Source organism: Aotus nancymaae, unplaced genomic scaffold (assembly GCF_030222135.1).
Source record: "Aotus nancymaae isolate 86718 unplaced genomic scaffold, 86718_ANA_hifiasm-v0.15.2.pri h1tg000010l, whole genome shotgun sequence".
In the NCBI taxonomy this organism is placed as follows: Eukaryota; Metazoa; Chordata; class Mammalia; order Primates; family Aotidae; genus Aotus; species Aotus nancymaae.
In genome coordinates this window covers 79,564,173-79,633,474 of record NW_026988421.1, presented here as the reverse complement: position 1 = coordinate 79,633,474, position 69,302 = coordinate 79,564,173, and the positions used below count along the sequence as shown (strand labels likewise).

Below are 69,302 nucleotides of genomic sequence, written 5' to 3'. Positions count from 1 at the left end.
TACACCTCTGCCTTGCCCAGAAGACAGTCCTCATGTAGAGCCCACATCCCAGTGAGTGGACTCAGCCTCACTCCCTGGACTTTAAGCCAAGCCTGGGCCCTGAGCCCTCTGGGTCAGCTCTGCTCCCTGCTCTCAGCTTCCCAGGTGAACCCTGCTTCCCAAACCCTGCAATGCCCTGCTCTCAGATTCCCAAGGCTGTGCTCCACTAACGACTCCCAACCCCCTGTGTCATCCCATATGATGGTCTGGATTCCTGAAGGGGGCCCGGGGTGCTCTGCCTGCTGGGTTCAGGATTCACCCCTGAATTCACTCCAGTCATCTGTCAGTGAAGGTTATAGTTCCTCTGTCTCCTCTAGACTAATGCCCCGCAGTGACTGGAGATGCAGCCTTGCCACGGCCACCGGGTCCTCGTCCCTGCTGGAGCCTCTCTCCCCACCCCACCTCCTGCCACAAATCTGTGCCTGTGATTATGACACAAACGGGAACCAAAGCTCAGGGACGTGTGTGTGGAATCTTCTCTCCCTTCAGCTGGTTCTTGGCTCCTCGGCTCTGTGCTCTTGAGCAAGTTCTGTGCTCTCCCTGAGCCTCAGCTTCCTCATCCCCAAAGTAGGAGGAGCAGTGGCTTGCGAGAAATGCCTTTGGGTGAGGAGTGATGAGGCATCATCCATAAGCAAACGCTGCACATGCCCTGCAGATGCAGGCGGCCGGAACGCGACTCCGACCCTCGGTCGCCAGCCTTGAGGTCTCACCTTCCTGTTAATGTCATGCACGCATTCGCTCCAGATGCAAATCTCTCATTTCTTTGTGCGAATCCAGCCTTCCAAACCGCCTACGGCCCTGCCCTCCTGAGCATATTCTCTAGGGTCTCTCTAGCCGAAATTTACTCTAATTGTCTGAAAAGTTGAATTCCTGTCCTCACTGCACAGAAAAGGTGTGGCACAGGGAGGAGCAGGACAGCCATGTGCTTCTGAGGGGCTTTGCTCCTGCAGAGAACGTGTGTGGGTGATAGGACCCTGGCTGATGGCACCTGGGTCACTATTCTGAGCCCCTTAGACACCTCAGAACTCAGCCGGGTTCAAAGGCCCTGGGCTCCGTTGCCTGGCGCACAGCACCCCCTGGAGGCAGTAGTGGGTAATGCGCCCCCATGACTCCTGCTCCTGCCTTTACATCAGGCAAGTGATGTCATCTTTGAGGCGGTGAATACTTTCTAATATAAGTGATTAACAGCTGTAATAATCTATATTCTGAGACTTCAGTTATCGTTTTCCTTGGATGACACAAAACTGTGAAATGCTCAGTAGAAAAGTAGAAATAACATAAGCATAACCAGCCCTCCTTTCATGCTAATGCAATACTTCTCAGCCCCTCAACTATTTGAAATAATATCAATTCCATACAAACTTTTCCCAGCCAATAGAAAGAGGATGGAATAGGAGGAGGAAAAAAATACCTTCCAACTTATTTATGAGGTGGACATTGCCTTGATATCAAAACCAAAAGAAAAGAAAACTTCAGAGCGATATTCCTCATAAGCATGCAAAAGCCCTCAACAGAATACCAGTAAATTAAATCCAGGAACATATTCAAAGGCTAATACATCATTAACATGTGAGATTTAGCCCATAAATGAGAGGCTGGCTCCAGATAAGAAAACCAGTCAATATGATTGACTATGTTAACAAACTAAAGAAGAAAAACCATCATGTCAATAGATGCATCTGAATATGTTCAAAACCCATTCATGATTTTTTAAAACATTCTCACAATACTAGGAATAGAAATGATTTTTTAATGGATAAAGAGCATCTACCAAAAAAAAATCTACAGCTAACTTCATACTTAATGGTAAACTGGATGTTTTCCCCCTAAGATCATGAACAAGGCATCTAGCAAGGGCAGTGAGGCAAGAATAAAAAATAGCATCCATTGGCTGTCAATCAAAAAATGCAACATGAACACCCCCTTAGAAAATTCCAAGGAAACGGGAGACTGAGGCAGGAGAATTGCTTGAACCCGGGAGGTGGAGGTTGCAGTGAGCCGAGATTGCGCCACTGCACTCCAGCCTGACACCTGGTGACAGAGCGAGACTCTGTCTCAAAAAAAAAAAAAAAAAGAAGAAGAAGAAAAGAAAATTCCAAGGAATCTTCCAAATGCATACTAGAACAAATAAAGGAGTTTAGCTAGTTACAGGATACATGATCAAAACACAATGAATATCTGGATGTTAAAATTGAAAGAAAAAAGTACCATTTACGACAGCACCAAAAAACCCCAAGAAATACATGGATATAAACCTAGCAAAATACTTACGTGATCTATATAGCGATACCACACAACGCTGATAAATAAAGCAAATAAGGCATAAGTAAGTAAAGAGGTTTAACATCCTCACGGGTTGGGAGACTCAGTGTTGTTAAGATGTAAATTGTCTGCCAAACTGATCTATACTTTCAACTCAATCCCAATCAGTTAGCTGATTATAAAGTCAATGGTCTGAATTGAACATTTATATGTATAATCAAAGGAACTAGAATAGCCAAAATAATCTTGATAAAGAATAACAAAGTTGGTAGACTCAGACTACATAATTTCAAGACATGTTATAAAGCGTAGTAAACAAGAGAGTGTGATGTGAATAGAAAACAGACAAATGAATGAACGCAGCAGAACAGCCTGTGTAGAACTAGGCCCACACAGGTGGGATCAATCGCTTTTTTATCAAGATGCCAATGCAATTCCCTAGAACAAGGAAAGTCTTTGCAACAGCTAGCCTGCGGTCAACTAAACATCTGATTAACTTAAAACAGATCATAGACTCATGTGAAACCTAATAGTATGTAAATTCTAGAACAAAATCCTAAAGCAAAGAATTTGCGGCATTGAGATTAGCAATGATTTCTTAGCTGTGTCACTAAAAGCATGAACTGTAAAGGAAAAAAATGATAAATTTGGATTCACCAAAGAAAAACTTTTAATCTTCAAAAGACACTGCTGACAGCATGAAAAGACAAGTTACAGACTGGAAGAAATTATTTGCAACACACATATCAGGCAAAAGACTCACATCCAGTATATAAAAATAACTTTCACTTTATTGATAATAAGACAAACAACTGCCTCCCTTCCCCAACAAATGGGCAAAAGATTTGAACAGCAGTATCACCACAGAAGATATACAAATGGCCAATGGGTACATAATAAGATGGTCAACACCATTAATTGTCAAGCAAATGCAAAGTAAAATCACAATGAGATGCCACAACATAGCTATTTGAATGGCTAAAATTTAAATGTCTGCCCTTACCAATGTTGGCATTGATAGGGAAGAGTTGGCAGTCTCATGCTGCTGGTAGGAATTTAAATTTTGGAAAACAGTTGAGTTGTTTCTTAAAATGTTAAACATACATTCCTATCCTAGGTATTATATTACGCCAGCCAAAAGAAAGCCATATATCCACACAAAGATTGGCATTCAAATATTCATATCAGCTTTTTATTTTTATTTTTTGAAATAGCCTCGCTCTATTGCCCAGGTTGAATTGCAGTGTCGTAATCTCGGCTCCCTGCAACCTCCGCCTTTCGGGTTCAAGCAATTCTCCTGCCTTAGCCTCCCAAGTAGCTGGGATTACAGACATCCACCACCACACCCAGCTAATTTTTGTATTTTTAGTAGAGACTGGGTTTCACCATGTTGGCCAGGCTGGTCTCAAACTCCTGACTTCATGTTAACTGCCCACCTCAGCCTCCCAAAGTGCTGGGATTACAGGTGTGATCCGTTTGGCTTTTATCAGCTTTCTTTGTAATATTCATACACTGGAAGCAACCTGAAAGGCTATCAACAGGGGCATGGATAACAAATTGTAGTCCATCTGTGCAATGGAAGCCTACTCAGCAAAAAAATAAATAAATGAACTGTTGGTACATTCAACAATGTGGGTGAATCCCACAATCATTATGCTGGGCAAAAGAAAACAGATAAAAAAAATATACACATGGTATTATTCCATTTATAGGAAATTCTAGAAGCTGAAAGCTAATCTATACCGTTGGCAGCAAGTAAATCCGTGTTTGTCTGGATAGGGGAATGCAGAGGGACTGGGGAGCAAAGGAGGACGAAGAACACTTGAGGGCAACAGCAATATATGTGGCCCAGGTGATGGCGAGAGTTTTTGGGGGGTATGCATGTGTCAAAACTGACTAAATGATACACTTCAAATAGGAGCAGTTAATCATACATCAATTAAATTGTGGAAAAAAAGGACACATTTATTAGATAATTTAAAAGGTACTGAAAAATACAATAAAGAAAACAAGTACCTATGCCCTTTGACTCAGCATGCCTACTTTTGGGAATTTATACATAAACCAAAAAGCACCTTAGGCCCTTAATAACATGTGTTCAAAAACATGTATCACAATATCGCTGAAGCAATATTGAAGCAAAAACAGAGACAACTTAATATGCCTCACAAAGGGAACAGATCAGTAAATCATCAAGAACTACTACAGGATGAGGATCTCCTATCTGAAAGTTTTAGAGAAAGAAGTGTTTTAGATTTTGGATTCTTTTTGCATTTTGGAATACTTGCATGTACACAATGAGATATCTTGGGAGCGGGACCCTAGCCTAAACACAGTATTTATGTGTCATTTATGCCTTGTACACATACCCTAAAGGTAATTATATCAATATTTTAAATAGTTTTGTACATGAAACAAAGTTGGTGTTAAGTACTTATGTGTGAAATTTTCCACTTGCGGTGTGGTGTCAGTGCTCAAAAAGTTTCAGACTTTAGAGCATTTCAGATTTCGGATTTTTGGATTAGGAATGCCTAGACTATATGTATCCATTAAAAGGATGAATTTAATGAGTGTACTTCAACTGGGAAGGATGTTTATGTTGTACATTTCAGTGAGAAAAACAAAATGCAAATTACCGCCTATGCTATAATGGGCTGATAATAAGATGGACAAACGGATGGTGAGCCCATAGATGTGTGGATGGATCTCTCCTACATGTGCACCTCCCTGTGTGAACACAGAGACAGATGGAGATGGCTAGACATTCAATGCTGATCATTTGTTACTAAAGGAGGCTGGATTTTAAAAGCTTTGGGAAAAGGTTGTTTGCACATTTCCACAAAAATGAGTCTGTTTTACTCCTCTGATTTAAGAAAAAAGTAAAACGAAAATATATTAAAATGAATAAAAAGTCAAGGTTCAGTTTACTTTGAAATGCATTAAAGATTGTGTTGGCTTGCAGGGTAGAGGAGGCTGGAGAGGCAGAGATGAGATGAGAAAGGGGTAATAAATTATCTGTAGTAGAATCTAGGGAGGCAGGTGTTAAACTAAGATGGCTCTACCACACTGAGTTCCTACAAGAGCAACTTGAAACCTAACTCAGACTCATTTTCTGTAAGCAGCTAATTTAAAAGAAACAGAAGCTTAAGTCCAGTCAATCACAGATGTCCAACTGGACATCAGTTATATGGTCTGGAACTTTCCACCAGAATGTTCCAAATCGTGCAAGGGCCTGAATGCTAACCAGCCCAAGCATCTGTAATATTTACCCCACTTCCACCTTCACCCTGCAGAAGCCTCCCCTTGTGCTCCCTTGCAGAGCCCCAAACCACCTCTTGTGGGAGCTATCAAATTCATGAATCACTGTCTGCTCAGAGAAGCTCTTTCAAATGTTAACAAGTCAAAGCATTTCTTTAAATGGTAGTATATGGATATTTGCTGTACTTCTTGAACACTTCCCTTGTAAAACACTGACGGGAAAACTAACATAAAACAATAGGCAGACAGACGAGGGCTTTGGGCACTGAAAAGACGACATCTGTGATGCAATTGGCAGGGCGGTCCTTCCTGGACGGCCCAGCTCCGCACGCTCCCTGACCATCCCTGCAGCAGCCCTGTTGTGTCATTGTCTCCCTCTTAACCTGTGCTGTGGGTGCTGCAGGGCTGGGATCTGAAGCCTAGATCTGGGCATTTCTCCCTAGATATGTAGAGGCCCACGAAATGTTTGGAGCCTAAGAAGCCCTAGGACTCCAGGTCCCCAGGGCAGCCCCAGCCTCTTGGAATGACTTTCCCCAGTACCACAGGGGCATCCAAATCCCAGGCAGAGCCAAGCTGCCCCTTACCAACTCCTATGTCCTCAACTTTCTTTCATAACCTGTAGGACGGTAACACCTAATCCTCCAGCAATACTGAGGCTTTTCCCCTTATTCTGTTTGCCCTTTTAAAGAAAGCGAGGCTCCGAGGAGTCAAGTCACCTAATCACAGTCTCATGTCACCTGATCAAGATCTCGTGTCATCTCCTCAAGGTCTCACCCACTCACCTATTCAGTTCTCACCAGTTCAGCTCAGGGTGGCTTCTAAGCTACCCTCCACAGTTCTGCCCACAGGATGATTCCTATAAGTGAGGATGTGCAGGATCTTCCAGTCCCCTTCCAACTCCAAAACTCAGCCCCCAAGATCAAGTGTACTCTCTGAACCCACCCTGGGCCTATAGTTGTCAGGGCCTGGATGGGAAGGTGTAGAGCTCCTGGCTTTCACTCTAGGGACTTACCCAGAACATACTCTCTGCATAAGCTAAGGAGGTAGGCTGCCATCTGCTTACATCCCCCCACTGCCTGGGGGCAAGGACACCCTGGCCCCTAGAGATTGGAGAACTCGAAGGACACAACTTGTCCTTCCATCTGCATGGAAAGCACTGCCTCTCTACCCATGCCCCATCCAACTCAGTCACCCCAGGGACTTGCAACAGACTGATTTTTCTCATGTCACTCCTAAGGCTCCAGGCTAGCCACACAAATCAAGTCCCAGTGACGGGTCCAGACATCCTATCCTGAAACTACATCTTAGTAAGACTCCAGGGGATACTTTCCCCAAAGACAGTCTTATTCCTGCTCTACCCCCAACCCTTTCTGGGTCAGAAGCTCTGCCTGGACTCAAGCAATGGCAGGCAAGTGCCCACTGAGGACACGGAAGTGCATGCTCAGAACTGTGATTTCCCAAGTGGAAGCAGAGGAGAAGGCCCAGCCTTCCCAGCAGACCTAAGGATATACAAGGAGTGCATTCATCAGGAGGTGATGGCGGCACCCCAGCCCTGCCCCATTCTCATAGTAAATCAGGCTCACTTCCATTGGCTGCATATGGTGGAGTGATATGACCATATGTCACTTGAGCATTACACAAATCCTAATGAGCTAAAAATATGTTTGTTTTAGCTAATTGACCTGTTTGGCCTTCATAAAGCAGTTGGTAAACATCCTCAGATAATGATTTCTAAAGAGCGGATTGTGAGTCTCAGCTGTGCAGAGAAAGCCCACGTCCCTGAGCCCACCTTCTCCAGCTGCCTGCTGAGGCACACAGGGGTATCTGCCTGCTGCCCACTCAGCCAAGGCGGTGTTGCTGGAGCCAGCTTGGGACAGCTCTCCCAATGCTCTGCCCTGGCCTTGCGACCACCGTCTGGGCCTTGGTTGTCTGTCTGTTAAGTGAGGGAAATGCCCATCTACAGAGACATTCAGAGGCAAAGCGGGGCTTCCAAGTTCCCACCCCACAGCAGGAATTCTTGCATTTCTACAGCCAGTCAGGTGCAAGCAGCACCCACATTATTTCTATGAGAAATGGCAGGAGCTGGGATCTGAAGGGTCCAGCAGTCCACTGTGCTCCATGCAGATGAGAGGAATGATCGAGATTCCATTTAAAGCCTGGGACCACAGAGACCCAAGACTTCCTGCTTGGTTCTCCCTGCAAACTGCAGGCTGTGGGCTGAGACCTCAAGAAGGAGGAGTCCCCTTTAGCCATTAACTCTCAGAGCTAACCTCATCTGAGCGGGAACACTAGTCCCGTGATGTCTGGAAGGTGGGCACCTCTACACTCCACACATACCTGGTGGTCCAAACATATCATTCCTGGCATTAGAAAGCTGTGGGGGGACCCATCCTTTCCCTGGAGACATTAATAGGACATAGAAATAAATCTCAAGCCCTGAGGCTGATGCCAGCCTCAAACTCAGCCTCTGCACTGTATGGGCCAACTAAGGACTTCTTCCTGCTGCCCCTGCATCTGCCCCTTCTAAAACAATGGGCTTCTATTAGTTACTGAACTCTCGGGCCCGTTTTATGAGCTATGGAACAGAGCTAATATCTAATGCAGAGAACTTACCAGTAATGAGTGCTTCCTACTTGCTGGGTACTGGGACGTGCTTTACACATATTTCCTCATTTAATCTACACATTAAGTAATTAAGATACTTCCCTGAGGCCATGGGAGAGAAAGTGGTAGAACCAGGCCTCCAAGGAGGGCTTGCGGGTTAATAACTGGACTTTGCAAGGCACTGATGGAAACTATCAGCTTGTAAAGGATGGAGCACAGTGCCTGGCATGAGGCAGAAATTCAAAACAATGGCAGTTATTAATATGTGACATGCAGACACAGCACAGCAAGATAAGATGCAATATACGTTCTGGGTCAAACCACCCTGGCCACGCCTCCCCGGTACCCAGGGTTGATGTGCTTGAATTAGACAGGATTAAAGGCTTACTAGAGCTGGAAGCCTTGCCCCCAACTCAAGAGTTTAGCCCCAGACCTTCTGTCCACCAGCTGAGAAGGACAAGGGCGGAAGGCAGCTGCACAGAGCAGGCCCACAGCCTTGCACACAGTCCAGGGAGCTTTTGTGCAGGAGCCAGACCTCCCCCTGGGTCCCCACGATGAGAGAATGGATTCTGCTTTTGTCCATGCTGCTCTGTGGCCTGGCTGGCCCCACACACCTGTTCCAGCCAAGCCTGGTGCTGGACATGGCCAAGGTCCTCTTGGATAACTACTGCTTCCCGGAGAACCTGGTGGGCATGCAGGAAGCCATCCAGCAGGCCATCAAGAGTGACGAGATTCTCAGCATCTCAGATCCACAGACGCTGGCCAGTGTGCTGACAGCCGGGGTGCAGAACTCCCTAAACGACCCTCGCCTGGTCATCTCCTATGAGCCCAGCACCCCCGAACATCCCCTGCAAGTCCCAGCACTCTCCAGCCTCTCAGAAGAGGAACTGCTAGCCTGGCTGCAAAGGGGCCTCCACCATGAGGTTCTGGAAGGTAATGTGGGCTACCTGCGGGTGGACAGCATCCCTGGCCAGGAGGTACTGAGAATTATGGGGGAGTTCCTGGTGGCCCACGTCTGGGGGAAGCTGATGAGCACAGATGCCCTAGTGCTGGATCTCCGGCACTGCGTGGGCGGTCAGGTCTCCGGCATCCCCTACATCATCTCCTACCTGCACTCAGGGGACACTGTCCTGCACGTGGACACTATCTACAACCGCCCCTCCAACACCACCACAGAGATCTGGACCTTGCCCCAGGTCCTGGGAGAAAGGTATGGTGCAGACAAGGATGTAGTGGTCCTCACCAGCAGTCACACCAGGGGTGTGGCCGAGGACATCGCGCACATCCTCAAGCAGATGCGCAGGGCAATCGTGGTGGGCGAGCGGACTGCTGGGGGGGCCCTGGACCTCCAGAAGCTGAGGATAGGTGAGTCCGACTTCTTCTTCACTGTGCCCGTGTCCAGGTCCCTGGGACCCCTGGGCGGAGGCAGCCAGACGTGGGAGGGCAGCGGGGTGCTGCCTTGTGTGGGGACGCCAGCCGAGCAGGCCCTGGAGAAAGCCGTGGCCATCCTCGCTCTGCGCAGTGCCCTTCCAGGGGTGGTCCACTGCCTTCAGCAGTTACTGAAGGACTATTACACGCTGGTGGACCACGTGCCCACCCTGTTGCAGCACCTGGCCAGCATGGACTTCTCCACGGTGGTCTCCGAGGAAGATCTGGTCACCAAGCTCAATGCCGGCCTGCAGGCTGCATCTGAGGATCCCAGGCTCCTGGTGCGAGCCATTAGGCCCGGAGAAACCCCTTCTGGGCCCGACGCTGCAGCCGAAGACCCACCAGGGGCAGCCCCAGAGTTGCCTGAGGACGAGGCTCTCCGGCAAGCACTGGTGAACTCCGTGTTCCAGGTGTCGGTGCTGCCGGGCAATGTGGGCTACCTGCGCTTTGACAGTTTTGCTGACGCCTCCGTGCTGGGAGTGTTGGCCCCATATGTCCTGCGCCAGGTGTGGGAGCCGCTACAGGACACGGAGCACCTCATCATGGACCTGCGCCACAACCCCGGAGGGCCATCCTCGGCTGTGCCTCTGCTCCTCTCCTACTTCCAGGGCCCTGAGGCCGGTCCCGTGCATCTCTTCACCACCTACGATCGCCGCACCAATGTCACACAGGAGCACTTCAGCCACGTGGAACTGCCGGGCCCACGCTACAGCACTCAGCGTGGGGTGTATCTGCTCACCAGCCACCGCACAGCCACGGCCGCAGAGGAGTTCGCCTTCCTCATGCAGTCGCTGGGCTGGGCCACGCTGGTGGGTGAGATCACCGCGGGCAACCTGCTGCACACCCGCACGGTGCCGTTGCTGGACACACCCGAGGGCAGCCTCACGCTCACTGTGCCAGTGCTCACCTTCATCGACAATCACGGTGAGGCGTGGCTGGGCGGTGGAGTGGTGCCTGATGCCATCGTGCTGGCCGAGGAGGCCCTGGATAAAGCCCAGGAAGTGCTGGAGTTCCACCAGAGCCTAGGGGCCTTGGTGGAGGGCACGGGGCACCTGCTGGAGGCCCACTACGGTCAGCCAGAGGTCGTGGGGCAGACGACTGCTCTGCTGCAAGCCAAGCTGGCCCAGGGTGCCTACCGCACAGCTGTCGACTTGGAGTCTCTGGCCTCCCAGCTCACGGCGGACCTGCAGGAGGTGTCTGGGGACCACCGCCTGCTAGTGTTCCACAGCCCTGATGAGCTGGTGGTAGAAGAGGCACCCCCACCACCCCCTGCTGTCCCCTCGCCAGAGGAGCTCACCTATCTTATTGAGGCCCTCTTCAAGACAGAAGTGCTGCCCGGCCAGCTGGGCTACCTGCGTTTTGACGCCATGGCTGAACTGGAGACAGTGAAGGCTGTTGGGCCACAGCTGGTGCGGCTGGTGTGGCAGCAGCTGGTAGACACAGCTGCGCTGGTGGTCGACCTGCGCTACAACCCTGGCAGCTACTCCACAGCCATCCCGCTGCTCTGTTCCTACTTCTTTGAGGCAGAGCCTCGCCGGCACCTGTATTCTGTCTTTGACAGGGCCACCTCGAAGGTCATGGAGGTGTGGACCCTGCCCCAGGTCGCTGGCCAGCGCTACGGCTCACACAAGGACCTCTACATCCTGATGAGCCACACTAGTGGCTCTGCGGCTGAGGCCTTTGCACACACCATGCAGGACCTGCAGCGGGCCACGGTCATTGGGGAGCCCACAGCTGGAGGGGCACTCTCTGTGGGCATCTACCAGGTGGGCAGCAGCCCCTTATATGCATCCATGCCCACCCAGATGGCCCTGAGTGCCACCACGGGCAAAGCCTGGGACCTGGCTGGCGTGGAGCCTGACATCACTGTGCCCATGAGCGAAGCCCTTTCTACAGCCCAGGACATAGTGGCTCTGCGTGCCAAGGTGCCCACGGTGCTGCAGACAGCTGGGAAGCTGGTGGCCGATAACTACGCCTCCCCCGAGCTGGGGGCCAAGGTGGCTGCCGAACTGAGCGGTCTGCAGAGCCGCTACTCCAGGGTGACCTCAGAAGTGGCCCTGGCCGAGATCCTGGGGGCTGACCTGCAGATGCTCTCTGGAGACCCACACCTGAAGGCAGCCCATATCCCTGAGAATGCCAAGGACCGCATTCCTGGAATTGTGCCCATGCAGGTGAGACCCAAGGGAGACCTGGCCGGGCCCAGTCCTGGGAGTGAGTTGACCTGTCGTTTGCACATGCAGGGCTCTGTGCACAATGCGTGACAATGGCTTTTAGATTTGTTCTCATGCTTAAGTTGTGGCCAGTTGAGTCCTTTCCTCTTTCCATCCACTGTTCCATCCACTCTCTGGGACCCTGGTGCTGCTGTAGAACCTCCGTAGAACATTCATGTTAGGTTGGTGTGAAAGTACTTTCAATTGCAAAACCCACAATTACTTTTGCATCAACCTCACGGGAAGCCAGTTTGGAAGCCCCGGGGATAGACAGAGTTTCAGCCTTGGCTGGGTGGAAGGTGAGCGTTGGCGGGGCTTCTCATCGTCAGTGTGGGGAAGAGGCCAACACGTGGCAGAGGTGGCGGTGGGCTTCACCGCGTGCCCCACCGCAGGCCGAGAGCTCCTCCCGGGCAGCACTCACTCCACGCTGTTCTCCTACCTGTGGCTTTGCTGCATTGTCACAGTTGGGCAGGGCAGCATGTGTCATGAATCCCTTGCAAGGAGGGTCTGAGACTGGGGTTGGGTGCAGGCAGTTTGTCTGGGAGGTGGTTGCTGAAGCAGGTGTGAAGGAGGGAGCAGGGAGAGTGAGATAGGAAGGTGACAGGCAGGTCCCTCAAAGCTGTTCTGCTGAAGCCAGGACGCTGACAAGTGTGGGGATGCTCCCAGGCACAGTTCTCTGCAGGCGGGCCCCAGGGCTCCTGTCCCGCTTTGGCCAAGAGTTGCCCTGAGGACATAACTCGGGGTGGGGCAGGCTCCCCTCTCTTGGAGAAGGCCTGAGCTGAGGGTGGAAAGACAGGATGGTGCTGTGGGAGAGCCTGTCAGTGGGGCCAGGTGCAGCTGAAATCAGAGGGGGCTGAGAGTGCCAACGGCATCTGCTACAGAATTCTCATCCCCATTTTGCATAACTGAGGCCCAGAGAGGTGCAGAGGGGAGTGGCCTGGAGCCAGAGAGCTGTGACTGAAGGCAGGGCAGGGCCTGGAGGGCAGTGTCTCTGTCAGCACAGGCTCCTTGCCCCAGTCCAGCTCACCAAGTCCTGCCGCCCTCCCGCAGCCTTAGAGAGGGAGGAAGAGGTGCATCCACATGGAAGTAGCCTGTGCTAGGCTTTCAGAATACCCAGTTTCCAAATTAATTGCTTCTTCCTTTCTGGTATAGCCAAGGTTCACAATTTGGAGTCAGATGTGGATTCAGATTCTGGCTCCACCACTTATTGACTGTGTAACCTGGGACTAGTTACTTAATCTCACTGTGCTTCAGTTTTTCCGTGGAAAAGATGGGGATCATGTTATCTCCTGTACAGGTGGCTGTGAGGATGACGATAAGCTCTGCAAAGTGCTTAGTACAGGGCCAGGCACCTGTTAAAGGTAACTAACATCTTCCAATCCTGCCCCAGTGGAGGGGAAGATAAGCTTAGAGATGTTGGGAAGTATCTGGCGAGGTTGGACGAATCAGAGAGGAGACCATTCCTGGGCCTTCCAGCTCTGAACACCAGAGCAGACAGGAGCATCCTCTGCAAGGAGGCTTCCCATGGATCACACATGTCCCAGTGGCATGTCACATCCCAGACATGCCACTGGGAAAGTCCCGGGTGCCTACTGACTCCTTCAGAAATGTCAGTTCCTGTCCCATGCCCTTAATATTTCCCATGACATAAAGGCGATCCATGGCACCTGCTTTCCTGGGCTCGAAAACCGGCTGCCCTCCTGACACTGAGCAGGACCTCCAACTCTTGCAGATCCCTTCCCCTGAAGTCTTTGAAGAGCTGATCAAGTTTTCCTTCCACACTAACGTGCTTGAGGACAACATCGGCTACTTGAGGTTCGACATGTTTGGGGACAGTGAGCTGCTCACCCAGGTCTCCACGCTGCTGGTGGAGCACATCTGGAAGAAGATCATGCACACGGATGCCATGATCCTCGACATGAGGTCAGTGGCCAGGGCTCGCTGCTTCCCAGCCGCGCCGCAGGACCACCAGGGGGCGATCAAAACTATGGGCCACTGCAGGGAACAATAAGGACCCTGCAACAAGGCAGAGCACTTGAGGGAGCCGGCCTCCTGCCTATCAGGGCTCCAACCAGCTAGCCCAGGGGTTCTGGTTTCATTGCAGGTGGGGCCCAGCACTAGTAGTTTTTGCAAGCTTCTCCAATGATTCCAAGGTGCATTCCAGGTTGAAAACTGCCCCCAAATTTGCCTGGTCATAGGATTCAGTGGGGAGGAGAGGAAGGAGATATTAAAAACACTGATTCCTGGGCCCCACTCCACCCTTACTGAGTCAGAAACTCCAGTGAACAGGCCCAATAATCTGTATTTGACAGGCATCCCAGTTGATTCTGATGGTCAGTGGCATGTGGGACAGCCAGGTCCCCCACCTGGGAGTGCACCTCACATCATACAAATTCAACTCATGACAACCCCGGCCACATGAATCATACATGCAGAATTTGGAAATCACACGGGGAGAATTTGGAAATTAATCACTACTGTGATCAAAAGAATTCTTTGCATCACCAAATGATTGTCGGAAGGATGTCTTCAACTAGCCACGTCCCCTTTGTTTCTGTAAAAATGTGCCTCATATGTCATGAGTTCACATCATAGACCAGGGGTAGGAGGTGGATGAGCACCCTCAGGCAGTGGCCAGGCCCGGCATCCTGTAACTCCAGGGTCCATTGGTGGACGTGCCCTGGCACCCTCTATGGGCAGGCTGCCCTCCTTAGACGGGACAGTCCCACTCTCCCCTGTTGTCTGAAAGAAGTGGCAGAGAGTGGCAGGGCAGAGGCATTCACCCAGTTCTAGTTCTCTGGCCCTCAGAGCTCACTCACATGCTTCTAAGCAGTCACTAGGTGGCTCTCGGTCCTTCACAGGCTGCTTCTCCTCCCTGGGAGATAAAACAGTCGCCCTGGCTCCAGTTTTGTGCGTGTTCACAGTCTGAGCTTGAGGCTCCTGTGGTGTCTGATCATTTTATTCTTTAGAAGTTGTTGAGCACCCAAATGATACTCATGCTAAGTCCCTTTCTTCTGAATATGCCGTTTACACTTTTTAAAGAGGAGATGGTCCCAGCCTACAAGCGCACGTTGCTTAAAGACCCTTCCACCCCTGAGGTTTGTTTGGAGGTTCAGACACTGACATCACAGACCCCGAACCCAGCCAGGCCATCCCAGACCATCAACCGGACGAGGCTCCTTGACATATCACTAGCCCAGTGGGGAGATAGGGGCCTGATGAGGCCACACAGTGGGACAAATCTAAATGGCCTAGGAGAAATCCAGGCTTCCTCACTCCCAATGCAGTTCCACAAGCCTGAAGACTTCAACACACTAAGTGCCCTGTTAAGACACCTGAACTAAGACAGCTGGTAGGTGTCATAAAACTGTCACAGAATGCAACTAGGAAGAACAATGTTTCCCAAAATGTGTTCCACTCATAGGCAGATATGGGTGCAGGGGAGCAGTCCATGGTCAATAAATGAGAAAAATTTATTTTCTGACCACAGGACTTGTCAGGGCCTTTAATATATTAACGCATATTAATTATATAGCAGAAGGGAAGGATATGGTATTCTGTATTTTCTAAACATATTTGAAAACATATTCCAAGAGGCTAGAACTCTTGGAAATACTCTGGAAAATGCTAACCTATGGAATTCTTCTTCCAAGAATTAGAACCCTCCATGGGTCAAAGATCCCGGCCTCCCCAAGGGGCACAGAGGGCCTCACTGTGAGCTCAGCCCCTGAACAGCCTCCACTTCCCATCCCTCAGGTTCAACATCGGTGGCCCCATATCCTCCATCCCCATCTTGTGCTCCTACTTCTTTGATGAAGGCCCTCTGGTTCTGCTAGACAAGATCTACAGCCGGCCTGATGACTCCATCAGTGAACTCTGGACACATGCCCAGGTCGTAGGTATGTGGAGAAGCCTTCCCCTTCCTGCCGTCATTCTAGAAGCTTCTGGGAAACCAGGGAAAGACAGCTTGAGTGTAGGTAAAAGTCATAGTAACTGGAATGTAAGGCTCTGTCCTAGTCCAAGCACTAGATGCTGATGATCCTGAATCCCTGCAAAGCATGTATCACTATCCACGTTTTCTAGAGGGAAAAAAAAAGTGAGGATTGACTAGGTCAAGTATCTTTTCTAGGGTCACGCAGCTAATAAGTGGAAGCCAAAATGTGAATATTAGTTTGTCTAATACCAACATTTCCCCCAGTCTCAGCACCATAATCACCAGCCTGCAGGACAAATGCATAACTTGAAGGATTCTCCTCGCCCCTCACCAAACCCAGCGGGCACTTCCCGTGCTCACCATACTTGAACTCTCAGCCGCAGTGCCACGCACTTACCTGGAAAGGTCCTGATGCTGATGGGGCTTCTGTTCCCTGCCGTGGACCCAGAGCAGTGGCTACAGGGGCAAAGTCGGCCCTGAGCTTTACAGAACCATGACTCTCAAAGCCCCATTCCAGGGTGGATGGCCTCCATCTATCTTCCCTGCCCAGTGTGCTGAACCAAGGAACCTGTGCTCCTATCCAACAAGAAAGGACTGGAGAGACTGATGGGGGTGTGCCTATGACCAGAGGAACACCCCACCATTTTCACGTCCATGCTTTTGTAATGCACAGGCGTTTTGCTGTAGCTTCTAGGACGTACATACAATAATATTATAAAATGTAAATACAAATCAGAACCAGGTGAATTTTAAATTCAAATCTATCTTCAAGACTGGAAGTTAAAGATAGACTCAGTTCTATAGACCGTGAGGTCCCAGAACTACGAGGTCCAATATGAGAGCCACAAGCCACCTGCGGCCACCAAACATTTGAAATGTGACTCTCCAAAGTTGAGATGTGCTGGAGGTGTAAAGAGCATTCCAGATTTTGAAGACATTATGGAAAAAAGAAAAGAAAAGGAAATACTTCATTCGTATTTTATTTGATTACATTTTGAAATAAATGTATTTTGGATACATTGGCTTAAACAAAACATGACTAAAATTAATGCCACAGGTTCCTTTTGCTTGCTTAACATGGCTACTAGGGAACCTAAAATGACATCTATGGCCAGCATTCTGGCTCATGTTACATTCCTGTTGGACAGCGCTGTCCTGGAGGGTTGTTCTTATGACATCACAAATTGGGCTTTTCTGAGTCCAGCGTAACGAGGAGGTCCGGTCAGTTTAGGTGTTCTCATTATTTATGAAGAGAGAACACATGGCTTCCTAGTCCGGACATTATGTGCATGATCCTGAATCCCTGCAAAGCATGTGTCAGTATGCCCATTTTCTAGAGGGAAAAAAAGGGGGACTAGATCAAGCCTTTCCTATTACCTGGCATAAAAGAGCCGTCGTTGGGAGTTGTCAAGCACTGAAATCCTTGTGACTGGGCACGCATTCTTGTTTCCATGTTACAGATGCAGAAATCAAGGCTCAGAGGAGCCAAGTGGCTCGCAAGTAGACACAAGGACACAGACCTAGAGTCCAGGGCCTCCTCCCTCATTGAAGGTCCAGGCAGGATAGAGAAGTCCTGGCCTGATCCCCATCCTGAAGGGCCTTCTGTCTTCCAGGTGAACGCTACGGCTCCAAGAAGAGCATAGTCATTCTGACCAGCAGTGTGACGGCTGGCACAGCGGAGGAGTTCACCTACATCATGAAGAGGCTGGGCCGGGCCCTGGTCATCGGGGAGGTGACCAGCGGGGGCTGCCAGCCACCGCAGACCTACCACGTGGATGACACCAACCTCTACCTCACTATCCCCACTGCCCGTTCTGTGGGGGCCTCGGATGGCAGCTCCTGGGAAGGGGTGGGGGTGACACCCCATGTGGTTGTCCCTGCAGAAGAGGCTCTTGCCAAGGCCAAGGAGATGCTCCAGCAAAACCAGCTGAGGGTGAAGCGGAGCCCAGGCCTGCAGAGCCACCTGTAGAGAGGGGCCACATAGGCAGAGCCCCAGGGCAGACGGAGCCTCTGGGCCACACACCAAGGGCACTCCCAAAGATGGCCTGGCCTGAGGTTCCCAGGGGCAGCAAAGGGGCCTGCTGAGCTCCAGTTATGCTAGAGCTGGAGGTGTATACACACACACACACACACACACACACGTATATACACATATATATGTGTATGTATATATACCTATATATATATATATGCCTTTCCAATAACCCCCTAAATTTTAACAAAGATTCCTTCTAAGTGGTAGAATTCGGGTTGGTATTTTTACCTCTCTTCTTAATACTTTGCTCTTTTTCTTAAATACTCATAATGTGCATATATTATTATTTTCAGATACAGCTGTCATTATTCCAAAATATAAAATAAAGATGATAAAACAAATTACATAACTGAGCCATTACCCATAACTTGGTGATCACTAGTGGTTGTTAAAGCTCCTTTTTCCATGGGTTTTTCTTTCACATCATTTAGGTCTTCCGGATCTACCCTGCTGGCTTCTATGGACCACTGATTTTGTTTGAGATGTGGTGCTAGATGCTGTGGGGTCAGCAGGTAGCAAAGATCCTGTGGGTCTTAAATAGGGAAAGGGCTGGCGTAGCCCTTCTGCTGGTGATATACATACGCTGGCTGTGTCTCTTCTGAGCCTCACTCTGGCTGCATGGCCAGCCACTCTCATCTTCTACCCAGGAGCCAGCTGAGACGCAGGCAAACTCTGCAGCTCACCCAGGATCACACATCCAGCACAGTGGACCTGTGTTCTCCTTCAGGCCACCCAAATTTGCAGCACCTTTGGATGTTCAGAGAATCACTGCCCATAGGAGTCGGTAGGAAACAGTGATGTCAGCCCCGCCTGGGTGGGAAATCAGCCTAGCCACTTCCCAGCTAAGTGGCTCTGAGGAATTTGCTTCACCTCTCTGGGCATCAGTTTCTTCATCTGTTCAATGGGAGAAATAATACTGCACTTGGGGTTGTAAGAATGAAGTGAATTAATCCAGTGCCCAGCCAATGTTAGCTGTCATAATTTCTCCACCACAAAGCTGAACACCCTGGATGCCCACTTTTCCAGCCCTTCTGGCAGTAGGGCACGGGCATGTGGTCATAAGACCATAAGCCTTGGTCATCCAGAGGCTCCTGTGCAAGAGGTTTAATCTGGAGCAAGTGGCCAGGGAGCCTGGGCAGTGGCCGTCTACTAGAAACCTAGTGTACAGGGACAGCACAGCCGTGCCCTGTGCTGAGCAGGGACAGCAGCAGCATGCTCAAGAGGTACTTCTGGGCTTCCTAGTGTGACTGTGGCTGTGGTCCTGACGGAGTGACCCATTGTCCCTACCCACTGCCTGGCCAAGTCCCCCAGCCCACCCATCCAGGACTAGGCACCATCCTGGCTCCTTCATGACATCCCCGCCTGCTTCCATCCACCAAAGACTTCATTTTTCTTTAATGAACAGCACAGTCTGGTGTAGCTGGTTAAAGGGTAGGTGGAATCTGAACCCATCTCTGTCCAGTTCCAAATATCCTTCCGTTTCCACCACATCATGAAGAGGCGCTGGGCCTGGTCTGGAAAGGGGGTTTGAGACAGAGAGGAGCGGAAGTCCTCTGCATAGCAAAGCGCAGGCTCAGCCTTCCTAAATGCAAGCCTTCCTGCACTGTTACCTGCTTGCAGGCACAAGACTGGAGAAAAAGGAAAAGGAAAACAAAATCCTATCAGCCCTCTTTTCTGGTGGGAGACCCAGATGGCCGACAGCTGCCTAGAAGTCTCTGTTTAGACGAGCCCTGGAACCCTTCAACTCTCTATGCCCTGGTCTGGGCTCACGGTCTGCACCCTGCCCAACCCTGCTTGCCTCCAGCTCACACCTTGCACACAGCCACAGCTCCCTCCAGACACTCAGACTCCCTCTTTTCTGCCCCCTACACCTTTCACCCAGTGTCTACCAATGATCGGTACCCAAGGTAAATTAATACCTGAGTTAACATCACTCTGCTCTGCAACTAGCCTGCCATCTTCTTTCCCTCATCTTAGGGTTCCAGTTTTGTGCCTAAATCTCTGACACAGCCTCCTGCCCCATCTCTGTGCCCTGGCCTGCAGCTAGGGGCTCATCTTCACTGGAAAGGCATTGTTAGGTGATGGAGACACTTTTGGAAGGTCATATTTATCTGTCCTTCTTGCAGATGTGGTGGAGAGGTAAGTCACCCAGGACCAAGCAGGGGTTGGCATCCAGGGGTGCTGGAGTGCTCCCAGGAGTCAGCTGAGCCCTGCTGTGACAGCATGTGTAATAAATGGATTATAAAAGCCCTGGCAGGGACTCAAAGCTGGCTCTCTGGGGCAAGACAGGCTTAGGAGCTTCCCTATTGTTCACCATCAAAGCCCAGGCCACACTCTGGGCAGCCAAGTCACAGGGTCATTGGGTGGAGAAAGGAACTCAAGGTATACTGGGCCCATCTCTTCCTGCCTTTCTGTCTTCTCCAGGAGCAGATCTTGAGGATGCCAGTCCAGCCGCAGGGTAAGTGGTGGAAACAGAGCAGTCTCAGACCTGTTCCCCAGCACCAGAGAAGACCTGTGGACCAGATCTTAGAGCAGGGGTAGGGCATGGGCACAGTCCACTCAAGGGCATCTTTGCAGTCTCACCAGAAACTGACAGCACAGAGCTGGGGGGCATGATGGAGGTGGTGACTGGGTGCTGGGGCTCATGTCTAGGTGCTCTTGGTCAGCAACAAGCCATGCCTCTGCCAGGCTCTGTAAGGAGAGGAAGGAAAAGGTGACCTTCACGTCCAAGTCCTTGCTGGAGAAGCAGTCACCCTCTCCAGGGAAGGAAGGACCAGGGAGTACTGCAGTGATATGCTTCATCCAAAGGGAGTGCTAAGGGACCAGGTGGGGACCCCTGCAGGCCTCCTGCTTTCAGGCTGGGCTGAAGCACTGTGGAAGGAGCCCATCTCTTCTTCTCTCTCACCCTCCTCTTCCTGCATCCATGCGTCTGCCCCGCACAGGCCCACATGGTAGATGGCTCTGACTGTGACAGAGGAACCTGGCTACCCACGCAGCTGCGATGCAGTGAGACCATGTGACTCAGAAAAAAAAGCAATGCAGCCAGGTCACACTCTGGGCCAGGAAACCTGCCTCCAAGGTCCCCACCCGGGGGCACCCACCTCCCACCTCCTGCTTCCTATGGGATTTAGCTGCCACCTGGCTTAGGCACCCTCTCTGCTTTGCCGACCAGAGCAGCTGGCACTAAAAATAGCCTCCTAATCCAAGCAGCTTAGAATAGCAATGGGATCAGACGACACAGGCTTCCTCCGACTTGCCCCAGGAAAACACGAGATGGGAAGATGGATGGAAAGAAAATGTTAGAGAACCTATCCGATCCTCCCTGCAGGCACTGCCTCCCCAACCCCCTTTCAAAACCGATTTCCGGGCCGGGCATGGTGGCTCACGCCTGTAATCCCAGCACTTTGGGAGACTGAGGTGGGCAGATCACCTGAGGTCAGGAGTTCAAAACCAGCCTGGCCAACATGGTGAAATCCCATCTCTGCAAAAATACAAAAATTAGCTGGGCGTGATGCCGGGTGCCTGTAATCCCAGCTACTTGGAAGGCTGAGGCAAGAGAATCACTTGAACCTGGGAGGCTGAAGTTGCAGTTAGCTGAGATCATGCCATTGCACTCTAGCCTGGGCAACAGAGCAAGACACTGTCTCAAAAAAAAGAAAAAAAAATCAAAAAACAAAACAAAACAAAACAAAAGGTTTCTGAAACTTCTCTCCTAGGAAGAGTCACAACCCAACACGTGTTAGAGAACGGTTTATTTTTCAAATAAAGGATTTGTTCTGTGAGGTTCTGATCTTGCTATGCAGTCTGTAGACCTACCACAGGACTCCTAAAACCACAAAATTAGGTAAATGACAAGGGTATGTGAATCTCTCTCTGAAGGGAAGTGGCCTGCAGGAAGGCCTGCTGCATCCAGATGGCGCCATCACTTTCCAAGGGAATGAGGATGCAAGCCTGGCCTGGGGGCTACTCTGGCTGACTTTCACCCCTGGAAAGGGCTCTCTCTCCAGGCTCACAGGAACAAGGTTGTATGGCTGAGATTACACACGCCAGGCCCAGCACTGGCCTGTTCCAAAGCTGGGAGCACAGAAGAGTTAAGGGTCACCAGCTGGTGGCGTCCCTGCACCATCGCCACCACTGACATGCTACCATGAATCCCTGCCACTGTGGCCATCCATCAGTGTTTACAAAACCAGAGTCAGCTGACAACGAATTTCATATAAAGACCTGAACTCTGGCCTTTCTTGAGGCCTGCATCCAGCCTGGCTGCACAGTCTTCACCCAGGCACCTGAGCTCCCCACCATCACCACTTCCAGGCAGCCCCAGCCACTCATTCGCCTACTTCAGTGCATCCCTGGCCTAGAGATGCAGGAATTGGTAAGAAGTTGGATTCTAGGAGCCCACCTTTGTTGTGGTTTTATTTCTCTCCCAGGTAAAAACAGAAAGAAAACTTGACCTTTGTTAAAATTGAGAACCGAAATGAATCTGAATTCAGAATGTCTTAGTTTAGCCTCATTAGCATTTTGGTGGAGGACTTTTGTAAATCTGAATTGAATGGCTGCCACTGGGAGATAATTTATGAAGATGGAATTTGCCATGTTTCCAGCTACTGTAGACAGTTTCCCTCCTCTGTTCCATGAGGTCAGCCAAGGCTTCCTGCTTATCGACTCAGTGTCTTCAATTCACATAATTTCCAACAGCTTTGCCAGAAAGCTACCATGGCCCTAGATACTAGGAGAGTAGAGGATAGAGGCAAAGCCAGCCAGAACAGTAAGGGGACACCCTGGGGCACCAAGTGACAGGGTACAATCTTGAGGTGGGGCATTGAGGAGCTTCTGTGAGCTTGGAGACAGGTTAAGAATTCAACAGTGACAGGGTGCATATCTCACCAGGACCACAGGATGGGGTGCTGAGCTGATTCAATTAGACATACAGAATTCAAGGAATGTGGTAATTCTTACCCAGGATTGTAAAATTCATACGTGCTGATGTGATATATTGTGGCAACATCGCATGCTGACTCTTAACTGGCATATAGAAGGTGACTGCCTAGTCCATTTGGGCTGAATAACAAAATACCATAAACTCGGTGACTTACAAACAAGAGAAATTCATTGCTCACAGTTCTAGAGGTGGGGACGTCCCAGATCAAGGCACCAGCAGCTTTGGGGTTTGGTGCCATCTTCCTAGTTGGGAGATGCAAATTTCAACTGCATTTTCACATGGTGGAAGCAGGGAACTAGCTCTCTGTGGTTTATTTTTTATTTATGTTTTAGAAACAGGGTCTCACTCTGATGCTTAGGCTGGAATGCAGTTGGCACAATCATAGCTCACTGCAGTCTTAAACTCCTGAGTTCAAGTAACCATCCCCCATACCCCACCCATCTCAGCCTCCTGAGTAGCTGGGACTACAGGCACACACCACCATATTCAGCTAATTTTTTTTTTTTTTTTTTTTTTTTGGTAGAGAGGGGTGTCTCACTGTGTTGTCCAGACTGGTCTCACTCTCCTATCCTTGAGCGATCTTCCCACCTCAGCCCCCCAAAGTGCTAGGATTATGGGCATAAGCTGCTGTGCCAAACCAGGGGGCTTTCTTTTGTAAGGGCACTAATCCCAACCTCTTAAAAGCCCCACCTTCTAATTCCATTACCTTGGGGATTAGAATTTTAAATAAATTCTGGGAGACACAAACATTCAGACCATAGCAGTGGTGGAGAGAGTTGGGCAAAGCCATGATAGAATGTGTCTGCTCTCCAGTAGACACAGGAGGGCAGAAGTGAAAAAGGGCTAAGAGAGGATTTGACTCCCAAAGAGACTCTGGGAACCCAGCCTGGTGATAATTAGGAACCGCAACATTAACAAGCTGTAAACTGATCACTTCCATAAATCACTTCTGAGTTTGTCCATTTAAATGACTTTAAGCAATTTGGATCTTCATCCATTTTTACCAAAATTAACTCTATCTTTAAAATCAGAGTTGGAGGAAGATAGTTGTTTTTCATAACTTCAAATTTTCCTAAATGCCTATCCTGCTTGGGAATGGTATAACTGGTCAGGGTTAGTAATAATTACATGTGAGGCCATTCTATTCACGTGCAATGGAAACCGTCACTTGGCCTAGCTGAGGCTCCTTGTGGATTGTGGATGGGGCAAGGTCCAGACCTCTCAGTGGTTCTAACCTTGACCTCACTACCACTTGCCCTGCTATGCTGGGCACATCAGCTCATGTCTGTGGACCTCAAAGTCCAATATTATACAGTGAGGAGATGGTCTAGAAATCTAAAATCCCTTCAGTTCTAAGTGTCTATCATGTCTTGTCACATTTCTGCCTTTCAAAGAGATTTCACAGAAATTACGAACCAATCCGTGAAGCCAGAGAAGGACAATTGTGCACACCGTTTGACAGATCCTATGATTCTCCTGAGAAGCTGATTTGAGATGTGGCAAGAGCCAGGCCAAAACCAGGCATCTCACTCATTCATTCATTTATTCATTCATTCATTCAACAAATGTCTGTTGAACACCTACTACGTGCCTACATTTCTCCAGATGCCAGCAACATCGCAGGTAAAAAACCCAGCAATAATCTCTCACAGAGCTTACATTCTAGTGACGGGAGACAGGGTAAATAAGATAAATCAGTGAAAGACTTGGTGTGCAAGATAGTGAAAGTGCTGGAGAGAAGGCGATAGGAAAGTGTGTGTGCACAAGTAGCAGGTGTGAGTTGAAATTTGAGACAGGGAGCCTACACCTGCTGCTGTCCCAGTTCCTAAACCATCTACAGTGCCACATGACCACACTGGGCTGAGCAGACAGGTGACAGGCTGAAAAGGACATGAGCTCAATCTGGGGTCCTAGAGTCTTATTCTGGCACGGCTGCTCCTGAGCCTATGGTCTTACGAACGTCCTTGACCTCTTGGAGCTTAACGTCATCTGCAGTACAGTGGGAATTATTAAAAACAATCTGCCTCCCAGCTGCTGTGTGTCAAATTCATAGTGTGGGGCCTCATGCCGAGGCCGAGTTGCCCTTTCCTGCCTCACCTGGGACAGCACAGTGGGAGGCTCTCGTAGCTTCACCTGCCTTCTGTGCTCAGCCTCTCGGTGTGTAAATTACACCCCAACATAGCACCTAAAGGGGCTGGCAAGGCTGAGCTTTCCTTGTCTTTTCTCAGAGAGCAAAGGACCTCCCAGTGTCGCTGTGAGAATGAAGATGCTTCATTGGCACCTGCAGGGAGCACCCTGCCCTTTTCTAGATGTGGAAGACAATGAACTCAGAAGGTCCAGGCTCCCTCCTCCAGACCACGCTCCCCACTGCAGCTGAAGAGCATCCCCAGTGCCTCTCCAAGCCAAGCACTCAGTACCCTTTATCCAAACCACTCTCCTGTGAGGCCCTCCTACCCCTGCCCCTCCGTTTCCTCTCCTCACACCCTGACACATTTGCAGACTCTGGACTGGTCTTTCTCCCCAGCCACTGCTCTGCTGCCTACATCACAAAATCACCAGCATGTACTTGTCTTTGAGGCTGAGCCAGGGATGCTGAATAAATGAATGGAAATGGACCCACTCACTCAATCCCTTGCCAGACCAGGGAGACAGGGTGAGTGAAGGAAGCTTAGCACATATGGAGCATTCCAGCTGCACGGCAGCCCCCCGGTACCCTCCATAGCCAAAGGAAGAGTACACACATATTCAGACCCAGCTTCTCACACATAAATTATTTCCACAATATTTATTATGCACTGACAATATGCAATGCCCTGTTCTGGGCACTGAGGATGCACAGTAAACAAACCAATCTCTACTCCCAAGGAGCTGACGGTGTGGATGTAGCAAATCAACAAAACGACAAACATAAAGATGTTTGCAGATGGTGGGACGTGCTGTGAAGGAAGCCACAGGGACACGCAGCTGAGACACAGAGGTTGCAGGGCTGCTTTACAGGGAATCTGAGAGGCCTCTCTAAAGAGCTGACCTGAGAGAAGAGGCCCTGTGGAACCGCAGCAGGAGCAGCACCAACAGAAGCTGGACAGCAAATGCTGAACGAAGCCCAGGCTTGAGAAACGGCACGAGAGCTGCGGTCAGAACACGGGAGCAGACAGCAGAACAGCAGTGAGGTGGTATAGTGGAGTCCCCTCTGCCCACTGCCACCTATGGGCCTCCTAAGGGCAAGCTCAGCCCGTGAAAGTAGTAGGTATAGAGGGGAGTATCAGAAACACTGGAAGTGCTACAGCATTATCTGCAATTGACTCATTGTCGAAATGGAAAGGAAGCAGCTCTTGCCTCCCAGGGCTGTTGTAGGACTCGCTAAACATCTGTATTCTTCCAGTGCTTACGCTATTGCCTGGCACACAGGGAGAGTGAAATGAGTGCTTGCAATTAACATCAGGCAGGGACTTGTTCGTAAAGCAGCTAGCAGGTCCTGCCGGGGTTAGGACTGTAAGTGTGAAGGGCAGCCACGGGGTTGGAGTCATCATTTTACTTGCACTTTGAGAAGATGATCTGGTTGTATGCGTGTGGACAATGGATGGGTGCGTGGTGAGAGGCAGGAGTGGAGGGAGCGAGGACACCAGAGCAGCCAGGAGGGAGTGCTGCTGCCTGGAAGGGTGGACAGAGGAGAGCGAGAGAAGAGGAGCAGTCTGGGAGGCTGGCTGGGATCCCCACCCTCTCACCCTGGCTTCTTCCCAGACACAAGCCTGAGTTCTGTGCTGGGGGCCCCATCGGAGGGCTGGAAACCCACATCAAAAGACCAAAACCTGACAGCGAGGTGGAAACCAGTGCAAAAACGACACTGGCTCAGAAACTCCCCACAAAGGGATTTCATCAGACTGACCTGTGCAATGTCAAAGAGTATGGTCTGGGCCCCACACATCCTTAGGAACAAGGGCCGACGTGGGTACCTACAGCAGCTACTGACTGAAACACAATAGATAATACGTGGTACCTGGAATGCTCCCTAGCCTCACGATCTGGAAGCTGAGTTTTTGCACATGCCCTATTCTTAGAAGGTAAAAGGGCATGTGTGTAGATGGTAGGGAGGGGGTTCTATTTCCCCCATTCGTATATTCACAATGTGAAGAACTACAGACCAGGTGGTGGGTGGAATTACTGGACCCAATTCCTCACCCTCCTGTGGAGGGAAGGGATGCTCACTGCCTTGCCACAGCTTCACCAAGGGCAGCCTGAGCTTTTCCACTCCTCAGTATTGGGACTGACCCTGCCACTTGCATGGGCTGAGAGGACGCTGGCGATGTGACCCAAGCAGAGGCTTGAGGTGTGCTTCTTAGACTCACCCTCTTATGTTCCTGGCATAACTGCAAGAGATGCATGCTTGCTCTGAGTAGCCCTTCAGCCAAAGAAGCAAAAGGACATGACGTGATCAAATGTGAGACCTGCTACCAAGCCCAGCCAAGCTCAGCTTAACCTGAGCCAACCCACAGACCCACGACTTTAGCTTGTCTGCCACGGAGGTCTTGTTAATAACAATAGCTGACTAGTACAGACACCATCACAAACCTTGCTGACGCAGCACTCAGGGTCTGCCGGCAGAATGCTGGCCACTTTGCACATACCGTTCATGTGACACAGATGCCAACCTAAGACACAGTGCTATCATCTCCATTTCACAGATGAGAAAATGGGGGCTCAGCAGTTCTTTGTCCAAGGTCACAGCTAGTATGTAAAAGAGCCCAGATTCGAATCCAGGCTTTTGTGCCTCCAAAGCCCATCATGTACACCAGAGTTGCCCCCACTCTCTGCCTGTTAGGGCCTTTACTCTGGATTCGCAAAGCCCATCACTTTATTTCAGGACTTCATTTCCTTCAAAACACATCACTCAGGTGCGGCTTTTTCAAATTATGCCTGAACTGTTCATCTATGGATGCCAAACGCAGCAACTCCGCAGAGGACCGCGACAACCCCCTCAAGGCAAGCCCAGGGAGCCCCCTCTGACAGAGGCTGGCTGACGCATGCAGCAGGTCCCTCCACGGCCACCTGCTAGCTGTGAGAAGTCATGTGCCGGGAGAGGTGGTGGCGCTCCCGGAAATGCTCCTGGCACACAGGGCAGGCGAGGGCCTCTTCTCTCCTCTTCTGAGAATGTGGGTCAGGCTCCGCATGCTCCTTTTTGTGGTGGGACCGCATGTGGAAGACCAGATCGGACGTCAGACGGAAGGACAGGTTGCACTTTGCACACCAGTTCTGGGTGGACAAGCCCAGGGAAGTGAGGGTGGGTGGCAGGAGGGCCCACGAAATGGTGGAGGATGATGAAGGTGGGGGCACCTGGGCCCGGGTGTGCTCAAGCCACAGTGTGGGGGCACCCAGGAAAGCGCTGCAGAGTGGAGCATTCTGTGGCAACATTTGCAAGTTCCAGAAATCACCAGCCAAAAGCTTGGGAGTTGAAAGTCGACCCCAACAAGGGAGGTCTGCGGTGTTGAAGAGTCCAGACAGCTCCCCCAGGGTGTCTGCAGACTCCCCTGCAGGGAAGACTGGGGTTGGTGCCGGCCTCTCTGCTGGTCTCTTGGTTGGTTTGCTAAAGGCGCTCCTCTGCTCACCTCGCGCTCTGCTGGGCCACACAGAGAAGACTGTGCTGCCAGCTGGGTCTCTGGGGACAGCCTGGGCCAGGTGCAGGGTGCCAGGCTGGCCTGCAGGGTCATCATGATCCCTCTCCTGGGCCTGAGCATCCCCGCACCGGTCCTTCATCCTCAGCAGCTCTGTGAAGGCACTCTGCCTCTGCTCCCCACGTGCCTTCGGGGGCAGCGGCTGGCCAGATGGGGGCCTGCCTGGGGCTGCCGACAGTGCTGGCTCTGCACTGCCCACATCCCGGCCTGCCCTGCCCACAGTGGCCTCAGGGCCCAGGCAGTTCGTCTTCTCCAGCAGCACTGGCTTGTGGCCCTGGCCCAACTCGGGTTCGCTAAATTGCCACCTGTTTTCAGCCAGTGGGCTAGGTGGGGCCCCCTTCCCTGCCATAGTGATCAGCAGGGCCAGGGCCACAGGATGAGCAAGGTGGCTGCTCTGGCAGCCATCAGTCTTCGGGAATTTGGGGTTCTGGAGGGCTTGGCCCAACAAGGAACCATGAGATGGGAGAGCTCCCTGTGACACTGGGCTGGACACACGGCTACGGGGCCCTGCGGAGAGAGGAAGCAACAAGCAGTGAGACAGGCATTTGGCAGTCAGGCACAGCGCACCATGAGCTGGCGTCAGACAGGACCCTGATGCTCAGGCCTCCTCCACTGCCTGTAGGATGGGTGTGCTGACTGCATCGCCTCTGAGGAGACAAGGAGTGTGGACGGCACCTTCCTGCAGGGCCCACCTCCCAGAGTCAGAGTGAGGACAGGGGTCTCTGCTGAAAATGCCCATGGGCAGCTTCCCCTCTAGCCTGGTAGAGAGAAACGTAGGATTCCCCTGGCAGAAGTAGTTCCTCGGCATTAACCAGGCATTAAACAGAGCATCTAGAAGGGAAGGGAAAGAGCCTGCTCTGGGGGCTGCGTTAGGGACTTGGGGACCTTCCAGAAGTTTCTGGGTCATCTGTCAACAAGTAGACTCCTTCATGTGGAAGTCCTTGCCCTATGCTCGAGCTCCCTCTGTCCCTGGCCGAGCGTTGAGGACACAGGGAGGTGGCAGCATCAGGGTCACAGCGTTGGAAGACCATGGACTTCATGGTCTTTGCTCTTCACACAGCCCTCTCTGTCCTGGCCCTGACGTCAACCCATCACTCCTCAGGCTACCAAACCTGCCTCCTGGCATGGCGGCCCCTTTGTCCACATCACATTCCCTGTCAGCTTCTGCACAGTCTCCGATTTTCTCAGAGCCACTCTTCTTGTTTCTGAGAGCCATGTGTCCCCACTCTTCTCCCGACACCCAAGTACATGTGAACAGCGTCATTCCCATTGGACCTGTGAACTCATTCCAAAATGCAACTCAGGCACAGCCTCCCCTTGAGGCTTCCCCAGTGCTCTCAGACACAGACAACACTCCCTCCTCCATACCACCACTGTCCCAGGCACCAAACGCCTGCATGCACCACATGCAACATTATATTTACTTGTTTGTGGTCTGCTAGAAGGCAAACTCTAAGAACCCAAATATGTCAATTCACCTTCACATCTGCAGCATTTAGTCATGCCTGCAATAGGACAGGAGCTCAGGAAGCCTCTGCTGAATGAATGAATGAGGGACAGGACGGCAACTGTTAAAAAGAAGTCAACTTTATTCTCCCAAAGAGTGTGGCCCATGCTCTGCTCCTGCACAGAGAGGAGAATATGAGCCCCCCATGCTCTCACAGGGCCAAGGGAGGAGACAGCCGCATGGTGAGAAGGGGAGGAGCCGACCACAGCCTGCCTCAGAGCTTCTCTGCCTCCTGCTCCTACCTACCCTGTGCTCCTCAGTGGGCACTTGGTCCCTTCCCAGTCCACAGCTCAGGCGCAGCTGGGGAAACTGCTAGCTGCGGCAGAAGGGCATGCTTTGCTTTCCAACTCTGATGTAAGATCAAACTGTGAAGCCCCACCAAGGGCATCCAGCCTCTCCCTTTCCCTCATCTCCCCTTGGCCCTAGTTCCAACCCCAATGAGAACCCACCCAGCTTTTCCTTAGGGAAATAGCCCACCAGCCATAGGAACTCACTACGAATACAGCTGATTGGCCCATGGGTGCTGAGAGTCACCTTAATGGTGGGGGTCACACAAGGGCCCGGAACTCTTAAAGTACCCTGCCCCAGGTGCTGAACTAACAACAGTCTGACCATGGTTGGAAGAGGCAGTCTGAGGGGTCAGATCTGCCTAATAGGAGAAGGAAATGAAGTATGGTTTATAGCGGTGAAAGCAACACGCAAGTAAATGCGTAACTCCAGAGACATGGCGAACAAAGCAGGATGCAGATGCACGACGAAGCACAGTACAGCCTTGGACAGTGATGCTTGCTATGCTTTTGATCGAACGCTGAGGAGGCAAGAGGACAACAAGATTATAGATTTGGTGTTGCCTATTCTATGCACACACATGCGAGATGCATATATCAAAGGAAAAACCCCGGGAGGAAGCACGGAAAACGACCACCAGGTCATTTTTTTCGTGATTCCCCCTTCCATTCATTCAGTAAGCATGCGCTGAGAGCATCCAGCGTGCGGGCCCTCTGCGAGGTGCTGTGGTGACAGTGGTGACGATGCAGTCGTGAGTTCGGCTGTACAGAGCACAGGGACCTGCACATGTGCCAGTGTTGCAAACAGCAATGGTGGCATCCCAACTGAGCCCTGAAGACCCAGAGGGGCTGCCCAGGATTCACAAAGAGCTTGCATGGGGCCTGTGGTGTGGAGACCCTGAGGGGTCTCTGGGGAACTGAGCCTATGGCAGTTCTGCAGTGGGCGAGTGGCTTGGGAGGGGCGGGACTCAGAAGCTGGAATAAAATGGACCTGACTGTTTTCGGAAATAAATGATTCATTTTTTAAGTGTGGCCATAAAGACTACGCAATAGTATGGGGGGAAAAAAGCTTATAATACAATGTTAGTGTTCAATATAAATATGTTGTAAAACAAAACAGAAAAACAAGTCTATCTACCAAATCAACAAAAACATGAAAGAAAATATACCAAAGCAACATATATGTGAAAAATAATTTATACTATGTACATGTACTATATAATATACAGTATACACAGCATGTGTACATAATATACCATATAATACACTGTATATGTACTATACTATATACTATGATGATGCTAGTATGATGGAATTGGGGGGGTTTCTCTCAACTTTCCAATATTTTCAAACTATTCTGGTTTTATTTTAGCATGTTGTTTTGTTCAGTAGTCAATTGTTTTAAAGGGGGAAGTGCCCTTTTCTGCTTGGTCAGGGTCAGAATTCTGTGAGGGATTCTCACAGTGAAGCCTCTGTGACTTCAGAGATGCTACTTTCCTAACCGCTCCTGGAAATAATTCTGAGCTGAATTCCTCCCACTGTCTACTCTCCCTTGGAAAAGAGGAGTCCTAGCCCCCATGCTGGAGTGCTCTGGCTGGAGTCTCCTGGGAGTGGAGGGGCCTGTCCAGCGGGTGGGCTATTTCTCATGGGGGCTTCATGGTCTGTTTCACGCCACCTAGAGAGACCTCACCTCTGCCAAGTCTGGAATTGAGCATTCCCCAGGCCACAGGAACAAAAGGAGAGCTTTGGAAGAAGGGTGAAATGCCTGGGCACTTAGATAGATCAGATCAGCTTTTAGGCAAAGTGCATTTCATTTCCTGTTCATTCATTCACTCAATAAACATGCACAAAGCACCTACTATGTGCCAGACTCCAGTCTACATAAGACTGGTGACTCTCACACTGATTGAACTCTAAGTAGTTGGAAATGGCTGGAGGTAGGGTGAGTGTGCAGTGTGGCCTACAGTGTGGCCTGGAGGATGCATGTGGAATTCAGAGCAGGAAGATCCTCTGTGGAGGCCCAGAGAAAACACTAGGGTGGGACACACTCCCGAGACAGCAGTCCTGGTCCTGCCCATGCCTGGATGCAGGAAGAGAACATGGTAATGAAATGTGGGGACAAAGGGCACCCTTGGGCAACTGGCTGAGAACAGAGCCAGTGATGCTCAGTGGAGGGACACCCTCCTGTCAGCCCTCTCCACCCACCCCTGCCATGTGCCAGCCTGTCACCAGTAACGTGTGGTGCGGTCTTTGCTGGAAGCTCAAGGCTCCTCTGCTTTCTGAGCATGGGGAAGACAGAGCCTAATGTGAAGTATAAGTCAAGAAAAAGAAATAAAGAGAAGGAGAAAATACATAAAGATTCCTAGCTCTAAACCTTCTATGTCCATCTTGCCCCAAACTCCTCCAGTGCTCTCTGTCACGAAAATTTCAGAAACTGCATGAGAAAACTTTGCAAATGAAGTCAGAGGTCACAAGCAGGGGAAAGTCTTGGTCTCAGACTAGGCCAAATAAGGAAAAATATTAAAGACATCAGGAAAGCACTGACCTTGCCCACAGGACGCCTGCCGCAGTGAGCTGCCACACGCCTGGCCTAAGTGAGAGGTGGACACACTCCCCGGGCAGCTGCCATCTGGGGGTTCAACCTCACGTGTATCCAGAGCTCTTGATGGAGGAGAGGGATGGGCAGAGACTGCTTCATTCCCCACTGGAATTAGGCACCTCTTACCTGGTGTTGACACAGATGTGAGGAAGGGAGGAGGCCACACATACGGCAGACTGAGCTCCGTGGCTTACTTTGCCTTAGCGTGTCATGGGGCCACTGATCCCCACCACACCAGATTTTCCCAACCCCAGCAAGCATGCAGAACTCAGTCACCCTCACACCATCTCAAAAAGAAAGCCTCTATTGCTTGCAAAGAAGAAATTAGGTCCACGCATGTGGCAAAAGTTAGACACAGTGAGCATTGCTGGTTTTTCCCTCTGTTTTCCTACCTCGGCAACATTCTTAAAAGAAAATTCAAAATAGCAATTACAACAAAAATGTTCCCGTTATCCTTCAGAGAGCACAATACTGTATTTTCTTTACTCTAATGGCTATTGTATCTACTTCCAAGCTTTAGACTATTAATAATACACAGAAATACCAAGAAGCAAAATAAAACAGAAAGGCACAAAAAGTAGAATGGGAAAGACATGAGTTCGACTCTCACATCCATAGATTTATTATGGAGCTTCAGGTGTGTAATGTAACTTCTCTGAATACTGGGCAATTGTGTAAATAAGTGGGAGAATAATGCATTTAAAAGGATAAAAATATCCAGAAGGAGGCTCCCACCTTGCCCGGTCTATGTCAGTGCCTCAGGAATGTTCATTTCTTTCTTTGTGGCCAAGGGACAGGAACAAAATGAAGGGCATGGAGAGGTAAACAAAAGAATCAATGACTGCACAGAAGCTGCTGGGGTACCTTCTCCAAGCTCACAATGGAGAAAGGCAAAGTCTTCCATAGACGGGGCATCACCCTCATGACTAAAATACCTGCATTCTCAAAGATACAAAATGTGCCACTTTCTTAACTGAATAAATGCAGGGAGGGTGGTGAGAAAGGACAGCCCAGTGGCCTTGCCCAGTGCACCCTGAGAAAAAAGCAAACATTCCGCTCTTAGGCGCTCCACCCGCCTACACTGTTATTCCCACGCCTTCACCAGATGTCAAAACGTGTTGCCAAATCAAACCTAGACGTAAGACAAAGCAAAATAACAAGGAAAGCTCGCTGATTGAGACTGAGAAACAGTGCAGGGTGGGCGAAAGTTAAGACACTCAGGTAAGAGTCTCAGCTTCAAGGTTTCTAGGTGACCTTGAGCAAGCCCCTCTCCTTCAAAGTCCTCACTCAGCTACAAAATGAGCAGGCTGGACCAGGTGGCTTCTATGGTCCTAATACCAAAAGGCACCAAGTGATATTTTTATGCGGCATTATGATGCATCTTTTGTGATCAATCTGGTTTTTTAGACATTACTTTGACAAGCTTAATGGGCAAAATATAGAGTAATGATCCATGGCAGATCTAATAATCAACCGTGCCACAGCCTGATACTTCTGTTAGCCATAGCCGTACCCAGACTAAGTTGCTCTTCTATGAATATTCAAACACAAACAGGACTAATCCACCTCCATGTAAAGGAGGTGATTAATAGGTCCAGGAGCAGATCCCTGGATACCTTGACACTCCACAGCGATTTCTCACATCCCTTAGATTCCAGCAGTCAGGGCTTCCTCGCTGCACACAGCAGCCTCTACCCAGGTAGTTTAAACAGCAAGAAACTGATTAAAGAGTATTACACAGCTCATTAAATCTCTGTGAGAGCCAGAGACCAAGCTTGGGTGCTCTCCAAGGGTCAGGATAGCCAGCAAAAAGCCTAACCACACCCTGGCACTGTCTAGTAGAAACTCTCCTGGAATCAGCACCCATCACAGGAGACCAGACTCCTACAAACTCCACTACAGTCACCCCACAAGACCAGATGTCCCTGCCACTGTGACTGACAGAAGATGTCACCTGCCTGCCAAAGATTTCAGCTCATGGGACTCGCCTGAACATCCAGGGTTGGATGATGCACCTGGCTGCTTGGGGGGATCTATGTCAAAGGCCTGCACCCTGGCTGCAAAGGAGTCTGGGAAACATAGATTTAGCTTTCCAACCTCTGCAGTGCAGGAAAGCCAAGTGAGATGGGTTAGAAACGGTTGTTGATTGAACCAATGACAGCATCTGTTACTGTGGCACTTGATAAAGCTCACCCGGTGAGGAAACTGAGAGGACTCAGCATGCAACTCTGTCTGAAGGTTTTCCTCTCTGCCTGCCACTTGATTTTCTTGGCATGCGGCCAGTGGTGTCTTGGAGCCAGCTCACAGCAGCTTGTGAGATAATCAGGAATGTTCAGAGTTAGCTGTTTTAACTCAGACATTATTCAAAACTACATTACACAAACTTACATTCAAAGAAGTTCTATTAAAAACAAAGGCAACATATACTCAGAACTCATCACATCCTGGTCATTCTACGACACGTTCCTGTTGCCTATGCTGTGGACACTGCTCCACCCATGGGTGCAGGGGCTTGCCACGGTCCACTCCTCCTCACGCCACAGCCAGCGATATCATGAGTGGCTAGAAATCAGCCAGAATGTGATCATGCTGATTGCTATCTTGTTTTGTTCATTGTCTGGACTTAAGAAGGCAACGGGAAAAATTGTCAATAGCGTAGATTAAACTGAAAGTGTTGCCTTGTCGATGGCTGCTGTACTGTGACTAGCTCACAAAAAGTGGAAGGACTATTCTTCTAGTATTCCAAAATTATTATGTGATGTAGGAGTTATTTAAATCACTGACAAACAAGTGAAGTTCTGACACATGTTCATTGTTGCACTTTCATCTTATACTTTATTGTAAATGAAAATATCACCCGGCAATTCATGTTGGAGCTACATGCTGAGAACCAGTGGTTAAACACTTACCAGCACACCACAGCATGTACCTCATATATTTTCTAATTCTGGGCACCTGAATAATCAGAGAGACCTTCCTGGAAGAGGCAGGAGGCCTCCAAAGGGCAGACAGATGCAAAGAAAGGAGAGGGCAGAGGGAACAGCACACACAAACGCCAGTTAATGACAAGAGTGGGTTTGAAGTAAATCGAGAGTGTTTCTGAGGACTGTTTATGGGTAAGAGCAGATGGCCTAGCTACAGGAACCCATACCATACCTCTTAGAGGAGACAGTCATTCATTTATTCTGTGATAGCAGGACGAATAGCATGGAAGTGCTGCTCCACATTCAGTGAGAGAGAAAAACACCTCATCACAACTGAGAGAGAAAAACACCTCATCATAACATGGGATGTAGACAAGCCCACATGAGTGGTTTGGGAGAAATGCCTCAAGATTGGGGATAGATCATGTGCTGCCTGGGGTGCCTGAGGACTGTCCCATTGATGAGGTGATATTATCTCTGGGTGTTGATGGATGAATACAAGTTCACCAATCAGAGATGGTAAAATGGCGCAGGCAAAGTCATAGTGGCAAAGAAGAGCTGGGTATATTTCAGTCGTGAGGAAAAGGCAGAGGGGCAGGAATTAAGCCAGACAGAAAGGCCCCCTGTAAACGACAGCTTTTCATTTGCACTAAGCCAAGTCAGACTCAACTGTGAAATTCAACTCTGCCAAGGGAGGCATGGGAGAATAAGGGGAGAGAGTTAGAGTGGGAGCCAGGAATTTGCCCAGCTCCTTTCCCCAAAGAGCTCTGGGCTCCTTGACATCCATCAGCGCTCATATCCTCCATGGAGAGTGTACTCCTACCATGCAATGTCGGAGAACTCCCCATCCCACCCTCCTTCTCCCCCAGCCCTAGCACAGATGGAGCGGCTGAAGCAGTCACACTATGCCCAGCCTTCCAGACCACCAGGTGCAGCAGAATGGTCACTCAAGCCTCAGGGTCCTCGCTGGTTCCCAGCGCAGGCACCTACAGAGGTTCCATCCGCACTTCTGGAGCCTGTGACCAAAGGAACACTCAGAGACCTGAGATTATAGATGTCCTCCAGTGGAAATTATAACACACTATTTCCCTCCAGAGCTTGCAGCTCTGCCCCTGTGTGCAGACTTTAGATGACCCTGAAGAAGCGGCCCAGAAAGAAAAATGATTGAGCTGCGTCTGTGACCTGCTCACACCGAAACACCATCAGGGCTGCCGTGGTGAGACTCAGGGCACAGAGACCACCTTCAGCAGCCTGCCTGGCCAGGATCAGTGTCACCCCTACCACCCACTGGACTGTTGGCCCCTGCAGAGAGAGAGCCTGTGTCTGATCAATCTCTGTAGCCCCCACAGGGTATCTCAGGAAGAGCAGGGTGGTCCCCCTTTGACCCAGGTTCTTAAACCAGCTGGCAGGAAGGGAGGAGTATGTGCTCTCTACGACAAGAGCAGGCATCAGATGGCTTGGTTCTGTTTCATGCTACTCAGCATCCTTCCTAACTAAACCCAGTTTCAGTTTGAGAAGCTGCTTATGTGTGCCTGGTACTGGAACTCTCCAAATAGCTCAATCCTGGTCTTTTTTTGAGCTTATTTCTGCAGTTCTCCTTCTGACACTGTGATCTACCTGCCACCATAACCTTCTAATTAATTCCTTCTTGACAAAGTTGGCCAGAGTCTGTTGCTGTGGTTTGCTGATTGGTGTGGTTTGCTGATAGCTGATTGCTATGGATGTGACAACTCACCCCAGCTCTGAGCACTATGCCTCCAGGACTCTCCCAGGGAACAATAAAAATCACACACACACACACACACACACACACACACACGGCTGCCACCCAGAGGTGCCGGCTCAGCCCTGCCCCTGCACCTGTCAGCATCTAGCAGCAGCTGCCACATTCATAGAGCACACAGGACTTCCGCATGCCAGCTCTGACTTAATCCAACTGTGTCTGCACCCTGGTTGAGGGCAGTTTTCCTTCCTTGCTGGTTGCCATGCCCATTTTCTCCTGACCCTCAGAAGTGCCAGGCCTCTTCAGGCACAGAGGATAGAAGCTCTTCAGACACAGGTGCACAGAGGGACAGTCGCCGGAGCAATGCACATGCAGGCTTGGCAGGATGGGTCTGGCTGTGCCTGGCCCCACCCCCACACTGGCGGACAGCCACCTCAACATCTGGCCCTGCCCCTGGAAAGAGCATAGGCAACCCCATCTCCACTCACCAGAAGTGGTCACTCTTACTTCTCCCCAAACATAAATCCACTCACTTCTCCTCTGCTCCCAGCAGAGGTTTACCAACTGTCTGCCTGTGCCAAACTGCTGGACACCCATGGGTGGACCAGCTTTCAACCTCACCCTGGAAGTGCCCACAGTGCAGAAGGGAAGGATATGCAGTGACCACATGTGAGGTGGCACCCTTGGGGAGGTGGCGTCAGCCCTGCTGGGATGCCTTCATCGCCACCCACCCTCGCCAGCCCCACCCTCAAGTTCTGGAAGCTAGAACTCCAGTTCTTCAAGTGCCCCCACCGCTGGTGAGCAGCACTGGCAGAACCAGACTCCAACCAGATGAGCATTCCGGAATTTTCATCCTTAGAAAATATTTATCCCAGGGCTCAGGGATAATCTAGGAGTGGGTGAGTGCCTTATGCACTGGGGCCTCCCTGGCTTGCTACTCATAAATATAACCTGGGCCAAATCAGCTCCTTCCTCTCCCTGCTTCCTGCCCATCCAGGAAAGGAGGTACCTGCGTTCAGCCCCTTCTTGCAAGAGCTCTCAAGGAGATGAGCCAGAGAAGCCAACCTTCTTATGGAGTAAAAGCACAAGAGCAATCAGAGAGAAAGCAGGAAAAGTGAACACAAAATCTTAGCGTGTCCTTTTGCCACAAGCTTTGGACCAGCTCCTGTGGGACATTGCCACCCCACCTGGCCCTGCACACCACCCCATGTGACTCCTGCAAGTCCAGGTCCTCTGTCGCATGGAGAGGACACAAACCACGTGCTGCAGCAGGCTCTGCGTCACTCTTGATGCTCTTTCCAAGCAGATTCCTCAGAGAGGGGGCCTGACATCAGAGATGAATGTCGGCCACTGTCTCCCAAAGAGGCAGATGCAGAAACGTCACTCCTCTCTGACCCTGAGCAAAGCACTTAACCTCTCTGAGCCTCAGGTTTCCATCTGTAAAATGGGCTTAGGCTAAGTTGTCTCTCCAGCCCTTCCCAGACCTACCCGTCTATGACTAATTGGATGAAACCAATTCTCCCTCTTTCTCCAGGAATAACTGGTCTGCTTGAAGCCCCATTGCTGAGTTTCCATGATCTCACACAGAAAGACACACACACACGCACACACACACACAGTATGTGTACACAGACACATATACACTCACACAAACATATACTCATACATACACACACACTCACACACATACATACACTCTCACATACACATACACATAAACTCACACCACTCATATAGACATTACAAACACACATGCACACACACACACACATGAATGAATACACACATGCCAGTTTGCTATCACATTCACTCTTCCCTTCTCTCTCAAAGACAGTTCTCTAGAGGACAGCTGCGACCCACACAATGTTCTTCCCAAGCACAGAAGACTGTCCCTACTCTTCCTGGTCCTGCTGTGCCTGGAACCACCTCTGCAGGTGCCTCCCTGGGCTACATTTGCTGCCCACAGCCACATAGCCCGAACGCGAGAACGGTGTGTAGTTCCCTGAGCTGAGACACGACAACCCCTTCTCAGCACTAAAAAGGGTAGCACCTTTATAGCAGGATGGAACATTTGCTATCAGGATGCTTCATGGCATGAAAATAGGAGTCACCATTTATTGGCTACATAAGTGTCGACATGACAAACAATAGTATTAATAAATGAAATAAGGCACCTTGTTCATTGCATTTTCATAAAAACCCCATGAGGGAAGCTATGTGTCTCAATCTAGGTGCATTTATCTCCAATCTGCCAAATGCCAGCCTGATAAACTCAGGGCAGTCCCAACTTTTAGAGACCATTGTGGATCCAGACACCACCAACTGATGAATTAAATATCCCATGTGGCTTCATGCTCCAACAATGTTAACACCCACATCTTAATAAGAAGAAGGAGGAGGATGGAGAAGAGGAGGAGAGGAAATTAGGAACTAGCTGGGGACCTTTCATCCCATCTGGGACCCCCAAGGGTCACCGCTGTCACATGCATCAGCACTGCATGGAGTAAGGTCAGTGACGCAAGAGCACAGGATGTCCTCCAGAACCCCAACAGAACAAGGGCCAGAATGAAGCCCTGAAAGGTGGAAAAAGAGTCTGGCAGGGTTCGTCCCCAGGGAGTCCCTGCCAGCTCCTCATGCCCGTCTCTCCCTTGCCTACAGACTCACAGCCTTCTTCTTAGTCTGGGATCTTTCTCAGGAACAATGTCAGATTTGAGTCTTATCCACCTCCAGACTTCACGTCCAGCACTTGTCAGACAGCACCTCAGACAGGGGATCTCATTCCAGGTCATGCCATGCCCTGGCCAGGGCATTCTCTGGGTCAGAGCCCTGAGCACATGAACAGAAGCCCAGCACTGCCTGACTCCTGCTTTCCTCCGGGGACCCGCTTATGCCCTTTGCACCTGCAGATCCTCCTCTGTCCAGACCGCTGTGGGCACAGTAGAGCTGCGCCTTCCTCCCCTTCTCAGACACCAGCTGCCCTAGATGGCAATGGATCTACACAACCCTTGTTCTCCTTGCTCTGAACATGATATGAAAAGATGCTTTGTGGTCATCAGCTCTCCTCAGTAGGCTCAGTGCATGCCCGGGCTCTCGCCCCCTGACACTCTTTGGTGGTCCTCGTCACTCTGTCATTGTGAGTGTCCTGGGGAGGGCTCCTCTTGTCCTCCTTGGCCCTCGTTCCTCTGACCTCAGCAAGACATCTTTCTGAGCTACACAGATGTCTCTCATTGCCACCCCATGTCCTTCCTACTTGAAAAAAACAGATTTAATTTCAGGACTCCCTCACTGCTTTCAGAGCTCTTGCATCATGGGAAATGAAGTGATGATCTTCGAAACTTACCGAAACCAAGCTCCCCAAGTCTATGAGGAATCTTACTATGCTGGCCCTCCCTACCAACACAGGGCATATCTCCCCAAGGCTCCCAACACACTTGGGCCAGCAATCAGGGTCCCCTATTACCCAACTCAGCAGGTGTTGCATCCTGGGAGATGAAGCCTCATAACCCCATGGTGTTAAGAGCTTGTGGTTCTCGGTTTATTACCTATCCCCTGAGCCCTGACTGTATACCGATCATTCCCTCATTTTGGAACCACTGGTCACATTCTCCCACATTATCTGTCTGTCTATACCTTAACCAGGCTGTCTCATGTAACCTTCAAGCCTTCCATCCAAAACAAAGGCTAAGTGCACAGGCTCCAGGGTCAGAGGCCTGGACTCCAATCCAGCCCTGCTCTATCCAACCTGTGACCTTGGGCAAGGTATGGATCCTTTCCATGCCTCTGTTTTCTGATCTGTAAAGAGGGTCACCTTGGTGCTCTCTTCAATGGATTGTTGGAAAGATTAGATTGATTAATGTAGTCAAAATGCCAAGGAGCCTGGCTCAGTAAATGTAAGGGGGATCAGTTCTTATCACACTGAGTGCAAAGGGACAGAGTCCACCCCATGGCGGCCTTCCCATTACTCCTGAGCTCTCAGGGACCAGCGCACAACAGTGATTAATGAATGACCAGGCAGCCTGGGCATTCTTCTCCTTCCCGTTCCACCTACAGAGCAAAGAACTCTTGCAAACAGTTGGATGACCTCTTTTTCCTGAGATGTCTGAAGGCACTTCCCGCCCCAAGCCAACTGGCCAGCCTCCAGCTGTTCTGAGCTGCAGGTCAGGTACCAGATCTTATTCAAAGACACCATGTATCCCCCACCCCCGACGCAGTGCTTTGCTGCATCTGCCTTTCTCTTCAGCTAAAACACACAAGAGCAGAAAATATCTCGTCTTCCAATCCTTTGGTGTCCCTAGTCTCTGGAGAAGCTCCCCAGATCCTTTCGGAATATTCCAGGGACAATCATCTACAGGCCTTTTCTGCATTTGGATTGTGAGGTCCTGGGGTTTCCTAAGAAAGGGAATACACCTGTCTCCAGGCATCCTCCTGACTCTGGCACACTGAGGAAATTCAACACTGAAGGTGATCCAGGCTTTCCCAGAGGCTGGCTGGTGGTGCTGGGGTGATGAGCACATCCTGGCCAGCCCTTACAGGCTCTGTGGCTGGTTATGCCTGGACCCCTCTAGCAGCAACGCCTGCTGCATTCCAACAAAGCCAAGTGCAGGAGACTGAGGACACGGCCACTCCCCATGGCAGCAGGGAGGGTGGCCCTAGGCTAACATAACTTGGCCACGTGGACACTCATGGAGCGGATGTGATCCCATCACCCACTCAGATGCCTGAGACTGTGCAGAGGGCACATTCAGTGCTTCAAGGAGGCCCTGCTGTGTGGATTGAGAGTCTGCCATGGACATGCTGAAGATAACCAGCACATAGAACAGGGAGCTGCGTTCTGCCAAACAATGCCAATAGGCAATGGCTGGTGCCGTGTGGAGTGAAATTTTAGATATTATATGTGCCGAGGCTGCAGCAACATGGAAGTCACATAACAGGACTGAATTAGCCCTGGTCACTCAGGCTCCAGGGCACAACTTTTGTTCTAGTCAGCCCTGCCACACACTACCTGCCTGACCTGGGACAAGCACTCTGGGCCTCCTTCTCTTCATAAGTAAAACAAGAATGGTGATCTTCACTTCAGGGGCTCACGGACAGGACTCAGCAGGGCTCTGTGCATGCCAGGTAGCAAGAGCACAAGGAACAGCAGCTCTCTTCCTAATACAACTAGAGAATAAAGGTGGAGCCTGAGAGGGTGGTCCCAATTTCACTGGCAGCCTTCAGGAAAAAAGTCCATGATTTTACTTAGGCTACTCCAGCCAGCCTTCCCAGATTCCAACAACAGCATCTTCTAAGGAGAAAAACACAGTGACATTCTCACAGAGACACAGACTACTAATGAATAAAAATAAGTTTACAAGTATTGAAACTTGTCTTATTTTTTAAATAATTGGTGTGATGATCTGTTTCAAACAACAGTTGCCACCTCTTGGATGTCTGAAAAGAAATCCGACATGCAAAGCAGACATGATGATTCTAAATCATTTAGAAAGCCTATTATCCCTCCCCCCAGAATCCTCATACACTGGGGATCAGGGATTAGATATAAAAGACAATTTAACTTTTTTTTTTTGAGATGGAGTCTTGCACTGTCACCCAGGCTGGAGTGCAATGGCGGGATCTCAGCTCACTGCAACCTCTGCCTCCCAGGTTCATGTGATTCTCCTGCCTCAGCCTCCCGAGTATCTGGGATTACAGGCACACAACACCACACCTGGCTAATTTTTGTTTTGTTTTGTATTTTTAGTAAAGATGGGGTTTCATTATGTTGGCCAGACTGGTCTTGAATTCCTGACCTCGTGATCCAAAGTGCTGGGATTACAGGCACGAGCCACCATGCCCAGCAGACAATTTAACTTTTTAAGCTAGAAAAAAAAAAGCCTCAAAATCACAGTTCCATGCACATACCTACGAATTTGTCCAAAATTCTTTGAATCTAGCATATGCAAATTTTTTCACTGAACACACTGCAATGTGTTCCTTCATCATATTTAATTTCTGTTTAATTCTGTGTGATTTATCTATGACCGAATTCCCATTTCTGTATCAATCAAAAGTTAAATTAGTTGAATTTTCATTAAAGGTCATAATAAGCTACAATATCAGGTTAAATTATTTCCAAGAAGCAAAAGCTTCATGCTTTAGTTGGTATTCAGATCTTTAGAAACAAACAATGGCTCTTTTATAACTTAGTGTATATATATTATGTATTTGTGTGTATTTGCACATATAAATATATATGTTATAAAATATCGTTAAAAATTAAATCACATCTGACAAGTTTACATTTTAATCAAGAAACGAAAAATTGTCTTGATATAGTTCTATGTTTTCCCTCAAAAATGAATGAGGCTTGATTTTCTAGAGTTCCTCACTTATGCATCTACGACAATCTTTGACACTAACATGAAATACCTTCCCCTTGGCCCTCCTACCTAATGTACATAAAATCATTAATTTCAAACGCCATAATTACTGCCATAAAATGTCTAATGTCTCCCTCAGGAGTAATTAAGTAACCATTTCTGCACATCAGCGGCATTGGCAACTACATATTTTAGAAATTTACTGCTAATTTCTTATTTCCAAGCTCCCTCAAATGTTTCAAGTGCAAAGTCCTGGCCTCCCACTGTCTTCCCACAACCCTGCTCTGAATTCTGTCCCTTTCCTCCCCTGCACCTGGCATTGCACACCCTGTCCAGAAGGCAGGTGTGGGTGGGAACACCCCTTAAATGCTTCTGCAAGGCTTAGCTTCCTGCTGTGCTGTCTGTGTCTATTAGTAAAGGCAAAATGTCAAGGAAAGGATTCAACCAACCCCTTGTCTCTAAAATCAGGTATGTTCTTTCAGCTCATTCTAAAAACTTATCATAATGAGAACATTGGTATACCCCCCCGCCCAGGAAAGGCAGTGAACAGGTTACATGTCCAGATCTTTGGATATAATCTGTTGGAGAAAGGATCTGGGGCCAATGCATGGTTCTTACCCTACTGCCCAGTCCAAGCCTGGGCTGAGAATAAAAGAGCAATACAGGATAAACCCCAGGAGGGACAGAGAGAGGGATGAAAACAACTGCAGCCTGAAAGTCACCCTAGGAGAAAAAAAATCATAGGCAGGATTCCTGAGTGCTGAAAAAGCAACGGGGAGAGGGGGAAGGCGGGGGAGAAGAATTAAAAAAGAGAGGGAAAGAGGAGAGGGAGAGAGACTGACACAGAAGAAAATGAAAACAGGAAGACAATAAAGAGGAGATAGAGGAGAAAAAGTGGGAAAGAAGAAAGGGAACAGAAACAGGGTTGGGACTCGGAGAGGACATGGGAGAGAGCTGGAGGAAGCTGGCGACAGAGGGAAAGAAAGGACCCCACAGTCAAAGGCAGGACTCAAAAACCCTGTCCTGGGGAAATGCAGTGGAAGTGAGATGGACCCCGCCGCCCGCGCCCGCTCGCGGCTCTCTCCCTGTAGACAGGAGAGGGCGCCTCACCTGGGCTCTCCGGAGAAGTGGGGCACGGGGCGCCGGTGCAGTACAGCCTCCTCGGTGCCCAGAGCCCAGCGCGTGGCTCTGAACTTGGCGCTGGAGCCCTGAGGGTGGCCAGGTCCCGCCCCACAGCCGCTCCCGCCTTTGGGGCGTGGCCTCGGCGTCTCCTACCCCCAGGGTAGCTCCAGCCTTCGGGGCGGGGCTTGCGGGTGGGCGGCCCTGGCGAGGATCGAAGAACCCGCAACGCGGGAGAAAACTCAGTCTTATCCGCTGGGCGGCCCCGTCCTCCCCGGGGTCAGCCCCGCCGAGATGCCCCCAGCTGGCTCCGGTTGAACCCGGCTCCGGCGCCTGCGGGAGGGCTAGGGCGTCCTTTGGAGGTGTCAGCCGCTCTCGCCGTCGCGCTCTGGTCCTGGGCGCCCCGACCTCTCGCTACTGGGACCGCGGGGCCTCGGCGATGCGGGCGGAGGCTGTGCCCGGTGCCTGCGGCTCCCGTCTGCACCGAGGACCCCTGCCGCCTCCTGGCCCTCTTTCCCCTCGTAGCCTGGCGGCCCCTAGAGCAGGACCCCCCCCAGCGCCCGAATCACCCAGCTCCTCCCGGAGCGCCTGGCCACCCCTGCTCCCTAGGCCCCAGCTCTGACCGCGTAGCGCTCAGCCGGGAAGACGGGCTCCGCGACCCCTGAACCCGAAGGTGCCAGGGAACTTAACTGCCCCTGGAGGGTGGAAGGGGGTCAGGGTGGAAAATGACAGTTCAAGTGCGTTATAATTAAGAACTTAGGCTTTGATTAAAAAAAAATAAACGGAGTGAAAAAGCAAGCCACACATTGAAAGAAGATATTTGCAGCAATTGATAAAGGATTAGTATCCAGGATATATGAAGACTTTTAATAAAATAGAGTGAAAGAGAGGAACACCCAAAGTAAAGAATGGGCACAGCCATGAATAGGCGCTTCAAAGAGGAACCACGGATGACCAAAATCATGTGAACGGATAAGTCTCTAGAGTAATTAGAAAATGCAAATTAAGACCACAAAGAGATGTTTAATCATTAGGCATAAATATTAAAATATAACAATAACAAGTTCCATGAAAGGCATGAAGCAAGAGAATCCTAATATGCTGTGGAGAAGTACACCCTAATTTTATTGATTATAAAACACCACTAATTTAAGATATTCTATTACACTAAATACAACTCCAAAAGGGGGGGAAACTGACAACCAACCAACCGAATGCTTCGCATCACTTGTAATTTTCAAGTTGTATGAAGTATATATTATCAGTCCATTCTCACACTGCTATAAAGAACTGCCTGAGACTGGGTGATTTATAAAGAAAAGAGGTTTTAATTGATTCACAGTTCAGCATGCCTGGGATGAAACTTACAATCATGGTGGAAAGGGAAGCAAACAGGTTCTTCTTCACATGGTGGCAGGAAGGAGAAAAATTAGAGAAGTGCAGAGTGAAGAGGGTAAAAGCCCCTCACAAAACCATTAGACCTCCTGAGAATTCACTCACTATCATGAGAACAGCAGGGGGCAACCACCCACCGCTTGATTCAATCACTTCTCACTAAGTCCCTCCCCCTATACATGGGGATTACAATAAAGACTAGGATTTGAGATTTGGGTGGGGAAGCAGAAGCGGACCATATCATTCCACCCCCGGCCCCTCCCAAATCTCATGTCCTCATATTTCAAAACATAGTCATGCCTTTCCAACAGTCCACCAAAGTCTTAACTCATTCCAGCATTAACCCAAAAATCCAAGTTCAAAGTCTCATCTGAGACAAAGGAAGTGCTTTCCATTTATGAACCTGTCAAATCAAAAGGAAGTTAGTTATTTCCTAGATACAATTCAAGAGCAGGCATTGGATAAACACACCCATTCCAAACGGGAGAAATTGACCAAAACAAAGGGACTACAGGCCCCATGCAAGTTTGAAACCCAATAGGGCAGTCATTAAACCTTAAAGTTCCAAAATGACCTCCTTTGACTCTATGTCTTACACCCAGGTGGTGCTGATGCAAAAGGTGGGCTCCCACGGCCTTGGGCAGCTCTGGCTCTGTGACTTTTCAGGGTATGGCTCTTCTCCCAGCTGCTTTCACAGGTTGGCATTGAGTCCCTATGGTTGTTCCAGGCACACAGTCTAAACTATCAGTGGATCCGCCATTCTTGAGTCTGAAGGGCAGTGGTCCTCTTCTCACATGTCCACTAGGTAGTGCCCAGTGGGGACTCAGTGTGGGAGCTCTAACCCCACATTCCCCTTCAGCACTGCCCTAGCAGAGGTTCTCCATGAGGGCCCTGCCCTTGCAGCAAACATCTGCCTGGGCATCCAGGTGTTTCCATACATCCTCTCAAATCTCTAGGCAGAAATTCCCAAACCTCCATTCTTTCTTTTTCCTGACACACAGTCTCACTCTGTCACCCAGGCTGGAGTGCAGTGGCACGATCTCAGTTCACTGTAACCTCTACCTCCTGGGTTCAAGTGATTCTTTTGCTTCAGCCTCCCAAGTAGCTGGGATTACAAGCACCTACCACCATGCCAGGCTGATTTTTGTATTTTTAGTACAGACAGGGTTTCACCATGTTGTCCAGGCTGGTCTTGAACTCCTGACCTCAGGTGATCCGCCATCCTTGGCCTCCCAAAGTTCTGGGATTATAAGTGTGAGCCACCATGCCTGGCCCTAAACTTCAATTCTTGACTTCTGTGTACCCGCAGGCCCAACACCATGTGCAAGCTGCCAATGCTTGGGGTGTGAACCCTCTGAAACAATGGCCCAAGCTGTACTTTGCCCCTTTTTAGCCATGCAGGAGCTGAAGCAGCTGAGACACAGGGCACCATGTCCCAAGGCTGCATAGAGAAGCCTCTATGCAGGCCAATGGGCCTGGCCCACAAAAGCATTTTTTTTCTCGGAGGCCTCTGGGTCTGTGATGGGAGGGGCTGCTGTAGGTCTCCGAGATGCCCTGGAGACACTTTCCCCATTGTCTTGATGATTAACATTCATCTCCTCATTATTTATGCAAATTTCTTCAGCAGGCTGGAATTTCTCCCCAGAAAATGGGTTTTTTGTTTCTATCACATCTTAAGGCTGCAAATTTTCTAAACTTTTATGCTCTGCTTCCTCTTGAACCCTTTGTTGCTTAGAAATTTCTTCCACTAGATACCCTAAATCATCTCTCTCAAGTTCAAAGTTCCACAGATAGCCAGCGCAGGGGCGAAATGCCACCAACCTCTTTGTTAAAACATAGCAAGAGTCACCTTTATCCTAGTTCCCCACATGTTCCTCATCTCCATCTGAGACCACCTCAGCCTGAACTTCATTGTCCATATCACTATCAGCATTTTGGTCAAAGCGATTCAACAAGTCTCTAGGAAGTTCCAAACTTTTCCACATCATCCTGCCTCTCTTCTTCTGAGCCCTCCAAACTGTTCCAACCTCTGCCTGTAACCCAGTTCCAAAGTTGCGTCCACATTTTTTTTGGTATCTTTACAGCACCCCACTACCAGGTACCAATTTATTGTATTAGTCCCTTCTCATGCTGCTGTAAAGAACTGTTTGCGACTGGTCAATTTATAAAGGAAAGAGGCTTAATTGACTCAGTTAAGCATGGCTGGTGAGGCCTCAGGAAACTTACAGTCATGGTGAAAAGGGAAGCAAGCACGTCCTTCTTCACATGATGGCAGGAAGGAGAAGAATAAGAAAATTGCAGAAGGAAGTGGGGGAAAGACCCTCACAAAACCATCAGATCTCATGAGAACACACTCACTATCACGAGAACAGCACACCACCCTCATGATTCAATCACTTCCCATGAGGTTACTCCCCCAACACATGGGGATTACAATTTGAATTATAATTCAAAATGAGATTTGAGTAGGAACACAAAGTCAGACCATGTCATAGACTCGCTATAAATTTTCTAAAACTATATGCCACTCTTGTGCATACAAAAAATGGAGAAAATAAAATTAAGATATTTCTACAAATGTTTTATAGTAACAGTCTAACTTCTGAGTCCTGTTTGAATACCACTTGGTTGTGCCCATATTTTTTCACACACTATACCCTCTCTGCCACTTAAGCCCTGGTCATACAGCAGCTTTGACACTGGGGTGAACTCATTCCCACTCCTGCCCTAGAGTTGGGTCCTGTGTTCCCTCCCATTGACTCTTGGCAGCTGCGATTGCTTGGACTAATAGCATACAGTGGAAGTGATGCTGTGTGATTCCCAAGGTGATGCCATAAAAGGCTGTACAATTTCTGCCTTGCTCACTGAAAATACTTACTCTTGGAACTTTGAGCCACCTGTTAAAGCCCAAGCACCCCGAAGCCACCATGCTGGGAGGAAGCCCAGGTCACATGGGGAGGCCACATGCAAGGCCTCCATTCACGGTCCCAGCTGAGCCCAGCTTTTGAGTCTTCCTGCCCAGGAGCCACACTTGTGTCTGCCTGATCCACAATCCATGCTATCAGGATTTTTAAGCTATTAATTGTGATAAAATATATACAACATAAAATTGTTTTAATTAGTTTTAAGTGTACAATTCCATGATATTAAGTATATTCACAGTTTTGCACCCATCACCACCATTCATCTCCAGAATTTTCTCATCCTCAAATACTGAAACTATCTACTCACTAAATAATTACTCCCCACTTCGCCCTCCTCCAACCCCTGGTAATACCTATTCTGTTTCCCATATGTATGAATTTGCCCACTGTAGGTATCTCATGTAAGTGGAATTACACAATAGTTCATACAAACATACAATATTTGACTTTTTCTGTCTGACCTATTTCATTTAGCAAAAGGTTTTCAAGGTATATGCATGTTATACCATCTATCAAATTTCATCCCTTTTTATGGCTGAATAACATTTCTCTGTATGTATATGTGCCACATTTTGTTTACCCATTCATCTATTGATGAATATTTGGGTCGCTTCTACCATCTGGCTATTGTGAATAATGCTGCTATGAACACTGGCATACACATATCTGTTTGAGTTTCTGCTGTCACTTCTTTTGGGTATATACATACCTACGAGTGCAATTGATGGATCATATGGTAATTCTATGTTTAACTTTCTGAGGAACAGCCAAGCTATTTACCACAGTGGATGCACCATTTTACACTCAGCAACAATGCACAATGCGTCCAGTTTTTCTACGGTCTCTTCCACGCTTGTTATTTTCTCTTTTTTGATAACAGCCATCCCAACGGGTGTGAAGTTGTATCTCCTTTTGGTTTTCATTGTCATTTCCCTGATGACTAGTGATATTGAACATCTTTTCATGTGCTTATTGGAAATTTGTATATCTTCTTTGGAGAAATGTCTACTTAAGTACTTTGTCTAGTTTTTGTTGGACTTGTTTGATTTTGATTGTTGACTTGTAGTTCTTTATATATTATGGATATTAACCTCTTATCAGATACTTAATTTGCAAATATCCTTTTCCATCCTGTGGACTGTATTTTCACTTTCTTGATAATATCCTTTGATGCATAAAAATGTTGTAATTGGCATGGACAGAGTTCAGTTTCTGTCTTTTTTCTTTCATTATCTGTGCATTTGGTATCATATTCAAAAAATCATTAACAAATCCAATGTCATAAAGGTGCTCTCCTATGTTCTCTACTAAGATTTTAGTAGTTTTATCTCATATATTGAGATTTTGGTCCATTTTGAGTTAATTTCTGTAACTGCGTGTAGTAAGGGCACAATTTCATTCTTTTGCATGTGGACATCCAGTTTTTACAGACCATTTGTTGAAACTGCTGTCCTTTTCCAGATTACATGGTCTTGGCAACATTTTTAAAAATCAATCAACCATGTACATAAAGGATTATTTCTGGGCTTTCTATACTGTTCATTGGTCTATATATCTGTCTTTAATCCAGTACCACAATATTCGATTGCTGTAGCTTTGTACTAAATATTGAATCAGAAAATACAAGTACTCTATTTTCTCCTTTTGAATATTTGGGAGGGGGGAGCTGGGGGTAGTATTTGTAATCTCTGGAGATTCCATGTGAATTTCATATGGATTTTTATATTTCTGCAACAAAAATGCTGTTGGGATTTTGGTAAAAATTACACCGAATCTCTAGATGTCTTTGGCTAATATTGTCAGTCTAGCAATATTAAGTCTTCTAATCTTTAAACATAAAGCATCTTTCAATTTATTTCTATCTTTAAATTCTTTTGACAATGGTTTGTAGTTCTCAGTACACCTGGTTTTGTCTCCTTCATTTAATTTATTCCTAAGTATTTTATTTGTGTGATGTTATTGTTAAGTAGAATTGTTATCTGAATTTCACTTGATTTTTTGTTAGTCTGTAGAAATACAACTAATGTTGCATGTTAGTTTTCTATCTTGCAACTTTACTAAATGTATTTATTAGCTCTAATACTTTTTTGTGGAATCTTTAGGATTTTTACATGTAAGATTATATCATTCATAACAAGAGACAATTTTGTCTCATTTTTGCAATTTAGATGACTTTTATTTTTATTTTCTGCCTAATTTATCTGGCTTAAATTTCCATACTGTGTTGAATGGACACAATGCAAATGGACATCCTTGTGTTGCTCTTGATCTTAGGTGAAACATTTTCAATCTTTCACCATTGACTATTTTAGCTGTGTGTTTTCACATATGGTTTTTTCATGTTGAAGGACTTTTCTCTGTTCCTAATTTCAGTGTTTTAATCAAAACAGGTATTGAATTTTATGAAATACTTTCATCAATTGAGATCATGAGGTTTTCTTTATTCTACTAATGAGGTGTATAACACTGATTTTTAAAATTTTGAATCATTTTAAAATTATGGAAGTAAATCTCATTTGTTGAGGATACACACATCTTTTAAAAAACTGTGGAATTCAGTTTGCAGTATTTTGTTGAGGATTTTTGCACTAATATTCATAAGGGATTTGGTCTATAGTTTTCTTTTCTCACAGTGTCTTTGTCTGGCTCTTGTATCAGTGTAATGCTGGCCTTTGTAGATTTAGTTTAGAAGTGTTCCATCACCTACAGTTTTTTGGAAGAGTTTGCAAAGGATTTTTCTTTACATATTTGGTAGAATTTATCAGTGAAGCCATCTGGTTCTGGACTTTTCTTTGTTGAGAGGTTTTTATTACTGATTCAGTCTCCTTACTATTACAGGACTGTTCTGATTTTCTGTTTATTCATGAGTTTTAAAAAGTTTTTATTTTTTATTAACTTTTACTTTAAGTTCTGGGTACACATGCAGGATGTGCAGGTTTGTTACATAGCTAAATGTGGGCTGTAGTAGTTTGCTGCACAGATTATCCCATCTGTGGGATAATCCCACCTAGGTAGTAAGCCCAGCATCCATGAGCTATTATTCCTGATGCTCTCCCTCCCCTCACACCTGCAACAGGCCCCAGTGTGTGTTGTTCACCCTCATGTGTCCGTGTGTTCTCATCATTCAGCTCCCCCTTATGGGTGAGAACATGTGGTGTTTGGTTTTCTGTTCCTGCATTAGTTTGCTAAGGATAATAGTTTCAACTCCATTCAAGTCCCTGGAAATCACATGATCTCATTCTTTTTCATGGCTACATAGCATTCCATGGTGTATATATACCACATTTTCTTTTTCCATTCTGTCATTGATGAGATTTAGGTTGACTTCATGTTTTTGTTATCGTGAATAGTGTTGCAATGAACATACACATTCATGGATCTTTAAAGTAGAATGATTTCTATACCTTTGGTCATACACCCAGTAATGCGATTGCTGGGTCAAATGGTATTTCTACCTCTAGGTGTTTGAGGAATCACCACGCTGTCTTCCACAATGGATGAACTAATTTACACTCCCACCAACAGTGTAAAAGCATTTCTTTTTCTCTGCAACCTCGCCAGCATCTGTTGTCTTTTGACTTTTTAACAATCACCATTCTGACTGGCGTAATGGTATTTCATTGTGGTTTTGATTTGCACTTCTCTAATGATCAATGATGTTGAGCTTTTTTTTTCATATGTTTGTTGGCTGCATGAATGTCTTCTCTTGAGAAGTGTCTGTTCGTGTCCTTTACCCACTTTTTAATGGAGTTGGTTTTTTTTCCTTATAAATTTGTTTAAGTTCCTTGTAGACTCAGGATATTAGATGTTTGTAAGATGCTAGATTGCAAAAATTTTCTCCCATTCCATAGGTCGTCTGTTCAGTCTGATTATAGTTTCTTTGGTCACATTTTTCTTTTGGAGCAATTGCTTTTAGTGTTTTCATCATGAAATCTTTGCCCATGCCTATGTCCGAATGGTATCATCTAGATTTTCTTCTAGAGTTTTGGGTTTTACATTTAAGTATTTAATTCATCTTGAATTAATTTTTGTATAAGGTGTAAGAAAGGGATCCAGTTTCAATTTTCTGCATATGGTTAGCCAGTTTGCCCAGCACCATCTATTAAATAAGGAATTTATTCCCCATTGCTTGTTTTTGACAGTTTCTTTGATGATCAGATGGTTATAAGTGTGTAGCCTTATTTCTGAAAACAAGAGTGAGGATATGACTACCAATTTAACAGTAATAAAAAAGATTACAAGAACATACTATGAACATCTGTACACCAACAAATAGAATTAAATAGATGAAATGGGATAAATTAAATAGATGAAATTCCTAGAGACACACATTCTATCAAAACAAAATCATGTTCAAGAGCACCCATATTCATAAAGAGCAAAATATTCTTTATCAGCACCCAGAATCATAAGAGCACCCAAATTCATAAAGAACATAATTCAGTTTTGATACGCTGTGTGTTTCTAGGAATTATCCCATTTCATCTATTTAATTCCATTTGTTGGTATACAGATGTTCACTGCATGTCCTTATAATCTGTTTTATTTCTGTTAAATTGGTAGTCATAGTCCCAGTCTCATTTTCTGATTTTAGTAATTAAAGTAATCCTTTTTTAATTCTAAGTCATCCAAGATAGAAATTTGTCAATATTGTTGATCTTTCCAAAGAAACAACCTTATGGTTTCATTGATATTCTGTTTTTCTGCTCTCTTTTTTATTTATTTCTGCTGTAATCATTTTTTTTTCTTTTTCTATCTTTGGGTATAATTTTCTTTTGGTTTTCTAGTTTTATAAGATGTAAGGTCAGTTTATTGATTGAAAAGCTCTTCTATCTTATTCATTTGGAGCTATAGATTTCCCTCTTAGCACTGCTTTTCTTGCATCCCATAAGTTTTAGTATGTTGCGTTTTCACAGTAATTAATCTCAAGGTACAGACTGTCCCTGACTTACGATTGTTCAACTAATGACTTTTTGACTTAACGGTAGGCTTAAGGGATATACCCCCATTGTACACCAAGAAGCCTTTGTATTTTCTAATGAAAATACATTGAGATTTCTTCTTTGTCCTATTGTTTATTTGAGAGTATTTTGTTTAATTTTCTCACATTGGTGATTTTTTTAGTTTTCCCTCTGGTATTGATTTCTAGTTTATTCCATTGTGATTGGAAAAGATGCTCTGTATGATTTGAAACTTTCTAGATTTTTTAAGACTTGTTTTGTGGCCTAACATGCTCTATCCTGGAGAATATCCTATGTGCACTTGAGAAAAACATGTATTCTGCTATCTTTGAGCAGAAACTTTTCTATATGTGTGTTATGTACACTTAGTTAAAAGAGATGTTCAAGTCCTCTATTTTCTTATTTCTCTCTTTCCTTACATTGTCTAATTCTTTACGTGAGTAAAATAGATTACTGAAGTCTCCAACTATTAATGTAGACCTTTCTATTTCTCCCTTAAATTGTGTCAATGTTTGTTTAATACATTTCAGAGCTCTGATTTTTGGTATAGTTGTTTTATCTTCTCAGTGAATTGACCCTTTTATTGGTATAAGTCATTCTTTGTCTCTTATGCCAGTTTTTTTTTAATTAAATTCCATTTTGTCTAATATTAGTGTGACCATCCTCACTCTGTTTTGGTCTTCATTTGCACGTGATGTCTTTTTCCATCCTTTAACTTTCAACATATTTGTGCTTTTCGATCTGAAATAAGTCTCTTGACAGCATTTAGTTGGATCATGAATTACTGATAGGGAAGAACTTACTTCTGTCATTTTATATTTGTTCTCTTTATATCCTCTAGATTTTCTGTTCATCATTTTCTCTATTTCTGTCTTCAGTTGTTTAGTTGATTTTTTGCAGTGACACATTTTGATATCTTACTTATTTCCTTTTGTGTATATTGCATTATAGATATTTCCTTTTTATTATATGTGATTACCTGTAACATACTAAAGTTATAATTATATAATTTGAATTTCTACCAACTTTAATTTAACTTTAATTGTAAACAGCAGTCTCGAGTATAGCTTTGTGCCCATGTACAGCTTTGTGTCCTTCTTTATTAATGTTTTATATACCCAATAACAGATTTATAGTAATTTTTGTATATTTATCTTTTAAATTCTATAGAAAAATAGTAGGGTTACAAACCAAGATTACAATATTACTGACTTTTATATTTGCTCATGTATTTATTTTTACCAGAAATCTATGTTCATATGGCTTCAAGCCATTGTCTAGTGCCCTTGAATTTTCACCTAAAAGATTCCCTTTAGCATTTCTTATAAGGCAAGTAGTAATGAAGTCCCTCAGCTTTTGTTAATTTGTTAATGCCTCAAATGTATTCTTTATTTTTGGAAGATAGTGTTGCAGAATATGGAATTCTTTGTTAATAGCTTTTTTCAGGTATTTAAACAAATCAATAATTCCTGATTTCCTTTATTTCTTTTTTTCTTTATTTTTTGTTTGTTCATTGGTTCACGCAAAGTCTCATTCTGTCTTTTGGGCTGAAGTGCAGTGGCATGATCACAGTTCACTGCAGACTCAACCTCCCAGCCTCAAGCAATCCTCTCACCTCAGCCTCCCAAGTATCTTGGGCTAAAGGGATGCACCACCAAACCCAGTTTTGTTTTTTTTTAAATTATGTTTCCCAGGCTGGTCTCAAACTCCTGCAATCAGATTCTCCCATCTTGATCTTCCATAGTGCCAGGATTATAGGTATAAGCCACCAGGCCTCGCCTTTTTATTTCTTTAGTCTTGTTTCTCCTCACCTCTTTGAGCATATCTAAGATAGATGTTTTAAGTCTTTGTCCAGTATGTCTAAAGTATTGGCTTCCTTTGGGGTGGTTTTTGTCCATTTATTTAGTTGCTTTGTGTGAGCTATGTTTTCTTGTTTCTTTTTAAGTCTTGCCTTTTTAATTTTGTTTTTGTTGTTGAAAGTTGGGTGTTTGATTATTATAATGTAATAACTCTAAAAATTATGTTTCCCCCCACTTTCTTGTAGGTTAATGAGGTTTTTAAGTTTTTTTGTTTTTTAATTGTAGAATCCTGTAGCAGTTTGATCATTTTGAAAATTTTTCAAACTATTATTGCAAAGACCATTCCTGGTTGCGTAAGATCACTGGAATTTCTTTTTCTGTAGTTCATGTTCAGGTGATGTTTTGACAGATTTTTTTGAATGCCAGGAGCTAAGACAAAAGGAAAACCACTAAAAAATTTAACAGAAAGAACAACCACATTTCCCTATCTTTGTAGATTGGTTTTGTTCTGGGCACTCCTTCACAACTTAACTAGACTTGCTCTAAGTCTATGGAAAGGTTAAAGTGTGGACTTTTCTGAGCACACACCTTGCCTGGGCATGTGCATGAATTTCTAAATTCCCCTGTGTACATAGCTTATTCTAAACATCCTAATTCCCAAAGAGTCACACCTAGCTTCTCCTTGGGGTATTCAATATCTGCTGTGTATTCACCCAAACTCTCTTGCCTCAGGCATCTTACGGTTTTTTTTTTTTTTTTGGTTTTTTTTTTTTGGTCCTCTATAGGTTTGTCATGACATTAACAAGAAGTGCCTGCCACTTTTTCTACATGTTCTGACTGAGCTATATGAGATAGGGTAGAGGGAGCTAGTCTTTTGGGTGTCTTCCAGCCAGGTTAGAACAGATACAGACAGAAATGTGCAAGTAAGATCTATGTTGCTCCCTCTAGTTCATAAACAACCACTTGGAACTGGGTCACTGCTCAAAGCCAGAACTGCCAACATGCTGTGAAAGTATTGAAGAAAGGGTATGTAAAAACACCACAAAACTTTCCTGTGATTTTGAAGGTAACTTTTTCTCAGTTGGGCACCTGGTATACTGCAGTAAATCTTTGATTACTGTTTTCCTGAGTTCCTGAAAAGCTAGCATGCACAGATTCTGTTTTTTTCTTTCAATGTTTCTGTGGAGGAGCAAGGACTTGGAGCTTTCAAGCCACCATTTTGCTGACATCATTCCTTGCTACTCGTTTTTGCTTGTAGTTTCATTTTTACATTAATTAAGAAAAAGCTTGAATGTAAATGTAAATATCAAATACTCTATGAAGGTTCACAATAAAAACTCAAGGCTCCTGCTAGACTCCTTCTCACTTCTGATCCCACTCTCCAGAGGCAGCCACTTGCAAATATTTTAGTTTTTTCTTCTAATTTTCTGTCTTTGTTTTTAAAAATATGCTTTTACTGACTGCTATTCCTTGTTGTTGGCAGTTATATATTCTCTGTTGACTTCTTTCTATGGAGGAAGAGTATTTTTTAGCTTTCTCATAGTGAGCTTCCCTACACAATTCAATCCTACCCACTTCCATTTCCACAGTGTGGTAATATCACTATGATGTTTTGGTCTCAAATTGTAATGGTAGAGGTGTTCTCAAATGTTTGGTGATGCTGGTCTCTCTGTTCTCGTGTAAAACTGGGACACTAAACCATAGTTAGAGCTCTGTGTGCCAGAAGCCCACGTGGTTTGCACTGTTCCATGTTGCCTCCTCCTAGGGACCTGTCAGTTCATGTGGCCCTTCTCCATTCAAGAGCACTGGCTTCTTGTGGTTTAAATGTAGACCCCTCTTCAAAATCATCTCAAACTGGAAGTTTTACCAGAGTAGGTGAGTGGGTTGAAGACTCTTGCTCCCCATAAACCCTCATTGGAAGATCCTTTTTGTTGAAGGAAAAAGAGAGGAAACTGTAAATAGAAGGAAATCGGAAACTGTTATCATTAATTAGAAAAGGGGTTGTCTTGCCTGTTAGTGTGAGAGCTTCCAAGGGCAAAGTCTGTGATGTGGATGGGTTTTGAGAGTCCAGTGCTTTGCTTTCCATTAATTGTTGGACAACATAGTGTCACCTAGATGCCCTAAGTGCAATGGTTAAAGTATGGTTTTTCAGCTAGACCTGGGTTCAGATCCATGCTATTAGGTTGGTGCAAAAGTAATTCTGATTTTTGCATTGTTAAAATTTGCTGTTTGATATTGGATTACATTCTTAAATAAATGTGGTTATGTTATACATCATTTTAATGTTCATTCCTCACTTTATTTTTTTTTTTTTTTGCTAATGACTATTACTTGCTGTTTATTTTATATTTATTTTAGGCTATGGAAATGATGTTAGACAAAAAGCAAATTCAAGTGATTTTCTTATTTGAGTTCAAAGTGGATCATAAAGCAACGGAGACAACTTGCAGCATCAGTAACGCATTTGGCGCAGGAACTGCTAAGGAGCGTACAGTGCGCTGGTAGTTCAGGAAGATTTGCAAAGGAGACGAGGCTTAAAGATGAGGACCCTAGAGGCAGGCCACTGGAGACTGACAACCAATTGAGAGCAGTCATTGAAGCTGATCTTCCTACGATGGCTCGAGAATTTGCCAGATAATTCAGCGTGAACTATTCTGTGGTCATTCATCATTTGAAGCAAATTGGAAAGGTGAAAAAATTCAACAAATGGGTGCCTCATGAGCTAAGCAAAAATGTTAAAAAGTGTCATTTTGAAGTATCGTCTTCTCTTATTCTATGCAATAATGAGCCATTTCTTGATTCGACCAAAAAGTGTATTTTATATGACAAGCAGTGATAACCAGCTCAGTGATTAGAACAAGAAGAAGCTCCAAAGCACTTTCCAAAGCCCAACTTGCACCAAACAAAGGTCATGGTCACTGTTTGGTGGCCTGCAGCCGGTCCGATCCACTACACCTTTTTGAATTCTGGCAAAACCACTACATCTAAGAAGTATGCTCAGCACGTCGCTGCGATGCATCGAAAACTGCAACGTCTGCACCCGGCATTGTTTTCCACGACAATGCTGGACCGCGTGCCACACAATCAACTCGTCAAAAGTTGAAGGAATTGGGCTACAGAGTTTTGCCTCATCTGCCATATTCACCTGAGCTCTCGTCAACCAACTACCACTTCTTCAAGCATCGCCACTTTTTGCAGGGAAAATGATTTCACAACTAGCAGGTTGCAGAAAATCCTTTCCAAGAGTTCGTCCAATCCCAATGCATGGATTTTTATACTACAGGAATAAACACACTTATTTCTCATTGGCAAAAATGTGTTGATTGTAATGGTTTTCATTTTCATTAGTAAAGATGTGCTTGAGCTTAGTTATAAAGATTTAAAATTTACAGTCTGAAACTTTAGTTACTTTTGCACCAATGGAGGCAGGTAGTGACATTCTCTGTGGTGCTTGATCCTCAGCCAAGGGAGGACCAGGCTCCCAATACTTGCCTCTATCGGTGCATCTGCCTCTGGGTGTGGTCCTTGGATAGCTATGTGTGCAGATCCCACATTTGGTGATCACAGTGGGAGGGAGGGTGTGAGGTTAGGGGCTGCTTAGCTGGTACCCTGGGTATGGCCAGGCTTTCTCTGAGCTCACGCCTGTCTCAGGGAACTCAGGCTTTGGAGAGTTTACAAAGGGCCCTGCCTGGACCCTCCATGGTGGGGTCAGTGCCCACCCTGACCCTAGTCCCAGTGGAGTAGATGAGAAAGAACAGACATCAGCCCACAAGACAGATGTGCCTCGCAGCTATAGAAATTGTGAGAAATCGCTTGACCGGTCAGAGCCTCAAGTTTGTCATCTGTAAAATGGAAATAATATAGTATGCAGATTTAGATGCAGGCTACAGGAGGCAGTAGAACAGTGGGGTGGAAAAGGCTGCTCTTGGAGGCATGAGAACCACCACATATAAGCATGATGTTCAGGAGGTAAACATTTACAGACATGGTCATTGCTGGAGAGGAGAAGAGACTCCTGGTAGGCTCCCTTGAGTACATAATTCTCAAAAGACCATAAAGCAACACAGACACAGAGAAAGGACTCAGATGAGGGCTCAGCCTTAGTTTTAACTGATACCATCTCCAGGATCTTGGACAAAACACTTAATTCACAAGCCTTACATTTTCTCTGCAAAATTGAAATATTTCCCATTTCTGCAAAGCTATTCACACCGACAGAGCTGTGGGATTGCAAAGACCCTTGTATCTTGGGCAGGTAGGGCAGGTGTGAGTGATCCCCACCTAGATGGAAGTCTCATCAGGCTCCAACCCCCTTCAGGCTCCTCACTCTCTGTGTGGGGACTAAGTGGGAGAATACGAGCAAAGATCTGAAAGTCAGGACAAGAAGGGGGTGTGGCTTTCCCTGCTGCTGGGGGACTGATGATGCCAGGACAGCGCTGGCCAGGTGTGCGCCTTCCCTCCCCAGCGGTGTCTGCTGGAGAAGGCCCTCCATGTCCAGAGTGGCTTGGCTCTGCAGGCTAATAAGAAATCTGGGAAGCAAAAATGGCCTAAAGTGCACAACATCACTTGCCTGAGGCCCAGGCTCTTACTGGGAATGTCACTACCCTCCTCTGTGGGTGCTGGGAAATGTGGGGCAGTGAGCAGAATCTGGGGGTGTCATGAATAGGGTTAGCAGATCACACACAGGCTGTCAGAAGGATCCCCAACCCAAGGGGCAAGTCTGATTCCCAAGAAATCAAGAGTCCAACAGAGGAATGACAGACCAGGTCTGGGTCACCGCCCCCCTAGGTCTGTTGCTCTCTAGGGGCTTCTGACGGACCATGATTCCCAAGAGTTCTGTTCCAGCCCACCACAGACAGCTGGGGATGGATAAACCCCAGAATAAGTGGGAACCAAGAGAGCCAGCATATCAGAATTGCTCAGGGCTTTCAGCTGGGGCATCCTCCCATAGTCCTTATCTACACAGCCCCCAGCTAGGGTAACCAGTCAGCTATCCTCCTAGTCAGCTGACTAGGGTAATAGTCAGCTATTAGCCAAAAAATGCACCTTATCCCTGAAAGCCTGTTGGTCCCAGGCAAACAGGTCTGGGTGGTCACTCCGATGAAAATCACCACCCCTCATGATCCACTGTGATTGCTGGGGTGTACCCCAGCCAAACTGTGCTGGGGTCAGAGGAGCTTATTAAGAGATGCTGGGAGACTTGGGATGGCAGACACCTGCCCACCGGACAGACGCGCCTCATCTCCCTGACACAAGTCTCCTTTGTTTTCAGGCCCAGCAGCCTGGACTCCTGTCTTGACCTTTATAGCTCTGCAATATGAAACAGATTTCAGAGAAACGTAAAGTATGGCTGCAGCCTCCCCTGCACTGCAGGAATCCTTTCTTCTGGCAGGCAGAAAGCACATCCCATCAGATGGGGTGGGTGTGGGAGTCCCTTGGTGGGGGACACAGAGCCCAGGGTGGCAATGTGAAATGGAAATGAGGCCGGCGCTCACTGGTTCCATCTGGTCTCCGCTGCCTTGGCTGGCTCCTGCCCGCAAGCCCATGCGTATTGCAGGGAAGGCAGTTTGCCTTTGGGGACATCACAGGTTGGGAAGGGATATTAGGCGCAATCCTGGAATCCCGGGTTACACAGTGCTGAGGGCTCAGGAAAGGGACAAAGAACTCACATGGAAGGTTAAAGGAAAACAAAGTCAAGGGTGGCTTCCGGGGAGGTGGATCTTTGAACTGGGTCTTGCGGGATGGGAAAGACAGGGGACCTGTGGTGGAGTGAGTGGTCTGGCTGTGCTGGGAACGGGGTTAGCTCAGGGAGGCTGGGAGAGGGCTAGGCAGGTCAGCTTGAGGCCAAAGCCATAGGGGCTCATTTTGCCAGGGCAAAGAGCTGGGATCTCCTGCTATGAGCCATAGAGAGCCAGAGAAAGCTCTTGAGCAGGGGAGTGGCATGATCAAGGTGGCACTTAAGGAAGAAAAATCTGATTACTGCTGGCAAAATGAATGAGCAACAAGGGCAGGAGCCATGGGGTGCTGGGGACGTATAGCAGCACTGTCGCTGAAGGCCAGTGAGGGTCAGCCGGCAGGAAGGAGGGTCAAGGAGAGGAAAGGGGGGCTGGCGCATGGCAGCCGATAGGGAGAGTCACTCTTCTGAGATGGAGGAGGGATGAGAGAGAGGAAGGGGAGGAGGGAACAGGAGGAGGAGGCAAAGAATTTTCTAGTAGAAGGGAAGCAGCTGGGAGGGCTGTGTGTGTGTCTCCTCACCTGTTCAGTATGGGGTATGTGTGTGTATGTGCATGTGTGACTGTGTGTGTGGCATGCATGCATGAGTGTGCGTGTGTGCGTGTGTGTGTATGTGAACGTGGTGTGTGTGAATGCATGTGTGTGAGTTCGATTTATTCGGGGATGTTGAGAGTGTGGAGATACAGCAAGTTGCCATGCTGACTCCTCTCTTTTATGGAGCCCTCATCTCCATAGGCCTCAGAGTCCTTCACTATTTATCTCACCATCCTGTGTCCAGCAAGAGGCCCCGAGGTGGAAGAGTTGGGGTGGGAGGTGGGGAATGGGCCTCACCTGCCCTGGCTGTGCTTGGGTCCAGTGCAGCTGGTGCCTCTGGCTTCTCAGGGCCCCGTGCTTCCTCTCCAGCCTGAGAGCGTGCTGTCCTTCATCACCTACTCCACGGAGGGCAGCAACATCCTTGCAGCTCACATTCACCTCAGGAAGGGGAGTGCTGCTTCGAGTCCCCAAGGGAGGCCTGAGGTCCTGGGACAGAGGGATCTTCAGGGAGCTGAGGGGCTCTCTGAGATCTTGGATGGGAGCCTGACAGTGCACAGGACAGGTAGGTCAGGGCAACTCACAGAACCCACCCTCACCCCAATGCCTGCTCCCCTGAACAGGCTCCTCTGATGCCTGGCTGCACTGTTACCTGCAGGCGCCTGTGCTCCCGAAGTTCTCGACCTCCCTGATCTTTTCCCTCCCCTGCCTTCCCTCTGTTCTGCCTCCTTCTCTAGGGTGCAGGGGCTGGCGGGCAGGTGTATGTGTCCAGTAAACACCTTCTTGTGCTGGCCTCTGATCTCTGTGTGTCCCTCTCTGCTCTGATCCTCGTTGTGGGAGGGAAACAGGGTCAGGGTCAGGGTCAGGGGGAGTGCTGGGAGTTTAGTGCAGAAGAGCTTGGTCCCCCGGTGAGTCTCAGAAAAGGGAGCCCACGGGTGGGGTCCTGAGCCCCAGGCCAGGCTGGGGAACTGGAGGGAGGCAGGAGGAGCAAGCTCAGGCAGCTGGAGGTGGCCTAGAGGGGTGGCCGGGACCAGCAGGAGGCACTGCAGAGCTCCTGATTGGCAGGAGGTGAGAGCACTTCTGATGCAAATTCCTGAAACTGGGCACTGAGAGGGTGAAGCGCAGAAGAGAGGTGAGGACCCTGAGGACTGGATTGGGGCCTGGGCCCCATTTATAGCTTTGAGGAGGAGCTGGGAGGGGGTTCTGCTCCCTGCGCTGTGGGAGGCTTGAGTTTGTGCATCGTGTGCTGTGGGTTGGGGAGAGGGAGACCTAGGTGGGCATGAGGGTAAAGAAAGCAAGTTCATGGGGAAAGACTCTGGGTGGTGACCAGAGGGGCAGCAGGGGTTGGGCAGGGCTTGGCCACCTTCCCTCCTTGGCTGGGGCTCTCGGAGCTCTCCCGCATGGCAGGGACTCTGCCTGCAGTATGAAGCCAGCCTTCAGGGTCCATGCCCGGCCCAGCCTTGCTGGGCTGGCTCAGCCCGTCACATTGGATTAGCCTGTCCCAGTCCCGCCACCAGAGCAGCCCTGCCTGGCCCAACCAGTCCTGTCTGCTTTAACAGAGGCTGACAGGCCACATCCCCGAGCCAGCTTACAGATCAGTGCTCAGCTGCCTGCACACCCTTTAGGGCTGCTTCTCTCAGCCTTTGGTCTTTTTGTTTCAGGAGCACAGGAAGTCAAGGAGCTGTGGCTTTCTAATGAAGCAGATTTGCTACTTTTGTAGAATAAAGAGAGTGTGGGAGATTGAGTCAGGGTCAGGGGTCTGGAGCTGTGGGTGCTGGGTGCAGGGCTGGGGGCTTAGCAGAATGACCTTTTCCAGACTCAGCCCTGCCTATTGAAGGATACAGTGCCCAACACAAGAGAAGCCCATAGGATTGGGTTTAGGATTAGGATTAGAGTTAAGGTTAGGAATGCCAGCCCCATTGCCTTTCCCTGAATTTCAGTTGCATGCCTTTGGGTTAGGGTTAGGGTTAGGATTAGGGGTTAGGTTTAGTGCTTAGGGTTACGGTTAGGGTTAGGGGTTAGGGTTAGTGGTTAGGGTTAGGGTTAGGATTAGGGTTATGGCTAGGGTTAAGAAAACTGGTCCCATTGGAAGGGCCTGACTTGTAGTTGCACATCTATGGGCTGCTCCCTCTTAACCATGGAGGGTTCATGTTGGGCCTTTATAAGCTCTCCAAAGCCTAAGTGCCCTGAGACAGGCATGAGCTCAGAGAAAGCCTGGCCATACCCAGGGTACCAGCTGAGCAGCCCCTTGCCCCACACCCTCCCTCCCACTGTGCTAACCAGATCAAAGACAGAGAAAGCACAAATATCTCTGGTCAAAGTCACAGTGATGAATGAGCAGGACCAGTTATGCACCTGGCATCCTCTTCCCTCCTCCACCCAGGAGAGCTCGGGCACTGTTTTGCAGCAGTCAACCCCTCTCCACCTTAATCCTCTTTGTTTAATTTTCTCAGAAAAACAATCTATGAACATCTTATTCTAATAGAGGATCTTGAGCCGTAAGGACACACATTCATGCAGGAATGAGGTAAAAAGGTACCGACCACTGGAGCTCAGACAATGTGCTCTAGTTCATCACGCTCTTAGAGTTTTGCTGGGATTGCCTCACAGTGCACTTTTAAAACATCTTCCTTTCCTTACAGGCAAATTAGCAGATTCAATATGTCAACTCCATGTGCCTGCTGTCCCCATGGTGGTTCCCTAGGAGAAACAGCTGGGTGTGGGCCTCAGAGAGCTGTGTGCAGATTCCTGCCCTGCCTCTTGGAGCAAATTGTTCACCTGCTCTGACCTCCAGGTCCCTCCCCAGTGCAATGAGCATAGTAATCCCCCACCCCATGGAATCCTGCGAACTTCATGGGATCCTGCGTGTGCAGTCCTGGTGCTCATAACCAGGAGGTGCTTGCCCTCCAGCTGGGCTGTGAAAAGGAAGAGAAGAGGCAAAGGGTTTGCCCCTTTGCAGCCATCTTAGTCTTTTTTCTCTCTTCCTTGTCTCCCCTTCGACTAACGTGCATCCTCTGACCATGTCTCAGATAGTGCAGAAGCTTTCTATGGCACCCAACTCCCACTCCCCACTGTGGGGCTGCAGCTCTTGTCAGGAAAAGGTTGGGCCAGTGGGGAAAGGCATTGAGGTGGCCATGGGGTCCTCTGCCCAGATGCCACTGACCTGGAGTCCTGAACTCCTGGACCCAGAGATGCCAGCAATGCTGCCCACAGGCTCTGCCCACAGCAGAACCCAGCCCCGCAGGAGCCTCCCTGAGCCTGCCTGTTACAGGAGGGCCCAGTGGCTCCTCCCCCTGCCCATGAGACAGGCCTGTGCTTGGGGAATCCTGGCCGGAGCTGTCCTCAGGCATAGGTGGTGCAGGCTGCTAGTGGGTGAGGGTTCAGGAATCCTGATGGGAAGGGCCCTGCTCCTCTTCATCCCTCCTCTGTAAAATGGGTACCAGGCTGAGGCCCCCCACTCACTCTAGGGGTCTCTGGATGGCAGGTGCTTGGGTCTTGGCAACCTCTCCCCTGGAGGATGAGGTGGGGGCAGCTGGCATGCCTTAGAATGAGCAGTGCTGCAGGCCTGGTGCCTGTAGGGGTCTCAGATCTTCTGGAGGTCACTCCTGGGGCCTTTGCTGAGTAGGTCACTCCTTGCTTCTCCTGCAGACAAGGTGACCAGCATGATTATTGCTATGACTGATGGGGCACTGTTGCCAAATGCATTTCAGGACACTCTCAAACAAGTGAGTCGGGTTCATAGCTACCAGCATGTTGCTCCATGTATTTTGATGACTAATACTCAATGCTTTCTTTCCCTTAGGCTGAAAGGCTCAGAGCCTGGGGGCCATGGGTGTGGCTGATTATAAGTAGACCAGGTCATTCCAAACAGGTAACCACACACCACTCTTGAGCTGACTGGGAAAGGTTTCTCATGGCCACCCAAAGGATGGTCATCTAACTTCTGCCAAGTGAATTGAGCCAACCCATGGCCACTGCAGAAGTGATTGTCAGCATGTTGTATAAATCACACCATACCAAAGAGGAGGGCATAAGAGCCCCCCCACCCCGATAGTGGGCTGCTGGATAGAGAAGGCTGACACTTAGACCCTGACATCCCTCTGTCCCCAAAGCATGAGGGCAAGACACTGTCCCCTGGGCCTGTTACCCACTGCATCCTCACCTCCTGGCCAGGGGTCCAAATCACCTCCCCTCTCTGTAACAGTGATTACGTAGAGTCCGGACCATGTGTTTGCAGTAGGTCATGGAATTTCTGAACATCATGGCCTAGTGGACAGAGTGAGTGGGGCAGATTTGAGACAGGGTTGGGGCCTGGCTCCTATGCCCCGAAGCTCACATGCCCAGCCCCTTTGTAGCCCACTCTCTATTCCAGATCAGAACACAAGGTGTCTTGAGGTGAAGTGTGTGGAGCCTCTGCCATGTGTGCAGGAGGTAAGAGCTGAGGAGGCCCTGCTGTAGTAAGAGGCATGTGCGCTGCCTGTGGGGCATAGGGTGTGCGTGGTATGTTTTGTGATGTGTGTGTTGGTCATAGTGGGTATATGGTGTGTGAGTGTGCGTGCTGTGGTGTGTGTGCTGTGGAAGTTGTGTTGGGATGCATGTGGTGTCTGTGTGCATGTGCTGTGTAAGGGTGTGTCATGCATCATGTATGGTGTGTGGTGTGTGTGGTATGTATGTGGTGTGTAGATCATGTACGTTTCTAGTATGGTATGTTTATGTTGTGGCTGTGGAATATGTGTGCTAGTTGTGTGTGGTATGTGTGTTGTGTCTGTGGTGTGTGTGTGCTAGTTGTGTGTGGTATAGTGTGTCTGTGGTGTGTGTGTTGTGTCTGTGGTGTGTATGTTCTAGTTGTGTGTGTATAGTGTGTCTGTAGTGTGCATGTTGTATCTGTGGTGTGTGTGTGCTAGTTGTGCGTGGTACAGTGTGTCTGTGGCATGTGTGTTGTATCTGTGGTGTATGTGTGCTAGTTGTGTATGGTACAGTGTGTCTGTGGTGTGTGTGTGTTGTATCTGTGGTGTGTGTGTGCTAGTTGTGTGTGTATAGTGTGTCTGTGGTGTGTGTGTGCTAGTTGTGTGTGGTATAGTGTGTCTGTGGTGTGTGTGTGTTGTATCTGTGGTGTGTGTGTGCTAGTTGTGTGTGTACAGTGTGTGGCATGTGTTGTATCTGTGGTGTATGTGTGCTAGTTGTGTATGGTATAGTGTGTCTGTGGTGTGCGTGTGCTGGTTGTGTGTGGTATAGTGTTTCTGTGGTGTGTGTGTTGTATCTGTGGTGTGTGTGTGCTAGCTGTGTGTGTATACTGTGTCTGTGGCGTGCATGTTATATCTGTGGCATATGTGTGCTAGTTGTGTGTGGTACAGTGTGTCTGTGGTGTGTGTGTGTTGTATCTGTGGTGTGTGTGTGCTAGTTGTGTGTGTATAGTGTGTCTGGTGTGCGTGTTTTATCTGTGGTGTGTGTGTGCTAGTTGTGTGTATATAGTGTGTTTGTGGTGTGCATGTTGTATCTGTGGTGTGTGTGTGCTGGTTGTGTGTGGTATAGTGTGTTTGTGGTGTGTGTGTTGTATCTGTGTGTATGTGGTGTGGGCATGCGAAACCGTTAACCCGGGCAACAGGCCAGAAGCAGTCAGGGCTCCTCCTAGGAAAGCCAGGCAGGTGCAGGAGCTGAAATATCTGTGCAATTTCCCACAACAACAAAACGGTGAACAGGAACCAAGTGGTTATCTCGGGGGATGAGGAAGAAGAAGTGGGGGTGTCAACAACCCACAGCACCCTGGGAGCAGAAGGAAACCTCCATAGCCCAACAAAGGCATCCACACAAACACCCTTGGCTCTTCTCGTCCCTAAAGGATAAATCCCAGCACCCATCCCTGCTGTCCAGGATGTGGCAAGGATGCCCTCCTGCCAGCCAGGGTCCCTACATGGGTGGTGACAGCCCTGTGTGGGACTCTGTGATGCCTCTGTCTGTCCTGAGCTGTCTGTGTGTGCTGGGGCTCTGCATGGCTGGCATCTGCACAACTGTGGCTCCTGGAGAGGAAGGGAGCCCTGGGCGTCCTTGCTCCATGGGGACAGCACAAAGCCCTTAGCAAGACCACCAGACCCTCCAGCAGCTGGGCTCTGGCCTCCCAGTTCCTCACTGCAGGGTACTCTGGCAGTGGGCTGTGGGGACAGACACATGTTCCATGTCTGAGCGTTGCTCCCCATGGGCACACGGCCAGGAGCAAATCGTGCAATGCCAGCCAGCTCCAGAGGTGCCTCCCATGCACAGAAAGGATGCTGCCAGGCCTGTCTTGAGCCCCAAGGCACTGGGCTGTGCAAGGACTGGCACAGGACTGGGAGGTGGTAGGTCCCAGGAACAGGAGCTGCGCTGACACTTCCATGATTGGTCCTGGGCTCTGGTCCCCAACCCGCCTCTCCCCCATGCAGTGCTGAGGGTGGGGGTGGAGGAGAGAGCTCTCCTCCCGCTCAGGGAATCTTTCCGATGCTCCTAATGTAAACCACCCAGCCATGCAGCCAACATGACAGCTGTGCTCCTCTGATGATGTCCCTGGGCATGCACAGGCTGTGGTGTCTGAGCAGCCCTGTCAACCCCAGGTGAGGATGTGAGTTGACACTCCTCCCTGGAGGCAGCTGAGTTGGGGTGACAGGTGCCCTCTGCCCACCAGGCCCTCTGCCTCTGCTCACGTGACCCACCAGTCACAGCCCTGACGTGTCAGCTATTTGCTGACTTGGGCAAAGCTGCCCCACACAGAGAGTGACAGTCATGGGAGGGAAAGGTGAAGGCAGGAGCCTGGAACCCCAATGCAACAGGATAAGCCTTCTCATCAGGCTGCCACTGAGAAGCAAGAGGGCTCCAGGAGCCCAGGAAGGAGTCAAGGAGGGAGGCACACAGCCCAGACTCCCCTATTCAGCCCTGGGCTTCATATCCAGCCTGGCAGATGCCTCTGCTGGGCTCAGGACCAGCCTGGGGCAGTGAGGCCCTCCAGGGGCCACTCTTGCTCTGGGCCCTGTGCAGAAGTGGGACCAGGTAGAGCGTAGGTATTCGGCAAGCCCTGCCTCAGCTGGAAGGG

At 48.2% G+C, this 69,302-nt stretch overlaps 2 protein-coding genes across 2 annotated transcripts; one reads left to right on the top strand and one right to left on the bottom strand.

Moving 5' to 3' along the window:
- The first annotated feature begins 8,568 nt into the window (after window positions 1–8,568).
- Window positions 8,569–18,123, top strand: RBP3 (retinol binding protein 3). The gene is made up of 4 exons (XM_012472634.2): window positions 8,569–11,762; window positions 13,534–13,724; window positions 15,558–15,700; window positions 17,349–18,123. The coding sequence occupies exons 1-4, from the start codon at window positions 8,718–8,720 to the stop codon at window positions 17,702–17,704; spliced, it is 3,735 nt and encodes a 1,244-aa protein (XP_012328057.2). The 5' UTR covers window positions 8,569–8,717; the 3' UTR covers window positions 17,705–18,123.
- A 7,359-nt stretch (window positions 18,124–25,482) lies between these two features.
- Window positions 25,483–44,937, bottom strand: ZNF488 (zinc finger protein 488). Its single transcript, XM_012472636.3, has 2 exons — window positions 44,891–44,937; window positions 25,483–28,888 (listed from the first exon to the last, which is right to left on the bottom strand). The coding sequence occupies exon 2, from the start codon at window positions 28,728–28,730 to the stop codon at window positions 27,762–27,764; it is 969 nt and encodes a 322-aa protein (XP_012328059.2). The 5' UTR covers window positions 28,731–28,888; window positions 44,891–44,937; the 3' UTR covers window positions 25,483–27,761.
- Between the last annotated feature and the right edge of the window lie 24,365 nt (window positions 44,938–69,302).

Excerpts from the sequence above, each read along its gene's own strand:
- RBP3 (XM_012472634.2), top strand. The coding sequence starts at position 8,718 with ATGAGAGAATGGATTCTGCTTTTGTCCATGCTGCTCTGTGGCCTGGCT. Across the intron at positions 13,725-15,557 it reads GCCATGATCCTCGACATGAG|GTTCAACATCGGTGGCCCCA; the intron begins GTCAGTGGCCAG and ends CCCATCCCTCAG. Across the intron at positions 15,701-17,348 it reads GACACATGCCCAGGTCGTAG|GTGAACGCTACGGCTCCAAG; the intron begins GTATGTGGAGAA and ends TCTGTCTTCCAG.
- ZNF488 (XM_012472636.3), bottom strand. The coding sequence starts at position 28,730 with ATGGCAGGGAAGGGGGCCCCACCTAGCCCACTGGCTGAAAACAGGTGG.